Here is a 72,089-nt window from a genome sequence, read left to right on the forward strand (position 1 = left end):
AGAATATAGATCATCAAATTAATATTCTACTTGCCCTTTGTCATGCACAAAATCGAATTAACATTGCAAATTACTTTACACGAATCTGATCCTGTAGTTAAATATTATTTGGTCTAAGAAATGAGATGAAGTTTGTCCCTAAAATATACAATGGACTGAAAACAAAACGCAAGATGTGGCAATTCAAAGTGTAAATTGCACAGAAGTACCACAATTGGGCATTGAAAGCAGATTGATACCAAGATTGGTAATTTTTACGTGTCAGTACCAACTTTGGGGCGAGGCGTTGCAAAAAAGGCTAAAACTGCTGTTTATACGTATTGGCGGAAAACTGAGTGGTTGGGCCCGTCTGTCGGATGCTGATGTGACATGTTTTTTATAAAAAACTCCCTTGCTTTGCATGTAATCACATAAATGTCCAATTATTTCAGGAAAAAGGCTCCTATGAGAGGCTTTTTTCCGTTCGTAATTTCCACCCCCGATTTGGACTAGTTTGAAATTTTGCGTCGGTTTGAACAAATAAATAAAGCAAACAAAAATCAAATCCCGCGCAGGATTCGAACCGGCAACCTGCTGTTGAGCTGCGCCGCGCGCTAGCGACCCCGCCACGGAAGAGCTCGGGACATAAACCATGCGACAAGCTTTTTATACTAGCCCACATAGGTTGGGCCGGCGGTTGCCCCAGTGAAGCTGCGCGCTGAGTTACTGTCTTTTTAATCATTATTATATTAATACATATGTTTTTTTACGATTACATATTAGTATTATTAACGGGAATTTCCTATTGGACGCTCGTTGCGTCAAACAGTCGACGCTTAGCACAGAGCCAGCGATCGAGCGCTATACTTGGGCCGGCCCATTTAACGTGTTCTAGTGTTTCTGGTTTTGGGAACCTTCTAGAGTTTCTCAGCAGGTTTTTTCTGGTTTTGGGAACCTTCCTAAACATGTTTTTTCTTTTTTCTTTTTTCTTTTTTATTTTCTGTTTCTTTTCTTTATCCATTTCTTTTTTCTGTTTCTTTTTCTAATTTCTATTTCTTCTTTTCTTTTCTTTTTTACGTTTTTATTTTCTTGTTCTTTTTTTCAACGTTATTTTATCTTTTTAAACTAAGTACATATTCAGATTTGTTCTTAATATTAGAAAAATGTTTTTTCTTTTAAAAAATGTTCTTTTTTTAATTTTCGAATTTTTCTTCTTCTTTAATTTTAAGTTATTTCTGTTTCTTATTTCTTTTCTTCTTTTTTTATTTGTTTTATTTCTTATGTTTGTTATTTCATTTTCTTTTCTCCTGTTTTTTATAAAAATATTCAATTTTTGTTTGCGTTTCCATAAAATGTTCAGTTTTCAAAAAAAAATCTCCAAATTCAAAATTTGTTCTCATTACACAAAAAAGTTCAAAACTTTTGAAATTCATATAATGTACCGGATTTCAATTTTTTTTGTTCACGTTTTCGAAAAATGTTCGGGCTTCCAAATTTGTTCAGAATTTTTCAAATTTGTTCTCCGTCTCAAAATTTGTGCTCAATATTCAAAAAATGTTCATGCTTTAAGAAATAGTTCGCGCTTCCAAATATGTTCTCCGTTTGAAAATTTGTTCTCAAGATTCAAAAAAAATTGTTCATGGTTTAAAAAATTGTCCGCTCTCCTAAATTTGTTCTCCGTTTCAAAATTTGTTCCCAAGATTCAAAAAATGTTCGTTCTTTAAAAAATGTTCATATTCAAATTTTGTTCTCGGTTTCAAAATTTTATTCTCTAAATTCAAAAAAAATATTCAGGATTTAACATCACAATTTCGAAAAATGTTCTCGTTTTCAATTTTGTTCCTTTTTTCACAACTGTTTGAGGTTCCCAAAAAATGTTCGTGTTTTCAGAAAATTTTCCGGTTTTCAAATTTTGTACACAATTTCAAAACAATATTCTTTTGTAATAAATACTCGCAAATTCCAAAAAAAAATGCGGTTTTAGAAGTACCTAATTTATGAAAAATGTGCGGTTATAAATTTTCTTTCAGCTAATTTACTCGCAAAGACCAAATTTCGTCTTTTGTAATAAATACTCGCAAAGACCAAATTTTCTTTAAGTTTTGCCTTTGTCATTTACTTCTTTAAGCGTCGTGCTGCCAATCGGAGACTAGAACTTTTTCTGTTGCAGTGGCTAGCTCGGTGCGCAACCCGCTTCGAGGTCGCTTGTTCGAATCCCATTTGCCCGCGCGCACATTTTTCGGTTGCAAAGAATTTGGTCTTTCTAAAAGAGAACATTCTTTTTGCAGTGCACAGTTCTCAAAACAGTCTAGTCTAAGTTTTTAAGACTGTCCAATTTTTGTGTTAGTCGTGAAAGAAACAGTTTTACATTCAACCTGACGAAACAGTGCAGACAGTAGAAACAATCTCCTTTAGATTATCTCTCCCAAATTAACATGCACGCATAGCAAAAACGAATCAATTCGTTCAAACACGTACACGTGCACGCTAGCTATTAGTGCCCTCGGTAGTACATTACAATATAATACACACAAAAAAAACACGTGAACCGCTCAGGGGGCGATCTCGTGAACGCACGCTCATTCCGCTCGTTTAAAAAATGTTCGTGTTTTCAGAAAATTTTCCGGTTTTCAAATTTTGTACACAATTTCAAAACAATATTCTTTTGTAATAAATACTCGCAAATTCCAAAAAAATGCGGTTTTAGAAGTACCTAATTTATGAAAAATGTGCGGTTATAAATTTTCTTTCAGCTAATTTACTCGCAAAGACCAAATTTCGTCTTTTGTAATAAATACTCGCAAAGACCATATTTTCTTTAAGTTTTGCCTTTGTCATTTACTTCTTTAAGCGTCGTGCTGCCAATCGGAGACTAGAACTTTTTCTGTTGCAGTGGCTAGCTCGGTGCGCAACCCGCTTCGAGGTCGCTTGTTCGAATCCCATTTGCCCGCGCGCACATTTTTCGGTTGCAAAGAATTTGGTCTTTCTAAAAGAGAACATTCTTTTTGCAGTGCACAGTTCTCAAAACAGTCTAGTCTAAGTTTTTAAGACTGTCCAATTTTTGTGTTAGTCGTGAAAAAAACAGTTTCACATTCAACCTGACGAAACAGTGCAGACAGTAGAAACAATCTCCTTTAGATTATCTCTCCCAAATTAACATGCACGCATAGCAAAAACGAATCAATTCGTTCAAACACGTGCACGTGCACGCTAGCTGTTAGTGCTCTCGGTAGTACATTACAACATAATACACACACAAAAAACACGTGAACCGCTCAGGGGGCGATCTCGTGAACGCACGCTCATTCCGCTCGTTTAAAAAATGTTCGTGTTTTCAGAAAATTTTCCGGTTTTCAAATTTTGTACACAATTTCAAAACAATATTCTTTTGTAATAAATACTCGCAAATTCCAAAAAAATGCGGTTTTAGAAGTACCTAATTTATGAAAAATGTGCGGTTATAAATTTTCTTTCAGCTAATTTACTCGCAAAGACCAAATTTCGTCTTTTGTAATAAATACTCGCAAAGACCAAATTTTCTTTAAGTTTTGCCTTTGTCATTTACTTCTTTAAGCGTCGTGCTGCCAATCGGAGACTAGAACTTTTTCTGTTGCAGTGGCTAGCTCGGTGCGCAACCCGCTTCGAGGTCGCTTGTTCGAATCCCATTTGCCCGCGCGCACATTTTTCGGTTGCAAAGAATTTGGTCTTTCTAAAAGAGAACATTCTTTTTGCAGTGCACAGTTCTCAAAACAGTCTAGTCTAAGTTTTTAAGACTGTCCAATTTTTGTGTTAGTCGTGAAAGAAACAGTTTTACATTCAACCTGACGAAACAGTGCAGACAGTAGAAACAATCTCCTTTAGATTATCTCTCCCAAATTAACATGCACGCATAGCAAAAACGAATCAATTCGTTCAAACACGTGCACGTGCACGCTAGCTGTTAGTGCTCTCGGTAGTACATTACAATATAATACACACAAAAAAAACACGTGAACCGCTCGGGGGCGATCTCGTGAACGCACGCTCATTCCGCTCGTTTAAAAATGTTCGTGTTTTCAGAAAATTTTCCGGTTTTCAAATTTTGTACACAATTTCAAAACAATATTCTTTTGTAATAAATACTCGCAAATTCCAAAAAAATGCGGTTTTAGAAGTACCTAATTTATGAAAAATGTGCGGTTATAAATTTTCTTTCAGCTAATTTACTCGCAAAGACCAAATTTCGTCTTTTGTAATAAATACTCGCAAAGACCAAATTTTCTTTAAGTTTTGCCTTTGTCATTTACTTCTTTAAGCGTCGTGCTGCCAATCGGAGACTAGAACTTTTTCTGTTGCAGTGGCTAGCTCGGTGCGCAACCCGCTTCGAGGTCGTTTGTTCGAATCCCATTTGCCCGCGCGCACATTTTTCGGTTGCAAAGAATTTGGTCTTTCTAAAAGAGAACATTCTTTTTGCAGTGCACAGTTCTCAAAACAGTCTAGTCTAAGTTTTTAAGACTGTCCAATTTTTGTGTTAGTCGTGAAAGAAACAGTTTTACATTCAACCTGACGAAACAGTGCAGACAGTAGAAACAATCTCCTTTAGATTATCTCTCCCAAATTAACATGCACGCATAGCAAAAACGAATCGTTTCGTTCAAACACGTGCACGTGCACGCTAGCTGTTAGTGCTCTCGGTAGTACATTACAACATAATACACACACAAAAAACACGTGAACCGCTCAGGGGGCGATCTCGTGAACGCACGCTCATTCCGCTCGTTTAAAAAATGTTCGTGTTTTCAGAAAATTTTCCGGTTTTCAAATTTTGTACACAATTTCAAAACAATATTCTTTTGTAATAAATACTCGCAAATTCCAAAAAATGCGGTTTTAGAAGTACCTAATTTATGAAAAATGTGCGGTTATAAATTTTCTTTCAGCTAATTTACTCGCAAAGACCAAATTTCGTCTTTTGTAATAAATACTCGCAAAGACCATATTTTCTTTAAGTTTTGCCTTTGTCATTTACTTCTTTAAGCGTCGTGCTGCCAATCGGAGACTAGAACTTTTTCTGTTGCAGTGGCTAGCTCGGTGCGCAACCCGCTTCGAGGTCGCTTGTTCGAATCCCATTTGCCCGCGCGCACATTTTTCGGTTGCAAAGAATTTGGTCTTTCTAAAAGAGAATATTCTTTTTGCAGTGCACAGTCCTCAAAACAGTCTAGTCTAAGTTTTTAAGACTGTCCAATTTTTGTGTTAGTCGTGAAAGAAACAGTTTTACATTCAACCTGACGAAACAGTGCAGACAGTAGAAACAATCTCCTTTAGATTATCTCTCCCAAATTAACATGCACGCATAGCAAAAACGAATCAATTCGTTCAAACACGTGCACGTGCACGCTAGCTGTTAGTGCTCTCGGTAGTACATTACAACATAATACACACACAAAAAACACGTGAACCGCTCAGGGGGCGATCTCGTGAACGCACGCTCATTCCGCTCGTTTAAAAAATGTTCGTGTTTTCAGAAAATTTTCCGGTTTTCAAATTTTGTACACAATTTCAAAACAATATTCTTTTGTAATAAATACTCGCAAATTCCAAAAAAATGCGGTTTTAGAAGTACCTAATTTATGAAAAATGTGCGGTTATAAATTTTCTTTCAGCTAATTTACTCGCAAAGACCAAATTTCGTCTTTTGTAATAAATACTCGCAAAGACCAAATTTTCTTTAAGTTTTGCCTTTGTCATTTACTTCTTTAAGCGTCGTGCTGCCAATCGGAGACTAGAACTTTTTCTGTTGCAGTGGCTAGCTCGGTGCGCAACCCGCTTCGAGGTCGCTTGTTCGAATCCCATTTGCCCGCGCGCACATTTTTCGGTTGCAAAGAATTTGGTCTTTCTAAAAGAGAACATTCTTTTTGCAGTGCACAGTTCTCAAAACAGTCTAGTCTAAGTTTTTAAGACTGTCCAATTTTTGTGTTAGTCGTGAAAAAAACAGTTTTATATTCAACCTGACGAAACAGTGCAGACAGTAGAAACAATCTCCTTTAGATTATCTCTCCCAAATTAACATGCACGCATAGCAAAAACGAATCAATTCGTTCAAACACGTGCACGTGCACGCTAGCTGTTAGTGCTCTCGGTAGTACATTACAATATAATACACACAAAAAAAACACGTGAACCGCTCAGGGGGCGATCTCGTGAACGCACGCTCATTCCGCTCGTTTAAAAAATGTTCGTGTTTTCAGAAAATTTTCCGGTTTTCAAATTTTGTACACAATTTCAAAACAATATTCTTTTGTAATAAATACTCGCAAATTCCAAAAAAATGCGGTTTTAGAAGTACCTAATTTATGAAAAATGTGCGGTTATAAATTTTCTTTCAGCTAATTTACTTGCAAAGACCAAATTTCGTCTTTTGTAATAAATACTCGCAAAGACCAAATTTTCTTTAAGTTTTGCCTTTGTCATTTACTTCTTTAAGCGTCGTGCTGCCAATCGGAGACTAGAACTTTTTCTGTTGCAGTGGCTAGCTCGGTGCGCAACCCGCTTCGAGGTCGCTTGTTCGAATCCCATTTGCCCGCGCGCACATTTTTCGGTTGCAAAGAATTTGGTCTTTCTAAAAGAGAACATTCTTTTTGCAGTGCACAGTTCTCAAAACAGTCTAATCTAAGTTTTTAAGACTGTCCAATTTTTGTGTTAGTCGTGAAAGAAACAGTTTTACATTCAACCTGACGAAACAGTGCAGACAGTAGAAACAATCTCCTTTAGATTATCTCTCCCAAATTAACATGCACGCATAGCAAAAACGAATCAATTCGTTCAAACACGTGCACGTGCACGCTAGCTGTTAGTGCTCTCGGTAGTACATTACAATATAATACACACAAAAAAAACACGTGAACCGCTCAGGGGGCGATCTCGTGAACGCACGCTCATTCCGCTCGTTTAAAAAATGTTCGTGTTTTCAGAAAATTTTCCGGTTTTCAAATTTTGTACACAATTTCAAAACAATATTCTTTTGTAATAAATACTCGCAAATTCCAAAAAAATGCGGTTTTAGAAGTACCTAATTTATGAAAAATATGCGGTTATAAATTTTCTTTCAGCTAATTTACTCGCAAAGACCAAATTTTCTTTAAGTTTTGCCTTTGTCATTTACTTCTTTAAGCGTCGTGCTGCCAATCGGAGACTAGAACTTTTTCTGTTGCAGTGGCTAGCTCGGTGCGCAACCCGCTTCGAGGTCGCTTGTTCGAATCCCATTTGCCCGCGCGCACATTTTTCGGTTGCAAAGAATTTGGTCTTTCTAAAAGAGAACATTCTTTTTGCAGTGCACAGTTTTCAAAACAGTCTAATCTAAGTTTTTAAGACTGTCCAATTTTTGTGTTAGTCGTGAAAGAAACAGTTTTACATTCAACCTGACGAAACAGTGCAGACAGTAGAAACAATCTCCTTTAGATTATCTCTCCCAAATTAACATGCACGCATAGCAAAAACGAATCAATTCGTTCAAACACGTGCACGTGCACGCTAGCTGTTAGTGCTCTCGGTAATACATTACAATATAATACACACAAAAAAAACACGTGAACCGCTCAGGGGGCGATCTCGTGAACGCACGCTCATTCCGCTCGTTTAAAAAATGTTTGTGTTTTCAGAAAATTTTCCGGTTTTCAAATTTTGTACACAATTTCAAAACAATATTCTTTTGTAATAAATACTCGCAAATTCCAAAAAAATGCGGTTTTAGAAGTACCTAATTTATGAAAAATATGCGGTTATAAATTTTCTTTCAGCTAATTTACTCGCAAAGACCAAATTTTCTTTAAGTTTTGCCTTTGTCATTTACTTCTTTAAGCGTCGTGCTGCCAATCGGAGACTAGAACTTTTTCTGTTGCAGTGGCTAGCTCGGTGCGCAACCCGCTTCGAGGTCGCTTGTTCGAATCCCATTTGCCCGCGCGCACATTTTTCGGTTGCAAAGAATTTGGTCTTTCTAAAAGAGAACATTCTTTTTGCAGTGCACAGTTCTCAAAACAGTCTAGTCTAAGTTTTTAAGACTGTCCAATTTTTGTGTTAGTCGTGAAAGAAACAGTTTTACATTCAACCTGACGAAACAGTGCAGACAGTAGAAACAATCTCCTTTAGATTATCTCTCCCAAATTAACATGCACGCATAGCAAAAACGAATCAATTCGTTCAAACACGTGCACGTGCACGCTAGCTGTTAGTGCTCTCGGTAGTACATTACAATCTAATACACACAAAAAAAACACGTGAACCGCTCGGGGGCGATCTCGTGAACGCACGCTCATTCCGCTCGTTTAAAAAATGTTCGTGTTTTCAGAAAATTTTCCGGTTTTCAAATTTTGTACACAATTTCAAAACAATATTCTTTTGTAATAAATACTCGCAAATTCCAAAAAAATGCGGTTTTAGAAGTACCTAATTTATGAAAAATATGCGGTTATAAATTTTCTTTCAGCTAATTTACTCGCAAAGACCAAATTTTCTTTAAGTTTTGCCTTTGTCATTTACTTCTTTAAGCGTCGTGCTGCCAATCGGAGACTAGAACTTTTTCTGTTGTAGTGGCTAGCTCGGTGCGCAACCCGCTTCGAGGTCGCTTGTTCGAATCCCATTTGCCCGCGCGCACATTTTTCGGTTGCAAAGAATTTGGTCTTTCTAAAAGAGAACATTCTTTTTGCAGTGCACAGTTCTCAAACAGTCTAGTCTAAGTTTTTAAGACTGTCCAATTTTTGTGTTAGTCGTGAAAGAAACAGTTTTACATTCAACCTGACGAAACAGTGCAGACAGTAGAAACAATCTCCTTTAGATTATCTCTCCCAAATTAACATGCACGCATAGCAAAAACGAATCAATTCATTCAAACACGTGCACGTGCACGCTAGCTGTTAGTGCTCTCGGTAGTACATTACAATATAATACACACAAAAAAACACGTGAACCGCTCGGGGGCGATCTCGTGAACGCACGCTCATTCCGCTCGTTTAAAAAATGTTCGTGTTTTCAGAAAATTTTCCGGTTTTCAAATTTTGTACACAATTTCAAAACAATATTCTTTTGTAATAAATATTCGCAAATTCCAAAAAAATGCGGTTTTAGAAGTACCTAATTTATGAAAAATGTGCGGTTATAAATTTTCTTTCAGCTAATTTACTCGCAAAGACCAAATTTCGTCTTTTGTAATAAATACTCGCAAAGACCAAATTTTCTTTAAGTTTTGCCTTTGTCATTTACTTCTTTAAGCGTCGTGCTGCCAATCGGAGACTAGAACTTTTTCTGTTGCAGTGGCTAGCTCGGTGCGCAACCCGCTTCGAGGTCGCTTGTTCGAATCCCATTTGCCCGCGCGCACATTTTTCGGTTGCAAAGAATTTGGTCTTTCTAAAAGAGAACATTCTTTTTGCAGTGCACAGTTCTCAAAACAGTCTAGTCTAAGTTTTTAAGACTGTCCAATTTTTGTGTTAGTCGTGAAAGAAACAGTTTTACATTCAACCTGACGAAACAGTGCAGACAGTAGAAACAATCTCCTTTAGATTATCTCTCCCAAATTAACATGCACGCATAGCAAAAACGAATCAATTCGTTCAAACACGTGCACGTGCACGCTAGCTGTTAGTGCTCTCGGTAGTACATTACAATATAATACACACAAAAAAAACACGTGAACCGCTCGGGGGCGATCTCGTGAACGCACGCTCATTCCGCTCGTTTAAAAATGTTCGTGTTTTCAGAAAATTTTCCGGTTTTCAAATTTTGTACACAATTTCAAAACAATATTCTTTTGTAATAAATACTCGTAAATTCCAAAAAAATGCGGTTTTAGAAGTACCTAATTTATGAAAAATATGCGGTTATAAATTTTCTTTCAGCTAATTTACTCGCAAAGACCAAATTTCGTCTTTTGTAATAAATACTCGCAAAGACCAAATTTTCTTTAAGTTTTGCCTTTGTCATTTACTTCTTTAAGCGTCGTGCTGCCAATCGGAGACTAGAACTTTTTCTGTTGCAGTGGCTAGCTCGGTGCGCAACCCGCTTCGAGGTCGCTTGTTCGAATCCCATTTGCCCGCGCGCACATTTTTCGGTTGCAAAGAATTTGGTCTTTTCTAAAAGAGAACATTCTTTTTGCAGTGCACAGTTCTCAAAACAGTCTAGTCTAAGTTTTTAAGACTGTCCAATTTTTGTGTTAGTCGTGAAAGAAACAGTTTTACATTCAACCTGACGAAACAGTGCAGACAGTAGAAACAATCTCCTTTAGATTATCTCTCCCAAATTAACATGCACGCATAGCAAAAACGAATCAATTCGTTCAAACACGTGCACGTGCACGCTAGCTGTTAGTGCTCTCGGTAGTACATTACAATATAATACACACAAAAAAAACACGTGAACCGCTCGGGGGCGATCTCGTGAACGCACGCTCATTCCGCTCGTTTAAAAAATGTTCGTGTTTTCAGAAAATTTTCCGGTTTTCAAATTTTGTACACAATTTCAAAACAATATTCTTTTGTAATAAATACTCGCAAATTCCAAAAAAATGCGGTTTTAGAAGTACCTAATTTATGAAAAATGTGCGGTTATAAATTTTCTTTCAGCTAATTTACTCGCAAAGACCAAATTTCGTCTTTTGTAATAAATACTCGCAAATACCAAATTTTCTTTAAGTTTTGCCTTTGTCATTTACTTCTTTAAGCGTCGTGCTGCCAATCGGAGACTAGAACTTTTTCTGTTGCAGTGGCTAGCTCGGTGCGCAACCCGCTTCGAGGTCGCTTGTTCGAATCCCATTTGCCCGCGCGCACATTTTTCGGTTGCAAAGAATTTGGTCTTTCTAAAAGAGAACATTCTTTTTGCAGTGCACAGTTCTCAAAACAGTCTAGTCTAAGTTTTTAAGACTGTCCAATTTTTGTGTTAGTCGTGAAAGAAACAGTTTTACATTCAACCTGACGAAACAGTGCAGACAGTAGAAACAATCTCCTTTAGATTATCTCTCCCAAATTAACATGCACGCATAGCAAAAACGAATCAATTCGTTCAAACACGTGCACGTGCACGCTAGCTGTTAGTGCTCTCGGTAGTACATTACAATATAATACACACAAAAAAAACACGTGAACCGCTCGGGGCGATCTCGTGAACGCACGCTCATTCCGCTCGTTTAAAAATGTTCGTGTTTTCAGAAAATTTTCCGGTTTTCAAATTTTGTACACAATTTCAAAACAATATTCTTTTGTAATAAATACTCGCAAATTCCAAAAAAATGCGGTTTTAGAAGTACCTAATTTATGAAAAATGTGCGGTTATAAATTTTCTTTCAGCTAATTTACTCGCAAAGACCAAATTTCGTCTTTTGTAATAAATACTCGCAAAGACCAAATTTTCTTTAAGTTTTGCCTTTGTCATTTACTTCTTTAAGCGTCGTGCTGCCAATCGGAGACTAGAACTTTTTCTGTTGCAGTGGCTAGCTCGGTGCGCAACCCGCTTCGAGGTCGCTTGTTCGAATCCCATTTGCCCGCGCGCACATTTTTCGGTTGCAAAGAATTTGGTCTTTCTAAAAGAGAACATTCTTTTTGCAGTGCACAGTTCTCAAAACAGTCTAGTCTAAGTTTTTAAGACTGTCCAATTTTTGTGTTAGTCGTGAAAGAAACAGTTTTACATTCAACCTGACGAAACAGTGCAGACAGTAGAAACAATCTCCTTTAGATTATCTCTCCCAAATTAACATGCACGCATAGCAAAAACGAATCGTTTCGTTCAAACACGTGCACGTGCACGCTAGCTGTTAGTGCTCTCGGTAGTACATTACAACATAATACACACACAAAAAACACGTGAACCGCTCAGGGGGGGATCTCGTGAACGCACGCTCATTCCGCTCGTTTAAAAAATGTTCGTGTTTTCAGAAAATTTTCCGGTTTCAAATTTTGTACACAATTTCAAAACAATATTCTTTTGTAATAAATACTCGCAAATTCCAAAAAAATGCGGTTTTAGAAGTACCTAATTTATGAAAAATGTGCGGTTATAAATTTACTTTCAGCTAATTTACTCGCAAAGACCAAATTTCGTCTTTTGTAATAAATACTCGCAAAGACCAAATTTTCTTTAAGTTTTGCCTTTGTCATTTACTTCTTTAAGCGTCGTGCTGCCAATCGGAGACTAGAACTTTTTCTGTTGCAGTGGCTAGCTCGGTGCGCAACCCGCTTCGAGGTCGCTTGTTCGAATCCCATTTGCCCGCGCGCACATTTTTCGGTTGCAAAGAATTTGGTCTTTCTAAAAGAGAACATTCTTTTTGCAGTGCACAGTTCTCAAAACAGTCTAGTCTAAGTTTTTAAGACTGTCCAATTTTTGTGTTAGTCGTGAAAGAAACAGTTTTACATTCAACCTGACGAAACAGTGCAGACAGTAGAAACAATCTCCTTTAGATTATCTCTCCCAAATTAACATGCACGCATAGCAAAAACGAATCAATTCGTTCAAACACGTGCACGTGCACGCTAGCTGTTAGTGCTCTCGGTAGTACATTACAACATAATACACACACAAAAAACACGTGAACCGCTCGGGGGCGATCTCGTGAACGCACGCTCATTCCGCTCGTTTAAAAATGTTCGTGTTTTCAGAAAATTTTCCGGTTTTCAAATTTTGTACACAATTTCAAAACAATATTCTTTTGTAATAAATACTCGCAAATTCCAAAAAAATGCAGTTTTAGAAGTACCTAATTTATGAAAAATGTGCGGTTATAAATTTTCTTTCAGCTAATTTACTCGCAAAGACCAAATTTCGTCTTTTGTAATAAATACTCGCAAAGACCAAATTTTCTTTAAGTTTTGCCTTTGTCATTTACTTTTTAAGCGTCGTGCTGCCAATCGGAGACTAGAACTTTTTCTGTTGCAGTGGCTAGCTCGGTGCGCAACCCGCTTCGAGGTCGCTTGTTCGAATCCCATTTGCCCGCGCGCACATTTTTCGGTTGCAAAGAATTTGGTCTTTCTAAAAGAGAACATTCTTTTTGCAGTGCACAGTTCTCAAAACAGTCTAGTCTAAGTTTTTAAGACTGTCCAATTTTTGTGTTAGTCGTGAAAGAAACAGTTTTACATTCAACCAGACGAAACAGTGCAGACAGTAGAAACAATCTCCTTTAGATTATCTCTCCCAAATTAACATGCACGCATAGCAAAAACGAATCAATTCGTTCAAACACGTGCACGTGCACGCTAGCTGTTAGTGCTCTCGGTAGTACATTACAATATAATACACACAAAAAAACACGTGAACCGCTCGGGGGCGATCTCGTGAACGCACGCTCATTCCGCTCGTTTAAAAATGTTCGTGTTTTCAGAAAATTTTCCGGTTTTCAAATTTTGTACACAATTTCAAAACAATATTCTTTTGTAATAAATACTCGCAAATTCCAAAAAAATGCGGTTTTAGAAGTACCTAATTTATGAAAAATATGCGGTTATAAATTTTCTTTCAGCTAATTTACTCGCAAAGACCAAATTTTCTTTAAGTTTTGCCTTTGTCATTTACTTCTTTAAGCGTCGTGCTGCCAATCGGAGACTAGAACTTTTTCTGTTGCAGTGGCTAGCTCGGTGCGCAACCCGCTTCGAGGTCGCTTGTTCGAATCCCATTTGCCCGCGCGCACATTTTTCGGTTGCAAAGAATTTGGTCTTTCTAAAAGAGAACATTCTTTTTGCAGTGCACAGTTCTCAAAACAGTCTAGTCTAAGTTTTTAAGACTGTCCAATTTTTGTGTTAGTCGTGAAAGAAACAGTTTTACATTCAACCTGACGAAACAGTGCAGACAGTAGAAACAATCTCCTTTAGATTATCTCTCCCAAATTAACATGCACGCATAGCAAAAACGAATCAATTCGTTCAAACACGTGCACGTGCACGCTAGCTGTTAGTGCTCTCGGTAGTACATTACAATATAATACACACAAAAAAAACACGTGAACCGCTCGGTGGCGATCTCGTGAACGCACGCTCATTCCGCTCGTTTAAAAAATGTTCGTGTTTTCAGAAAATTTTCCGGTTTTCAAATTTTGTACACAATTTCAAAACAATATTCTTTTGTAATAAATACTCGCAAATTCCAAAAAAATGCGGTTTTAGAAGTACCTAATTTATGAAAAATGTGCGGTTATAAATTTTTTTTCAGCTAATTTACTCGCAAAGACCAAATTTCGTCTTTTGTAATAAATACTCGCAAATACCAAATTTTCTTTAAGTTTTGCCTTTGTCATTTACTTCTTTAAGCGTCGTGCTGCCAATCGGAGACTAGAACTTTTTCTGTTGCAGTGGCTAGCTCGGTGCGCAACCCGCTTCGAGGTCGCTTGTTCGAATCCCATTTGCCCGCGCGCACATTTTTCGGTTGCAAAGAATTTGGTCTTTCTAAAAGAGAACATTCTTTTTGCAGTGCACAGTTCTCAAAACAGTCTAGTCTAAGTTTTTTTACTGTCCAATTTTTGTGTTAGTCGTGAAAGAAACAGTTTTACATTCAACCTGACGAAACAGTGCAGACAGTAGAAACAATCTCCTTTAGATTATCTCTCCCAAATTAACATGCACGCATAGCAAAAACGAATCAATTCGTTCAAACACGTGCACGTGCACGCTAGCTGTTAGTGCTCTCGGTAGTACATTACAATATAATACACACAAAAAAAACACGTGAACCGCTCGGGGGCGATCTCGTGAACGCACGCTCATTCCGCTCGTTTAAAAATGTTCGTGTTTTCAGAAAATTTTCCGGTTTTCAAATTTTGTACACAATTTCAAAACAATATTCTTTTGTAATAAATACTCGCAAATTCCAAAAAAATGCGGTTTTAGAAGTACCTAATTTATGAAAAATATGCGGTTATAAATTTTCTTTCAGCTAATTTACTCGCAAAGACCAAATTTTCTTTAAGTTTTGCCTTTGTCATTTACTTCTTTAAGCGTCGTGCTGCCAATCGGAGACTAGAACTTTTTCTGTTGCAGTGGCTAGCTCGGTGCGCAACCCGCTTCGAGGTCGCTTGTTCGAATCCCATTTGCCCGCGCGCACATTTTTCGGTTGCAAAGAATTTGGTCTTTCTAAAAGAGAACATTCTTTTTGCAGTGCACAGTTCTCAAAACAGTCTAGTCTAAGTTTTTAAGACTGTCCAATTTTTGTGTTAGTCGTGAAAGAAACAGTTTTACATTCAACCTGACGAAACAGTGCAGACAGTAGAAACAATCTCCTTTAGATTATCTCTCCCAAATTAACATGCACGCATAGCAAAAACGAATCAATTCGTTCAAACACGTGCACGTGCACGCTAGCTGTTAGTGCTCTCGGTAGTACATTACAATATAATACACACAAAAAAAACACGTGAACCGCTCGGTGGCGATCTCGTGAACGCACGCTCATTCCGCTCGTTTAAAAAATGTTCGTGTTTTCAGAAAATTTTCCGGTTTTCAAATTTTGTACACAATTTCAAAACAATATTCTTTTGTAATAAATACTCGCAAATTCCAAAAAAATGCGGTTTTAGAAGTACCTAATTTATGAAAAATGTGCGGTTATAAATTTTTTTTCAGCTAATTTACTCGCAAAGACCAAATTTCGTCTTTTGTAATAAATACTCGCAAATACCAAATTTTCTTTAAGTTTTGCCTTTGTCATTTACTTCTTCAAGCGTCGTGCTGCCAATCGGAGACTAGAACTTTTTCTGTTGCAGTGGCTAGCTCGGTGCGCAACCCGCTTCGAGGTCGCTTGTTCGAATCCCATTTGCCCGCGCGCACATTTTTCGGTTGCAAAGAATTTGGTCTTTCTAAAAGAGAACATTCTTTTTGCAGTGCACAGTTCTCAAAACAGTCTAGTCTAAGTTTTTAAGACTGTCCAATTTTTGTGTTAGTCGTGAAAGAAACAGTTTTACATTCAACCTGACGAAACAGTGCAGACAGTAGAAACAATCTCCTTTAGATTATCTCTCCCAAATTAACATGCACGCATAGCAAAAACGAATCAATTCGTTCAAACACGTGCACGTGCACGCTAGCTGTTAGTGCTCTCGGTAGTACATTACAATATAATACACACAAAAAAAACACGTGAACCGCTCGGGGGCGATCTCGTGAACGCACGCTCATTTCGCTCGTTTAAAAATGTTCGTGTTTTCAGAAAATTTTCCGGTTTTCAAATTTTGTACACAATTTCAAAACAATATTCTTTTGTAATAAATACTCGCAAATTCCAAAAAAATGCGGTTTTAGAAGTACCTAATTTATGAAAAATGTGCGGTTATAAATTTTCTTTCAGCTAATTTACTCGCAAAGACCAAATTTCGTCTTTTGTAATAAATACTCGCACAGACCAAATTTTCTTTAAGTTTTGCCTTTGTCATTTACTTCTTTAAGCGTCGTGCTGCCAATCGGAGACTAGAACTTTTTCTGTTGCAGTGGCTAGCTCGGTGCGCAACCCGCTTCGAGGTCGCTTGTTCGAATCCCATTTGCCCGCGCGCACATTTTTCGGTTGCAAAGAATTTGGTCTTTCTAAAAGAGAACATTCTTTTTGCAGTGCACAGTTCTCAAAACAGTCTAGTCTAAGTTTTTAAGACTGTCCAATTTTTGTGTTAGTCGTGAAAGAAACAGTTTTACATTCAACCTGACGAAACAGTGCAGACAGTAGAAACAATCTCCTTTAGATTATCTCTCCCAAATTAACATGCACGCATAGCAAAAACGAATCGTTTCGTTCAAACACGTGCACGTGCACGCTAGCTGTTAGTGCTCTCGGTAGTACATTACAACATAATACACACACAAAAAACACGTGAACCGCTCAGGGGGCGATCTCGTGAACGCACGCTCATTCCGCTCGTTTAAAAAATGTTCGTGTTTTCAGAAAATTTTCCGGTTTTCAAATTTTGTACACAATTTCAAAACAATATTCTTTTGTAATAAATACTCGCAAATTCCAAAAAAATGCGGTTTTAGAAGTACCTAATTTATGAAAAATGTGCGGTTATAAATTTACTTTCAGCTAATTTACTCGCAAAGACCAAATTTCGTCTTTTGTAATAAAAACTCGCAAAGACCAAATTTTCTTTAAGTTTTGCCTTTCTCATTTACTTCTTTAAGCGTCGTGCTGCCAATCGGAGACTAGAACTTTTTCTGTTGCAGTGGCTAGCTCGGTGCGCAACCCGCTTCGAGGTCGCTTGTTCGAATCCCATTTGCCCGCGCGCACATTTTTCGGTTGCAAAGAATTTGGTCTTTCTAAAAGAGAACATTCTTTTTGCAGTGCACAGTTCTCAAAACAGTCTAGTCTAAGTTTTTAAGACTGTCCAATTTTGTGTTAGTCGTGAAAGAAACAGTTTTACATTCAACCTGACGAAACAGTGCAGACAGTAGAAACAATCTCCTTTAGATTATCTCTCCCAAATTAACATGCACGCATAGCAAAAACGAATCAATTCGTTCAAACACGTGCACGTGCACGCTAGCTGTTAGTGCTCTCGGTAGTACATTACAACATAATACACACACAAAAAACACGTGAACCGCTCAGGGGGCGATCTCGTGAACGCACGCTCATTCCGCTCGTTTAAAAATGTTCGTGTTTTCAGAAAATTTTCCGGTTTTCAAATTTTGTACACAATTTCAAAACAATATTCTTTTGTAATAAATACTCGCAAATTCCAAAAAAATGCGGTTTTAGAAGTACCTAATTTATGAAAAATGTGCGGTTATAAATTTTCTTTCAGCTAATTTACTCGCAAAGACCAAATTTCGTCTTTTGTAATAAATACTCGCACAGACCAAATTTTCTTTAAGTTTTGCCTTTGTCATTTACTTCTTTAAGCGTCGTGCTGCCAATCGGAGACTAGAACTTTTTCTGTTGCAGTGGCTAGCTCGGTGCGCAACCCGCTTCGAGGTCGCTTGTTCAAATCCCATTTGCCCGCGCGCACATTTTTCGGTTGCAAAGAATTTGGTCTTTCTAAAAGAGAACATTCTTTTTGCAGTGCACAGTTCTCAAAACAGTCTAGTCTAAGTTTTTAAGACTGTCCAATTTTTGTGTTAGTCGTGAAAGAAACAGTTTTACATTCAACCTGACGAAACAGTGCAGACAGTAGAAACAATCTCCTTTAGATTATCTCTCCCAAATTAACATGCACGCATAGCAAAAACGAATCGTTTCGTTCAAACACGTGCACGTGCACGCTAGCTGTTAGTGCTCTCGGTAGTACATTACAACATAATACACACACAAAAAACACGTGAACCGCTCAGGGGGCGATCTCGTGAACGCACGCTCATTCCGCTCGTTTAAAAAATGTTCGTGTTTTCAGAAAATTTTCCGGTTTTCAAATTTTGTACACAATTTCAAAACAATATTCTTTTGTAATAAATACTCACAAATTCCAAAAAAATGCGGTTTTAGAAGTACCTAATTTATGAAAAATGTGCGGTTATAAATTTTCTTTCAGCTAATTTACTCGCAAAGACCAAATTTCGTCTTTTGTAATAAATACTCGCAAAGACCAAATTCTCTTTAAGTTTTGCCTTTGTCATTTACTTCTTTAAGCGTCGTGCTGCCAATCGGAGACTAGAACTTTTTCTGTTGCAGTGGCTAGCTCGGTGCGCAACACGCTTCGAGGTCGCTTGTTCGAATCCCATTTGCCCGCGCGCACATTTTTCGGTTGCAAAGAATTTGGTCTTTCTAAAAGAGAACATTCTTTTTGCAGTGCACAGTTCTCAAAACAGTCTAGTCTAAGTTTTTAAGACTGTCCAATTTTTGTGTTAGTCGTGAAACAAACAGTTTTACATTCAACCTGACGAAACAGTGCAGACAGTAGAAACAATCTCCTTTAGATTATCTCTCCCAAATTAACATGCACGCATAGCAAAAACGAATCGTTTCGTTCAAACACGTGCACGTGCACGCTAGCTGTTAGTGCTCTCGGTAGTACATTACAACATAATACACACACAAAAAACACGTGAACCGCTCGGGGGCGATCTCGTGAACGCACGCTCATTCCGCTCGTTTAAAAATGTTCGTGTTTTCAGAAAATTTTCCGGTTTTCAAATTTTGTACACAATTTCAAAACAATATTCTTTTGTAATAAATACTCGCAAATTCCAAAAAAATGCGGTTTTAGAAGTACCTAATTTATGAAAAATGTGCGGTTATAAATTTTCTTTCAGCTAATTTACTCGCAAAGACCAAATTTCGTCTTTTGTAATAAATACTCGCAAAGACCAAATTTTCTTTAAGTTTTGCCTTTGTCATTTACTTCTTTAAGCGTCGTGCTGCCAATCGGAGACTAGAACTTTTTCTGTTGCAGTGGCTAGCTCGGTGCGCAACCCGCTTCGAGGTCGCTTGTTCGAATCCCATTTGCCCGCGCGCACATTTTTCGGTTGCAAAGAATTTGGTCTTTCTAAAAGAGAACATTCTTTTTGCAGTGCACAGTTCTCAAAACAGTCTAGTCTAAGTTTTTAAGACTGTCCAATTTTTGTGTTAGTCGTGAAAGAAACAGTTTTACATTCAACCTGACGAAACAGTGCAGACAGTAGAAACAATCTCCTTTAGATTATCTCTCCCAAATTAACATGCACGCATAGCAAAAACGAATCGTTTCGTTCAAACACGTGCACGTGCACGCTAGCTGTTAGTGCTCTCGGTAGTACATTACAACATAATACACACACAAAAAACACGTGAACCGCTCAGGGGGCGATCTCGTGAACGCACGCTCATTCCGCTCGTTTAAAAAATGTTCGTGTTTTCAGAAAATTTTCCGGTTTTCAAATTTTGTACACAATTTTAAAACAATATTCTTTTGTAATAAATACTCGCAAATTCCAAAAAAATGCGGTTTTAGAAGTACCTAATTTATGAAAAATGTGCGGTTATAAATTTTCTTTCAGCTAATTTACTCGCAAAGACCAAATTTCGTCTTTTGTAATAAATACTCGCAAAGACCAAATTTTCTTTAAGTTTTGCCTTTGTCATTTACTTCTTTAAGCGTCGTGCTGCCAATCGGAGACTAGAACTTTTTCTGTTGCAGTGGCTAGCTCGGTGCGCAACCCGCTTCGAGGTCGCTTGTTCGAATCCCATTTGCCCGCGCGCATATTTTTCGGTTGCAAAGAATTTGGTCTTTCTAAAAGAGAACATTCTTTTTGCAGTGCACAGTTCTCAAAACAGTCTAGTCTAAGTTTTTAAGACTGTCCAATTTTTGTGTTAGTCGTGAAAGAAACAGTTTTACATTCAACCTGATGAAACAGTGCAGACAGTAGAAACAATCTCCTTTAGATTATCTCTCCCAAATTAACATGCACGCATAGCAAAAACGAATCAATTCGTTCAAACACGTGCACGTGCACGCTAGCTGTTAGTGCTCTCGGTAGTACATTACAACATAATACACACACAAAAAACACGTGAACCGCTCAGGGGGCGATCTCGTGAACGCACGCTCATTCCGCTCGTTTAAAAAATGTTCGTGTTTTCAGAAAATTTTCCGGTTTTCAAATTTTGTACACAATTTCAAAACAATATTCTTTTGTAATAAATACTCGCAAATTCCAAAAAAATGCGGTTTTAAAAGTACCTAATTTATGAAAAATATGCGGTTATAAATTTTCTTTCAGCTAATTTACTCGCAAAGACCAAATTTCGTCTTTTGTAATAAATACTCGCAAAGACCAAATTTTCTTTAAGTTTTGCCTTTGTCATTTACTTCTTTAAGCGTCGTGCTGCCAATCGGAGACTAGAACTTTTTCTGTTGCAGTGGCTAGCTCGGTGCGCAACCCGCTTCGAGGTCGCTTGTTCGAATCCCATTTGCCCGCGCGCACATTTTTCGGTTGCAAAGAATTTGGTCTTTCTAAAAGAGAACATTCTTTTTGCAGTGCACAGTTCTCAAAACAGTCTAGTCTAAGTTTTTAAGACTGTCCAATTTTTGTGTTAGTCGTGAAAGAAACAGTTTTACATTCAACCAGACGAAACAGTGCAGACAGTAGAAACAATCTCCTTTAGATTATCTCTCCCAAATTAACATGCACGCATAGCAAAAACGAATCAATTCGTTCAAACACGTGCACGTGCACGCTAGCTGTTAGTGCTCTCGGTAGTACATTACAACATAATACACACACAAAAAACACGTGAACCGCTCAGGGGCGATCTCGTGAACGCACGCTCATTCCGCTCGTTTAAAAAATGTTCGTGTTTTCAGAAAATTTTCCGGTTTTCAAATTTTGTACACAATTTCAAAACAATATTCTTTTGTAATAAATACTCGCAAATTCCAAAAAAATGCGGTTTTAGAAGTACCTAATTTATGAAAAATATGCGGTTATAAATTTTCTTTCAGCTAATTTACTCGCAAAGACCAAATTTCGTCTTTTGTAATAAATACTCGCAAAGACCAAATTTTCTTTAAGTTTTGCCTTTGTCATTTACTTCTTTAAGCGTCGTGCTGCCAATCGGAGACTAGAACTTTTTCTGTTGCAGTGGCTAGCTCGGTGCGCAACCCGCTTCGAGGTCGCTTGTTCGAATCCCATTTGCCCGCGCGCACATTTTTCGGTTGCAAAGAATTTGGTCTTTCTAAAAGAGAACATTCTTTTTGCAGTGCACAGTTCTCAAAACAGTCTAGTCTAAATTTTTAAGACTGTCCAATTTTTGTGTTAGTCGTGAAAGAAACAGTTTTACATTCAACCTGACGAAACAGTGCAGACAGTAGAAACAATCTCCTTTAAATTATCTCTCCCAAATTAACATGCACGCATAGCAAAAACGAATCAATTCGTTCAAACACGTGCACGTGCACGCTAGCTGTTAGTGCTCTCGGTAGTACATTACAACATAATACACACACAAAAAACACGTGAACCGCTCAGGGGCGATCTCGTGAACGCACGCTCATTCCGCTCGTTTAAAAATTGTTCGTGTTTTCAGAAAATTTTCCGGTTTTCAAATTTTGTACACAATTTCAAAACAATATTCTTTTGTAATAAATACTCGCAAATTCCAAAAAAATGCGGTTTTAAAAGTACCTAATTTATGAAAAATATGCGGTTATAAATTTTCTTTCAGCTAATTTACTCGCAAAGACCAAATTTCGTCTTTTGTAATAAATACTCGCAAAGACCAAATTTTCTTTAAGTTTTGCCTTTGTCATTTACTTCTTTAAGCGTCGTGCTGCCAATCGGAGACTAGAACTTTTTCTGTTGCAGTGGCTAGCTCGGTGCGCAACCCGCTTCGAGGTCGCTTGTTCGAATCTCATTTGCCCGCGCGCACATTTTTCGGTTGCAAAGAATTTGGTCTTTCTAAAAGAGAACATTCTTTTTGCAGTGCACAGTTCTCAAAACAGTCTAGTCTAAGTTTTTAAGACTGTCCAATTTTTGTGTTAGTCGTGAAAGAAACAGTTTTACATTCAACCTGACGAAACAGTGCAGACAGTAGAAACAATCTCCTTTAGATTATCTCTCCCAAATTAACATGCACGCATAGCAAAAACGAATCAATTCGTTCAAACACGTGCACGTGCACGCTAGCTGTTAGTGCTCTCGGTAGTACATTACAATATAATACACACACAAAAAACACGTGAACCGCTCAGGGGGCGATCTCGTGAACGCACGCTCATTCCGCTCGTTTAAAAAAACACTCGCGCTCGCGAAACAGACGAAAGAGTAGAAACACGACTGCGGCCCAGTAAGACAGCGCCCGTTTTTTCTGTTTCCGCAAACGGGCGCACAACCTAGCGCCGCTCTGGACCGGCCCGTTTCCTATCTTATTTCGAATGTGAGGGCTCGAACTCTCTATCTCTCCGTTCAAACAACAGCGCACTAACCAACAGACCAAAGTACCGATTGTGTCTATTTACTTATTTTCGTTCTTTTATTTACGTAGGCCGCGAGAGCCCACCAAACCAGCTTTCACTGCTCGCTGATTTCTGGGCGTTCTTTTTTCTTTTATTTCTGTTTCCTTTTTTCTTTTTCTTTTCTTATTTTCCTTTTTTACTCTCTTAAAATGAGAAAATTTTAAATTCGTGAAATTTTAAAAAATTAATGAACTTTTTTAAAAATTTGATGAAAATTTTAAAATTCAATATTTTTCTAAAACGTGAACAATTATTGAGAACATGAACAAAAATTTATATACGACGAGCGTTTTTCCAATATACACTGAACATTTTTTCGGTGTACGATGAACAATTTTTAACTACACAGCGAATATTTTTGTGATATACATTGAAATAATTTAAAACACATTTTTACATTTTTTTATATAAGATGAACAAATTTTATACATTGAACATTTTTGTAATATAATCTGAACAATTTTTAACTACACATTGAACAATTTTTTGATATGCGCTGAAAAACCATTTAAGTACCCATTGAACATTTTTTTATGTACACTGAACAATTTAAAATTGTGAACAAAATTTGAAAAAGTGAATAAATTTAAAACTATGAACACATTTTGGAATCACGAACAAAAAACGAAAAATACATTTTTTTTAAATTGCAGGAACTTTTTCAAATTTGATTTACTTTTTCTAGATTTCGACGAACTTCTTTCAAATTTGCTGAACCGGACGCTCGTTCTTATACTGTTGGCGCTTCAATAGTTCACTAAAGTTAAGTTGTTGTAGTGGTTAGGCATACTCTTACTAGGTTGACATGGTCTCTAGTTCGAATCCTGAGAGGCGGATCTTTTTGCTGTTTTTTCGTTAATTTTCACTGCACAGCGTTCGATCCTGAGAGCGGTTAACCAGGCTCGTCGGCCTTGTTGGGCCAATCCCAGGTAGGCAGCGCGTGGGCGCCAGTACGCGTTACGGGCGCTAAAGGCGCGGCTTAGGAGCTCCCGAACGCGTCACATAGGAGCTCTCTTATTAAGTGTCAAGCACTCAAGCACCAGACTAGAACACAGGCACGGCCCAAATTTAATGTGTCTGCACTCAGGACCACAACCATGCACAACTATTATGTATCCTAATTATATTATTCAAATACACAAGTATTAAAAAATATATGCCCAACACACAGTTTTTATTTGAGTTACTCGCATATTGATTGTATTTTTTAGAATGCACTGTTACTTCAAAAGTTGAGAACATGTATTAAAAATAAATGTGTAATCATAATAAATTTTAGAAATGCATTAAAATGTTCAACTTTTATTAAAAAAAACGACGTTCTCTTGGAATGCAAGAATTATTTACACAATATGTTTTTAACACATGCTGAACGTTTCTTGAAATACAAATAATTCACCATGTATTAAGAAAATGTTCACCATAATGCTCTTGAAACTCATTGTGTATTAAGAAAATGCTCAGCATAAATTACAAAAAAAAATGACTGCACATTAAGTAAACTTTTCATCATATCTTAAGAAAATATTTCAACATATATTACAAAAATATTCAATTTGCATTCAAAATATGTTCAACGTTCATATTATTAGAAAAAATGTTCACCATTTGTAAAGAAAAGTTCATTGTGCATTAAAAATGTTCACTATAAATTAAGAAATTGTGTAATCATAATATTCTTGAAACTCATCGTGTATTAAGAAAATGTTCACCATAAATTACGAAAATTTCAACGTGCAGTATGCAAAATGTCATCATATCTTAAGAAGAAAATTCAATATATATTAAAAATGTTAAATTGGCATTGAAAACATGTTCAATTTATATTACCAAAATTTCATTACATGAAGTAAATGCTCACCGTTTATAAAGAAAAGGTCATCGTGCATTGAAAATTGTTCACTTTAAGCGGAAAAAGTGCTCACCGTACATTAACAAATGTTCATGCATATTTGAAAACATGTTCATCATATACTAAAACCCATCATAAAAAATGTTCAGTAAATATGTTAAAATCCAGGAGAAAAACCAACCTAGTGAATGAAAAAAGAAGAAAGAAAAACCTAAAAATAAGCCAAAACCAGAAACAAAAATAAAGCATAATAAGTAAGAGAAATGAAACGTAAAGAAATCGGGGCAACGAATGAGGCCCAACACGCGTGCCAGGTAAGTGCGAAACGAAAAAATAATGCAGGCCTCGGTGGGCCGGCCCGGCGTGCCTGAGCTAGTATAAAAAGATTCTCGCCTGGTTTATGTCGCGAGCTCTGTTCTGGCGAGTTGGCTGGCGCGCGGCGCAGCTGAACAGCAGGTTGCCGGTTCGAATCCGTCGCGGGATTCTATTTTTGTTCGCTTTATTTATTATTTATTTGTTCAAACCGACGCAAAAATAATTGGGCATTTATGTGATTACGTACAAAGCAAGGGAGTTTTTCATAAAAAACATGCCACGTCAGCACCCAACAGGCAGGCCCAACCAGTCAGTTTTCCTGTCAATACGTATAAACAGCATTTTTAGCCTTTTTTGCAACGCCTCGTCCCAAAGTTGGTACTGACACGTAAAAATAATAATCTTGGTACCAATCTGTTTTCAATGCCTCAATTATGGTGCTTCTGTGCAATTTACTCCAATTCAAACACCCAAAAGAAATTACTTGCATACCTTGTTGAGATGATCTTTTTAAAGTTTCTGCTTTTACCAGCTTGGTGAATGAATCAGTTGAGCTCATGGTACTTGTCACACTTCTCACTCCAATTGACTTCTTACTCCTGAAAGAAAACATAATTGAAGGTCACATAGGATACACAGGAATAAACACATCATTCATCTACTTTATATTTCCTAGATTCAGTGTAGTACAAAGGTATAACCGAAAAAAGTAAATGTGCCGAGTCAAGAATAAATGCAGATAGAGAGAATAGTACAAGACAGAGCTCACCTAAGAAGTAAGACTGCTTATGAATTGTGAGTTGTGACAGAAGAAAAGCAGGTAGGTATGCAGGGATGATTTAATTACAGGTGAATAACCACATAATGAAGAATATACTTTAGTAGAGATGAAGAATGCCTACATATGTAGTATCAGTCCTTTATTTTATCCATTTTAGTAGGGATGAAGAATATACCAGGGGAAACGAGAAGCTTTTTTTTGGCACATGCCAACTTTCTAAACGCTTAGCATGCAAAACATAACAGGAAACATATAATGTCGATGTGTTCCTGCTTGTTACAGTAAGTCCAGGTGTAGAATTAATATTTATTTAGACTCTACTGGATATAATAGTACATGATTGCAATGCAACTCATGGGAGTTTTGACAGCCAACATCCCCTGCTCCTGTATTTTTAATAAGACCAACATCTACAATGTGAGCAGCATGATTTTGTTCTCTCCTTGTCTTGGCTACTGACCAGGGGATCAAAGTGCAACCATTTACTTTAATTTCCTTGTAGATAGCATGGAGTCTGAACAAGTTTGGGCACGTGTCTAGGACTGCGGAGACCACCACAGAGGCATCTGATTCCAATATGACAGTATCTTCAGAACATCCAGGCAAGAATTGGCTTTAACTTCTTCAAAATCAAAATGAGGTATCTTTAGTATCTTCAGCCACAATACGACCTGCAGGAAGACCGCAGGTGGAGTGTGCTTGGACGGCAGCTTGGCCGCCGGCTGCACGCCCTTCCAGACGGCCAGGCAGAGATTCTTCGCCTCAGCAACCGCCTTGGCCCCTGATCGCAGATAGCACCTGAGTAGTGTATCCCTCAATCAACATCGCCATCTTGTCCCCCACAAGCCGGGACCAAGCAACGGTAATCTCCACCTCAGAACCACAGACGGAAAATCTACCCTGACTTGTGTTGCAATACTTGGAAGGGAAGTAGAAATGACCAGATGTAGAGCCAGAACGCCCGTAGGCTTCTACCACAACATCCAACCCTCCTCTAATATCTACCGAAACGACATTCCTTGACAAAGGAACATAACCATCTAGATCTACTTCACGTTCTTCAATGGAATGAAACAAAACAACCTTCTCACGTGTGCCATCAATAACACAGGCAACCTGGCCACCGAATTTGAAAGGAAACTCCTCTCCAATAAAACGAATGGATAAAATAGTGGCTTGAACCGTTGTAAGAAGCCTCTCAAACCTCAACTCTGCTCTACAGAAGGGACTATCGAACGGTAAAGGTCGGTGCTCACCGTTGTCATCTGCTTCATCATAACGTTTGCCATCATAACGGTTGACGGCACACATCAACTGTGTATCTTTGAGCTCATCATCTCCATCATGTACTTTTAGTTCGACTTCAAAGTCAACATAGTCCACAGCTAGAATTGCACGAGAAGGGCCAGTCAAGCGCAGATAAGAGTCCTGCAATCATTAGATCATCATTATATTTAGCTAAAGAAGAAGAAAAGTAGTATTTAAAAGAAACAGAGGACAAAGAAGTATATACTCGTATTACTTAAATGAAACAGAGGACAACGAAGTATATATTACATGAAAGAAATATTTGACAATGAACATAATAAACTGAATATACAATGGTACATACATCTTGAGTGAGTACTTGGCACCTAATCCTTGACCGAGCGAAGAGAAGGTTGCGGTTGCGGTCCACGGTGTCTCGGGCAGCGACCACACCATACACCCTGAGTGGCCATTTGAGGTCATCACTAAGTTCAACAATTTTGAAGGAGTAGATCTGCAATGTGCTCCCAGTGACAGCGGCACGGGGCGGGATGATACCGGGTATGCAGTGCGTAAACTGCATAGGACTCAATGTGGCTGCAAAACAAATAAAGCAAAGACAATCAATTCACTTCCAAGGGGGGAAATTAGTGATATGCAGAAATTTCTTGAGACATGACTAGAGCAAACAGACCAAGGAAAAAAAGCTGAGTAAGCTAAGCTGCAGCATGCATGTTTTACTTACTTTTATCTTCGAAGCCGCCGCACCGTCCGGACTTGCTGCCACTAGAGCGTTCCCAGGTGCTACGGTGGCCTGCGAAACATTCCAGCTCATCATCCATCCACTCTTTGAGTTGGTCCGTTTGTGATTTCGTTTCCTGCTCGTCAGCAGCGTGCTCCACCTCCACAATCGGAGGCTTCTTCGGGGCCTCTTCTTTCTTCTCCGCCGCTTGCAGTTCTCCCTCTGCCTCTCCATCTCCCTCTCCGCCTCCATCACCCTCTCATACTCTTCCTCATCCTCCACCGTAAACATCATCGCCAACTCATTCTTGTAAAGGTTGGGTCTAGCCAGGACACTGGAGGAGAGACGCAAGAATTCGTGGGTCAGCATCATCTGATCCCTCTCTGCATCCTTGTTCCTCATCCTATCCCTCTCCTTATCTTCCTTCCTCTTCTCCTCTGCCGCCTCCTCGGTAGCCTTGTAGAAATCCTTGGAGATTTTCTTTAATCTGGATGTTGTGGTAACCAGCTCATCGGTCGTGTACAAGGAGATGCGGGCATGGGAAATCCAAAGATATTGTGACATGGATAGCAGCCGGTGGCCCAGGTCCTCCGTGTCTTGGAGGATGGAATCGACGAGTTCTTTCTCGTCGTCTCTAACCTGCGGCGAGTCCGTGTTCTTCTTGTGTACAGGAACGAACATTGTGTTGTCGGCCATGAATCCCTTCCATGTTGTTGTTCCAGAGAGGATATCCTCCCAGCGAGAAATCGTGGGAGTAAGGTGTTGAACTGTCACGTTCATTGTATGTACACTTGTGTTGATGATTATCCTGTAATCTGTTGTAACTAGGTAGGCTAGTCTTCAGGATCCTTCCTAGTCTAACGCAACCACCACGAGACGTGCCCTGCATGTAGGGGTCTCGATGTATATGTAACCGAGCTCCGCTCTCTCGCAATACACAGAGTTTACGGCTCAGTTTGGTATCAGAGCTATGACTACTCCTCCTTCTTCTCCTCAGGCAGATGCCGACTCCTCCGAGGCTGCAGCCGCCGCCGCCGCCGCGCTCGCCGACGGCGCCGCTACAGCAGCCCTCCCTACTGATCCCAGCGTCAAGGCGGAGTATCATGCAGTCACTAACTGTGTGGCTGAGTCCTGCTGGCTTCGCCAACTCCTCCTCGAGCTTCATCGCCCCCCTCGTCGAGCTACGATTGTGTACTGTGATAATGTGAGTGCCGTATATCTCTCGTCTAATCCCATCCAGCAGCAGCGCACGAAGCATGTGGAGATCGACCTGCACTTTGTACGAGACCGTGTGGCCCTCGGGGAGGTGAAGGTGTTGCACGTCCCGACGGCATCCCAGTTTGCTGATGTTTTCACCAAGGGGCTTCCATCCTCGGTGTTTCGTGATTTTCGCTCCAGTCTGAACGTCTTGCCAAGCGCCGTTCGGACTGCGCGGGGGGGGGGGGGGGGGGTGTTGAACTGTCACGTTCATTGTATGTACACTTGTGTTGATGATTATCCTGTAATCTGTTGTAACTAGGTAGGCTAGTCTTCAGGATCCTTCCTAGTCTAACGCAACCACCACGAGACGTGCCCTGCATGTAGGGGTCTCGATGTATATGTAACCGAGCTCCGCTCTCTCGCAATACACAGAGTTTACGGCTCAGTTTAAGGGACCCAAGCAAGTCTTTGCGCTAGCTCCCTCTCCAGCGAGATGATATCCTGTATCAGCGTCGACAACTCGTCAGATTGATCTTTCCTGGATTCCATCTCGGACAAGATCGACCCACCGGCCGCCGCTCTTTGTTTCCGCCGCCGCTAGACGCGCGGTTATTCGCACAAAGGAAAAAGAAACCCTTGGAGAATCCTACACAAATACGCTAGTGCACAGGTGGATCGTTTCTTCTTGACGTACGTAGCTAGGACATGCAGGCACAAAGCAGGCACGTACGAAGCAACCAGCCGCCGGCTTGTTCGATCGAACACACAAGTCGACGGTCGCACCTATCAGTTTATTGCTTTTCTCGATTCGATCGGGGTTTACAGGGGGAACCACGTAATTATATATAGCTACTATTAATTCAACCTATACGCAGCCGACTCGGCCACAACTACAAGTCCATGCCGGACTCGACTTCCTAATCGTGATTATCTCTAACAGAGAATTGAGCTACACTAGCAAAAAAAACCCGTGTGTTGCAACGGGAAAGAAAATAACACACGTTCTTAACCCAATAATAACCATGACTCAAGACCTTAATAGGCCCGCGTCTTTTAGTTTCACATGGCATCACATTTGTATTTCCTCTGTACTCAGACACTCGCTCGAAAGAAAAAGCCCGTGCATTGCAACGGGAAAGAAAATAACACACACTCTTAACCCAATAAACATGACTCAAGACATTAATAGGCCCACGTCTTTTAGTTTCACATGGCATCACATTTGTGTTGCCGACAGTGACCTCTGTGCTCACACAATGAAAACACGTTTGAATGTGGTTAGTCTTAATGTCTCTCTCTTTTGCACGCGCACGTGCGCAGACTCGCTTGAAAAATAAGATAAAAGTATGTTGTTTTTTTCCCGCAAGGTTTTTCATAGTTGTGTATGCATGGTTCTCGATGTTTTTTCTCTCTCTGGTTTTAATAGATGTTTATTTGCAATTCGAATCACCGACGGTACAAAAAAAAACAGACCGTACACTATATATTAAGTTTGCACCAAAAATTATATTTTAGAAATATTTAACAGCTAAAAATAACTTCATATTTAGATTCTACATATTTTTCTAATCAAGTTTCATATATAACATGTTAAAATCTAAGTTACGGTTTAAAAGATATGAATAATCTTATTTTACATAAACTGTAGATTGATTAACCGAAACGTCAAGGGGTTTTCTGTTAAAACTGAAAAAACGTTTCGGCTGACTTAAATATGGACGGCGGGTTGATTTTCTAAAACATCAGGGGATTTTCTGAGAAAATGAGAAAAAACGGTTCGGTTGTAACTTAAACGTGTACTGCGGGTTGATTTACAGAAAACTAAGGGGTTTATTTGTAAAATGGCGTGACGGATGACCAGAAACAGTCCGTGCTTTATAAAAATACTGGCTTGGAACTGTCGGGGTCTCGGGAACGCCCCGGCAGTACGTGCTTTGCTGGATGTCCAGCGAAGATGCAACCCCGAGGTGATGTTTTTGTCAGAGACGCACCTTGATAGCTATCCGGCAGAGTGTCTTCGGAAAAGATTGAAGATGGACCAAAAACTAGTTTGTTCGAGTAATGGTAGAAGTGGAGGTTTAGTTCTTTTTTGAATAATAATGTCAATGTTCATGGATTAGCTCTTGATCCTATGTTCATTGATGTAACGATTGAGGATAATAATAATTCTGTTTGGCGTTTGACTGGGATGTATGGAGATTTTAGATGGGAGAACAAACACTTGACGTGGTCTCGTATGCGATGACTACACCAAGCTCATAACCTACCATGGCTCCTGGTGGGTGACCTTAATGAAATCATGCACCTTCATGAGAAGGAAGGAGGCAATCCGCGCCCGCCCCAATACATGCAAGAATTCCATGAAGTTGTTGAGGATTGTGAGCTGCATGATCTTGGGTACCTCGGTGATCCATATACATGGCGTCGAGGTCGGATCAGGGAACGTCTCGATAGAGGGCTTGTGAATGATTTGTGGTCTGCCCGTTTTCCCCACGCGGCACTACAGAATATGGAGTTCAATCACTCAGACCACAGACCGCTCCTTGTGGATACTGAGTACTATGTACAGCCACCGAGTGGAACGAACAATATTCATGCCAAAAGATTCGAAGCGTGATGGCTGAGGGAAAAGACATTTGATGAGAAAGTGATGAATGCATGGAACGAGGCAGGGATAGATCCCACTGTCATGAACATACATGAAAAACTCAATAAAATGCATGTTAGCTTCCATGACTGGGATCAGAGGGTCCTTAAGAAGCCAAAAAAGCGCCTTCACAAAGCACAAAGGGAGCTTGAGAAGGCCATGGCAGGCCCTATGAATGATGAAAATGATGTACAAAGAAAGGAGTTAGCTGAGTTAATCAAATACTTGCTAGAGCTAGAAGAAATACAGGAAATGCAAAGATCCCAAGCAACCTGGCTAACAAGTGGTGACCGCAACACTGGTTTTTTCCAGGCTTATGCTTCAGCTAGAAGGAAAAGGAATTTTGTAAAGAGACTGAAAGATGTTGGATGCAATTGGCTTGAAGGTATGCCAGAACTGAACTCGCATGTATTGAACTACTTTACACATCTATTCACGTCAGAAGTGCAGCACACAGGCCCATAGATTTTACACAAGGTACAGCACAAAGTCACTGACCAGATGAACAATTTTTTGATGGCACCGTATACTACTGATGATGTTAAAAAAGCTGTGTTCAGTATTGGGGATATTAAGGCTCCCGGTCCAGATGGTCTCCATTCAATATTCTTTAAAAAGTTTTGGCATATTTTGGGAGATGACATAACAGCGGAGGTACTTCTTGCAATCAATTCCAGAATAATTCCGGCGGACTGGAATGAGACTACAATTGTGATGATCCCCAAAACTGACTCAACCGAACTGGTAACACAATTCCGCCCTATAAGTCTTTGTAATGTTTTATACAAGATAATCTCTAAGATGCTAGCTTTCCGTCTGAAAAACATTCTGCCTGAGATTATTTCTCCCACCCAAAGTGCCTTCGTCCCTGGGAGGATGATCACGGATAACATCCTGATAGCGTATGAATGTGTGCATAAAATAAAGAATAAAAGGGCCGGCCAAACAGGATTATGTGCAGTAAAGTTGGACATGCATAAAGCTTATGACAGGGTGGAATGGTCGTTTTTGCATGACATGATGGTTGCTCTAGGTTTTCATAGTCAGTGGATTGAACTCATGATGGCTTGTGTTAGCTCTGTTTCCTACAGAGTAAGATTCAATTCCCAAGAGACAGATAAGTTTACCCCTACTAGGGGTATACGACAAGGGGATCCTCTCTCCCCATACCTATTCCTTCTGTGCGCGGAAGGTCTATCCAGTCTATTGCAGTATGAAGAAGCTGGTGGCATCGAAGGAGTTAGAGTGTGCAGAAATGCACCGTCAGTATCACACCTCTTATTTGCTGACGATTCTCTAATTCTTATGAAACCAGATATTTTAAATGTAGCTTCCTTACAGCATGTTCTGGAAACCTACTGCCAGAGTTCGGGCTAGTTGGTGAGTTTGTCAAAGTCAAGTGTTTTCTGTTGGGTAACGTAGAAATTTCAAAAAATTTCCTACGCACACGCAAGATCATGGTGATGCATAGCAACGAGAGGGGAGAGTGTTGTCCACGTACCCTCGTAGACCGACAGCGGAAGCGTTATCACAACGCGGTTGATGTAGTCGTACGTCTTCACGATCCGACCGATCAAGTACCGAACGCACGGCACCTCCGAGTTCTACACACGTTCAGCTCGATGACGTCCCTCGAACTCCGATCCAGCCGAGTGTTGAGGGAGAGTTTCGTCAGCACGACGGCGTGGTGACGATGATGATGTTCCACCGACACAGGGCTTCGCCTAACCTCTGCAATGGTATTATCGAGGTGTAATATGGTGGAGGGGGGCACCGCACACAGCTAAGAGATCTCAAGGATCAATTGTTGTGTCTCTGGGGTGCCCCCCTGCCCCCGTATATAAAGGAGCAAGGGAGGAGGAGGCCGGCCCTGGGAGGGGCGCACCAAGTGTGGAGTCCTACTAGGACTCCCTAGTCCTAGTAGGATTCCACCTCCCATATGGAATAGGAAAAGAGGAAGGGAAAAAGAGAAGGAAGGAAGGGAGCGCCCCCCTTCCCTAGTCCAATTCGGACCAGACCAAGGGGAGGGGTGCGGCCACCCTTGAGGCCCTTTTTCTTCTTTCCCGTATGGCCCAATAAGGCCTAATACGTATTCCCGTAACTCTCCGGTACTCCGAAAAATACCCGAATCACTCGGAACCTTTCCGAAGTCCGAATATAGTCGTCCAATATATCGATCTTTACGTCTCGACCATTTCGAGACTCCTCGTCATGTCCCCGATCTCATCCGGGACTCCGAACTCCTTCGGTACATCAACATACATAAACTCATAATAAAACTGTCATCGTAACTTTAAGCGTGCGGACCCTACGGGTTCGAGAACTATGTAGACATGACCGAGACACGTCTCCGGTCAATAACCAATAGCGGGACCTGGATGCCCATATTGGCTCCCACATATTCTACGAAGATCTTTATCGGTCAGACCGCATAACAACATACGTTGTTCCCTTTGTCATCGGTATGTTACTTGCCCGAGATTCGATCGTTGGTATCTCGATACCTAGTTCAATCTCATTACCGGCAAGTCTCTTTACTCATTCCGTAATACATCATCCCGCAACTAACTCATTAGTCACAATGCTTGCAAGGCTTATAGTGATGTGCATTACCGAGTGGGCCCAGAGATACCTCTCCGACAATCGGAGTGACAAATCCTAATCTCGAAATACGCCAACCCAACAAGTACCTTTGGAGACACCTGTAGAGCACCTTTATAATCACCCAGTTATGTTGTGACGTTTGGTAGCACACAAAGTGTTCCTCCGGTAAACGGGAGTTGCATAATCTCATAGTCATAGGAACATGTATAAGTCATGAAGAAAGCAATAGCAACATACTAAACGATCGGGTGCTAAGCTAACGGAATGGGTCAAGTCAATCACGTCATTCTCCTAATGAGGTGATCTCGTTAATCAAATGACAACTCATGTCTATGGCTAGGAAACATAACCATCTTTGATTAACGAGCTAGTCAAGTAGAGGCATACTAGTGACACTCTGTTTGTCTATGTATTCACACATGTATTATGTTTCCGGTTAATACAATTCTAGCATGAATAATAAACATTTATCATGATATAAGGAAATATATAATACTTTATTATTTCCTCTAGGGCATATTTCCTTCAGTCTCCCACTTGCACTAGAGTCAATAATCTAGTTCACATCGCCATGTGATTTAACATCAATAATTCACATCACCATGTGATTAACACCCATAGTTCACATCTCTATGTGACCAACTCTCAAAGGGTTTACTAGAGTCAATAATCTAGTTCACATCGCTATGTGATTAACACCCACAGTTCACATCTCTATGTGACCAACACTCAAAGGGTTTACTAGAGTCAATAATCTAGTTCACATCGCTATGTGATTAACACCCAAAGAGTACTAAGGTGTGATCATGTTTTGATTGTGAGATAATTTTAGTCAACGGGTCTGTCACATTCAGATCCGTAAGTATTTTGCAAATATCTATGTCTACAATGCTCTTCACGGAGCTACTCTAGCTAATTGCTCCCACTTTCAATATGTATCTAGACCGAGACTTAGAGTCATCTAGATTTAGTGTCAAAACTTGCATCAACGTAATCCTTTACGACGAACCTTTTGTCACTTCCATAATCGAGAAACATTTCCTTATTCCACTAAGGATAATTTTGACCGCTGTCCAGTGATCTACTCCTAGATCACTATTGTACTCCCTTGCCAAAATCAGTGTAGGGTATACAATAGATCTGGTACACAGCATGGCATACTTTATAGAACCAATGGCCAAGGCATAGGGAATGACTTTCATTCTCTTTCTATCTTCTGCCGTGGTCGGGCTTTGAGTCTTACTCAATTTCACACCTTGTAACACAAGCAAGAACTCTTTCTTTGACTGTTCTATTTTGAACTACTTCAAAATCTTGTTAAGGTATGTACTCATTGAAAAAACTTATCAAGCGTCTTGATCTATCTCTATAGATCTTGATGCTCAATATGTAAGCAGCTTTACCGAGGTCTATCTTTGAAAAACTTCTTTCAAACACTCCTTTATGCTTTGCAGAATAATTCTACATTATTTCCGATCAACAATATGTGATTCACATATACTTATCAGAAATGCTGTAGTGCTCCCACTCACTTTCTTGTAAATACAGGCTTCACCGCAAGTCTGTATAACACTATATTCTTTGATCAACTTATCAAAGTGTATATTCCAACTCCGAGATGCTTGCACTAGTCCATAGATGGATCGCTGGAGCTTGCATATTTTGTTAGCACCTTTAGGATTGACAAAACCTTCTGGTTGCATCATATACAACTCTTCTTTAATAAATCCATTAAGGAATGTAGTTTTGTTTATCCATTTGCCATATTTCATAAAATGCGGCAATTGCTAACATGATTCAGACAGACTTAAGCATAGATACGAGTGAGAAACTCTCATCGTAGTCAACACCTTGAACTTGTCGGAAAACCTTTTTGCGACAATTCTAGCTTTGTAGATAGTAACACTACTATCAGCGTCCGTCTTCCTCTTGAAGATCCATTTAATCTCAATGACTCGTCGATCATTGGGCAAATCAATCAAAGTCCGTACTTTGTTCTCATACATGGATCTCATCTCAGATTTCATGGCCTCAAGCCATTTTGCGGAATTTGGGCTCACCATTGCTTCTTCATAGTTCGTAGGTTCGTCATGGTCTAGTAACATGATCTTCAGAACAGGATTACCGCACCACTCTGGTGCGGATCTTATTCTGGTTTACCTACGAGGTTTGGTAGTAACTTGATCTGAAGTTACATGATCATCATCATTAACTTCCTCACTAATTGGTGTAGGAGTCACAGGAACAGATTTCTGTGATGAACTACTTTCCAATAAGGGAGCAGGTACAGTTACCTCATCAAGTTCTACTTTCCTCCCACTCACTTCTTTCGAGAAAAACTCCTTCTCTAGAAAGGATCCATTCTTAGCAACGAATGTCTTGCCTTCGGATCTGTGATAGAAGGTGTACCCAACTGTCTCCTTTGGGTATCCTATGAAGACACATTTCTCCGATTTGGGTTTGAGCTTATCAGGATGAAACCTTTTCACATAAGCATTGCAACCCCAAACTTTAAGAAACGACAACTTTGGTTTCTTACCAAACCACAGTTCATAAGATGTCGTCTCAACGGATTTAGATGGTACCCTATTTAATGTGAATGCAGCTGTCTCTAATGCATAACCCCAAAACGATAGTGGTAGCTTGGTAAAAGACATCATATATCGCACCATTTCTAATAAAGTACGGTTACGATGTTCGGACACACCATTACACCGTGGTGTTCCAGGTGGCGTGAGTAGTGAAACTATTTCACATTATTTTAACTGAAGGCCAAACTCGTAACTCAAATAATCTTCTCCACGATCAGATCGTAGAAACTTTATTTTCTTGTTACGATGATTTTCCGCTTCACTCTAAAATTATATGAACTTTTCAAATGTTTCAGACTTCTGTTTCATTAAGTAGATATACCCATATTTGCTCAAATCATCTGTGAAGGTCAGAAAATAATGATACCTGCTACGAGCCTCAATATTCATCGGACCACATACATCTGTATGTATGATTTCCAACAAATCTGTTGCTCTCTCCATAGTTCCGGAGAACGACGTTTTAGTCATCTTGCCCATGAGGCATGGTTCGCAAGCATCAAGTGATTCATAATCAATTGATTCCAAAATCCCATCAGTATGGAGTTTCTTCATGCGCTTTACACCAATATGACCTAAACGGCAGTGCCACAAATAAGTTGCACTATCATTATTAACTTTGCATCTTTTGGCTTCAATATTATGAATATGTGTATCACTACGATCGAGATCCAACAAACCATTTTCATTGGTGTGTATGACCATAAAAGGTTTTTATTCATGTAAACAGAACAAAAATTGTTCTATAACTTAAATGAATAACCGTATTGCAATAAACATGATCAAATCATATTCATGCTCAATGCAAACACCAAATAACACTTATTTAGTTTCAACACTAATCCCGAAAGTATAGGGAGTGTGCGATGATGATCATATCAATCTTGGAACTACTTCCAACACACATCGTCACCTCGCCTTTTACTAGTCTCTGTTTATTCTGCAACTCCCGTTTTCGAGTTACTACTCTTTAGCAACTGAACCAGTATCAAATACTGAGGGGTTGCTATAAACATTAGTAAGTACACATCAATAACATGTATATCCAATATACCTTTGTTCACTTTGCCATCCTTCTTATCCACCAAATACTTGGGGCAGTTCCGCCTCCAGTGACCAGTCCCTTTGCAGTAGAAGCACTTAGTCTCAGGCTTAGGTACAGACTTGGGCTTCTTCACTTGAGTAGCAACTTGCTTGCCATTCTTTTTGAAGTTCCCCTTCTTCCCTTTTCCCTTCTCTTGAAACTAGTTGTCTTGTTAACCATCAACACTTGATGTTTTTCTTGATTTCTACCTTCGTCGATTTCAGCATCACGAAGAGCTCGGGAATTACTTTCGTCATCCCTTGCATATTATAGTTCATCACGAAGTTCTACTAACTTGGTGATGGTGACTAGAGAATTCTGTCAATCACTATTTTATCTGGAAGATTAACTCCCACTTGGTTCAAGCGATTGTAGTACCCAGACAATCTGAGCACATGCTCACTAGTTGAGCGATTCTCCTCCATCTTTTAGCCATAGAACTTGTTGGAGACTTCATATCTCTCAACTCGGGTATTTGCTTGAAATATTAACTTCAACTCCTAGAACATCTTAGATGGTCCATGACGTTTAAAACGTCTTTGAAGTCCCGATTCTAAGCCGTTTAAGCATGGTGCACTAAACTATCAAGTAGTCATCATATTGAGCTAGCCAAACGTTCATAACGTCTGCATCTGCTCCTGCAATAGGTCTGTCACCTAGCGGTGCATCAAGGACATAATTCTTCTGTGCAGCAATGAGGATAATCCTCAGATCACGGATCCAATCCGCATCTATGCTACTAACATCTTTCAACATAATTTTTCTCTAGGAACATATCAAAAATAAACACAGGGAAGCAACAACGTGAGCTATTGATCTACAACATAATTTGCAAAATACTATCAGGACTAAGTTCATGATAAATTTAAGTTCAATTAATCATATTACTTAAGAACTCCCACTTAGATAGACATCCCTCTAATCATCTAAGTGATTACGTGATCCAAAGCAACTAAACCATGTCCGATTAACACGTGAGATGGAGTAGTTTCAATGGTGAACATCACTATGTTGATCATATCTACTATATGATTCACGCTCGACCTTTCGGTCTCTGTGTTCCGAGGTCATATATGTATATGCTAGGCTCGTCAAGTTTAACCTGAGTCTTCCGCGTGTGCAACTGTTTTGCACCCGTTGTATTTGAACGTAGAGCCTATCACACCCGATTAACACGTGGTGTCTCAGCACGAAGAACTTTTGCAATGGTGCATACTCAGGGAGAACACTTTTATCTTGAAATTTTAGTGAGAGATCATCTTATAATGCTACCGTCAATCAAAGCAAGATAAGATGCATAAAGGATTAACATCACATGCAATCAATATAAGTGATATGATATGGCCATCATCATCTTGTGCTTGTGATCTCCATCTCCGAAGCACCGTGCTTGTGATCTCCATCTCCGAAGCACCGTGCTTGTGATCTCCATCTTCGAAGCACCGTCATGATCACCATCGTCACCGGCGCGACACCTTGATCTCCATCGTAGCATCGTTGTCGTCTCACCAATTTATTGCTTTTACGACTATCGCTACCTCTTAGTGATAAAGTAAAACTATTACATGGCGATTGCATCTCATACAATAAAGCGACAACCATATGGCTCCTGCCAGTTACCGATAACTCGGTTACAAAACATGATCATCTCATACAACACATTATATCACATGATGTCTTGACCATATCACATCACAACATGCCCTGCAAAAACAAGTTAGACGTCCTCTACTTTGTTGTTGCAAGTTTTACGTGGCTGCTACGGGCTTAGCAAGAACCGTTCTTACCTACGCATCAAAACCACAACGATAGTTTGTCAAGTTGGTGCTGTTTTAACCTTCGCAAGGACCGGGCGTAGCCACACTCGGTTCAACTAAAGTGAGAGAGAGAGACACCCGCCAGTCACCTTTAAGCAACGAGTGCTCCGAACGGTGAAACCAGTCTCGCGTAAGCGTACGCGTAATGTCGGTCCGGGCCGCTTCATCTCACAATACCGCTGAACCAAAGTATGACATGCTGGTAAGCAGTATGACTTATATCGCCCAAAACTCACTTGTGTTCTACTCGTGCATAGCATCAACGCATAAAACCAGGCTCAGATGCCACTGTTGGGTAACGTAGTAATTTCAAAAAAATTCCTACGCACACGCAAGATCATGGTGATGCATAGCAACGAGAGGGGAGAGTGTTGTCCACGTACCCTCGTAGACCGACAGCGGAAGCGTTATCACAACGCGGTTGATGTAGTCGTACGTCTTCACGATCCGACCGATCAAGTACCGAACGCACGGCACCTCTGAGTTCTACACACGTTCAGCTCGATGACGTCCCTCGAACTCCGATCCAGCCGAGTGTTGAGGGAGATTTTCATCAGCACGACGGTGTGGTGACGATGATGATGTTCCACCGACGCAGGGCTTCGCCTAAGCTCCGCAATGGTATTATCGAGGTGTAATATGGTGGAGGGGGGCACCGCACACGGCTAAGAGATCTCAAGGATCAATTGTTGTGTCTCTGGGGTGCCCCCCTGCCCCCGTATATAAAGGAGCAAGGGAGGAGGAGGCCGGCCCTAGGAGGGGGCGCACCAAGTGTGGAGTCCTACTAGGACTCCCTAGTCCTAGTAGGATTCCACCTCCCATATGGAATAGGAAAAGAGGAAGGGAAAAAGAGAAGGAAGGAAGGGAGCGCCCCCCTTCCCTAGTCCAATTCGGACCAGACCAAGGGGAGGGGTGCGGCCACCCTTGAGGCCCTTTTTCTTCTTTCCCGTATGGCCCAATAAGGCCCAATACGTATTCCCGTAACTCTCCGGTACTCCGAAAAATACCCGAATCACTCGGAACCTTTCCGAAGTCCGAATATAGTCGTCCAATATATCGATCTTTACGTCTCGACCATTTCGAGACTCCTCGTCATGTCCCGATCTCATCCGGGACTCCGAACTCCTTCGGTACATCAACATACATAAACTCATAATAAAACTGTCATCGTAACTTTAAGCGTGCGGACCCTACGGGTTCGAGAACTATGTAGACATGACCGAGACACGTCTCCGGTCAATAACCAATAGCGGGACCTGGATGCCCATATTGGCTCCCACATATTCTACGAAGATCTTTATCGGTCAGACCGCATAACAACATACGTTGTTCCCTTTGTCATCGGTATGTTACTTGCCCGAGATTCGATCGTCGGTATCTCGATACCTAGTTCAATCTCGTTACCGGCAAGTCTCTTTACTCGTTCCGTAATACATCATCCCGCAACTAACTCATTAGTCACAATGCTTGCAAGGCTTATAGTGATGTGCATTACCGAGTGGGCCCAGAGATACCTCTCCGACAATCGGAGTGACAAATCCTAATCTCGAAATACGCCAACCCAACAAGTACCTTTGGAGACACCTGTAGAGCACCTTTATAATCACCCAGTTACGTTGTGACGTTTGGTAGCACACAAAGTGTTCCTCCGGTAAACGGGAGTTGCATAATCTCATAGTCATAGGAACATGTATAAGTCATGAAGAAAGCAATAGCAACATACTAAACGATCGGGTGCTAAGCTAACGGAATGGGTCAAGTCAATCACGTCATTCTCCTAATGAGGTGATCTCGTTAATCAAATGGCAAATCATGTCTATGGCTAGGAAACATAACCATCTTTGATTAACGAGCTAGTCAAGTAGAGGCATACTAGTGACACTCTGTTTGTCTATGTATTCACACATGTATTATGTTTCCGGTTAATACAATTCTAGCATGAATAATAAACATTTATCATGATATAAGGAAATATATAATACTTTATTATTGCCTATAGGGCATATTTCCTTCATTTTCTTCAGTCCTAACACTTCTGTGGTGGTAAGGGCTGAAATATGTCAGGAATTACATATTGATACTGAAGCATTGACTGATAAATATCTTGGGCTACCAGCAATGGTGGGGGCGGATAGAAGTGACTGCTTCAAACATTTTGTTGAAAGAATTAAAGAAAGACTGAAAGGATGGATGGAGAAGGTATTATCTATTGGTGGCAAAGAGATTCTCATAAAAGCGGTAGCGCAGGCTATCCCGGTCTTTGCCATGTCTGTTTTCAGTATACCCAAAGGTGTTTGTAAGGATATCACGGACTTAATTTCCCAGTATTGGTGGGGTGATGATGAGGAACATAAGAAAATGCATTGGTTTTCGTGGTGGGAACTATGCTACCCCAAGAGTGAAGGGGGCATGGGATTTAGAGATTTATACTCCTTCAACTTGGCAATGCTATCAAAACAATGCTGGAGGTTGATCACATGTCCTGAATCTTTGTGTGCTAGAGTGCTCAAAGCAAAATATTTCCCAAATGGGAGTCTACTCCAAGCTAGCTTAAAAAATGGAGCATCGTTTACTTGGCAAAGTATCATGAAAGGATTAGAGACCTTCAAGCTGGGATACATATGGAGAATTGGGACAGGAGAGCATGTGAACATTTGGAGGGACCCGTGGATCCCAGCTAGCCCGGGCAGGAAGGTGATATCATTGAGAGGCCATTCTATTCTTTCCATTGTTCAAGAGCTCATCGACCCCAACACCGGATCATGGGATGAAGACTTGCTTCGGTCGATCATAAATCCGGTAGATGTTAACAGGATCTTACAAATCCTATTAAACTACAATTCTTTTGATGACTTTATAGCATGGCACCCTGATCGGAAAGGGAATTTTTCTGTTCGTACAGCATACCGTATTCAGTGGATTCGAACTTTTGGGGCTCATGCAACTGCACAGACACATCCAAACAGATCGAATACACCGGCAGTGTGGAGTGTACTCTGGAAGCTTTGCATCCCACGTAAAATCCAAATTTTTTGCTGGAGAGCGCTGCACGGGATATTGCCGCTTAAATCCATCCTTACTAACAGACATGTAGGTACAAATGGTGCATGTCCAATCTGTCATCATGGTGCGGAGGATATTAAGCATTTGCTATTTGATTGTATTCACGCAAGGGAACTCTGGAGCAGATTAGGCATCTCGGAAACAATTGCCGAAGCCTGGTCGGGTGAATCGTTCGGGTTCTATCATACTGGAACATTTACTCCTCGGTGGACCTAGCCCGGCTCCTTTGAAACCTAATTTGGATGTCAAGCAAGTCATTGTGGTGGGAAGCTGGTATCTATGGTGGATCCGTCGGCAATTCACTCACCATGGATCGCCTCCTCCTACTTTTAAATGGCCGATGTCCATATTGGCGATAGCAAATAATTACCATCAGGCTAATGAGAAGATGATGAATACTACCGTAGAAAAATGGAGGATACCAGAACCCAGGTTTGTCAAACTAAATGTTGATGCCGCCTTTTTTGTTGATGAAGGTTTGGGTGCTACAGCAGCTGTGATTAGGGATGAGAAGGGAACATTCCTAGCGGCACAATGTAAATTTATACCCCATGCAGCTAATGTAGTTACCACCGAGGCCCTTGCGATGAGAGATGGATTGGCTTTTGCAAATTCACTTGGTTTCCCCCGGATTGAAGCAGAATCGGACTCCACAACGGTGATAGAATCATGTGATGGCCAAGCTAGATGGTGGGATGAAGCAGCAACTATTTTTGCCGAGTGTGTGGATCTCTCTTCGTTGATCGGGAAGGTCAAATTTCAGTACTGCCCACGTTCTTGTAACCAAGCAGCGCATGTGTGCTAGCTAACTACAGTTATTGTAATAAGATTTCTCTTAGTTGGACGGACGAGCCTCCGGGCTTTCTCGTTTCGAACCTTGTGGACGATGTAATCCCTATTTTCAATCAATAAAGCTAGCCATAATGGCCTTAAAAAAAAGTCAGATAAGATAAGATGAGTATGCCCTCGATGTACCACTCTTGCACAGGAAGCACAAATTGGGCTACTGGATCCGGAACTGCGTCAAAGTGTCGGGCGCACAGGTGCGCGACCACACGGGCCGGCCCATCTCACACTGTTCGAATCGCTTGGGAGTTCCGATTTTGTGAAAGTTCTAGAAGATTCCCAGCCGGTTTTACCGGTTTTGGGAACCGTCTAGAAGGTTCCTTGTACGGGTTTTTTAATTTTTTTCGTTTTTCCTTCTTACTTTTTCTTTCTTTCTTTTCCTATCTTTCTTTTTCTGTCATTTTTGTTTTCGTTTTTTTCTTTTCCACAAAAGTCGGGATACAAAAAAATCACAAATCCATAAAAAATTCTGGGAATTAAGAAAATGTTAAAATTATGAAACAATTGGTTCATAAAATACGAAAATGTTAGCATATTTCAAAAAATGTTCTCGTTTCAAAATTTTGTTCACAAATCGAAATGTGTTCTATTTTTTAAAAGATTGTCGGTGTTACCAAAAAATGTTCACACATTCTAAATATTTTAGTGTATTAAGAAAGTTCTTGCATTTCAAAAAATGTTCATGTTTTCTTCAGGTTTCCATAAAATGTTCAGAGTTTCAAATTATGTTCACAATTTCAATAAATGTTCTAAATTTCAAAAACTGTTCACGTTTTCAAAAACTTATTGTTTAAAAATTTGTTTGTGTTTTCAAAAAATTGTTTGGAATGTTAATTTTTGTTCTCATTTTTAAAATTTTGGTTTAGAATTTCAAATTTTGTTCTGATTTTTCAATGTTTGTTTGTGTTTTCCAAAAAAAATGTTCTCATTTTCCAAAATTGTTCATAGATCAAAAGCTGTTCATAGATATAAAAGTTATTTGCGAATTAAATTTTTTTTGTGGATTTCAAAATATGTTCGTGTTTTCTAATTTTGTTTGGAATTTCGAAAATTGTTTCTTTTTTGAAAAAAATTCATAAATGAAATAATGTTCGGGATTCACGATTTTCAAAAAATGGTGGGAATTACAAAATATTATCGTTTTCAGAACAAAATTTGGCATTTTATTGTTTTCCTAAATTTTCTTCAGATTTTCATAAAATGTTCAGAGTTTTAACCAAATTGTTCAAAATTTTAGTAATTTTTCTAAATTTCAAAAATTGTTCACATTTTAAAAAATTTCAGCGTTTCAACATTTGTTACTTTTAGAAAAAAGTTTGGAACTTTTTTTTGTTCTATTTTTTAGAAATGTTTTACAATTTCAAATTTTTTTTTAGTTTTTCAAAGTTTGTTTGTGTTTACCAATAAAAATGTTCTCATTTTTCTAAAATTGTTCGTAGATCAAAATCTGTTCATATATATAAAATAAATTTGCGAATTGAAAAATATATTCGTGTTTTCTAATTTTGTTTAGAATTTCGAAAATTGTTTCTTTTTTGTGAAAAAAATTCACAAATCAAATAATGTTCAGGATTTCACGATTTCAAAAAATATGCGGAATAAAAAAATATTTGGAACTACAAAAATATTATCGTTTTCAGAACAAATTTGGCAATTGTTTTCCTAAATTTTCAAGAAACGTTCGAAATTTTGTAAAGATTGTTTTTAGGGTGCCGCTTTAGTGAGATTAAGAAACAAATTGCGCTTCGCTTTTAGCGGAAACTGCCGTGGCTAGTTGCACACGTTGTGAATCAAAAGTTGCGAGTTCGATACCTGTCAGCGCCTAGTTTTTCTTTATGTCACGCTCTCTTTTGTTTCCTGTTTGTGGGCCGGCCCAGTCGTGGGTCATGCTGTGCGGCAGCGCGCTATTGGACGCAAAGAGCGTCCAATAGGTGCTCTCACTGGATCCAGAGTCTGAGGAAACAATCCCAGCTAGATTCAAATTTGAACGCGTCGAGCGGGCGGCCATTGGCCCGCTAGCGATCCGTGACACCCTTTTTATTAGGAAAGATTATGTCTTCCTGCTACTTTAGAAAAGTTTGTGTCCGTTTTAGAAATCCCAAACGCACTTAATCTCACCTGGTCCCCACAGTGTTGCTTGCATGCATCCATGTGACCGCATGGTCCAACTAGTTTGCATGCATAAGAGTTTGCTCGACGCCTTTGTTCTGCTCTGGTTTTTTCCTTTTATTTTTTCTTTGGTTCTTTTTGTTTTTCAACTGTTTTCTTGGGGTTTTTCATTTTCTTCGTATAACTTCTGTTTTCTTTTGTTATTCATAGTTTTTTTATTTTTTCCTCAATTTTCATGGTTTTTTATTCTCTTTCTCGGTTTTCACAAGTTTTTTCTTTTATTGTTCTTCGGTTTTCTTTGTTTCTTTCTTTGGTTATCATCGATTTTCTTTGGCTTTGTTCATTTCTCTTTCTTTTCACCGGTTTTCATTGGTTTTGGGACCATTTTTATTGACTTTTTTGTTTCCTACGTGTTGTTTGTATCGTTGTTCCTTGGTTTTCTATGTACATGTGAGACATTTTTTAAGACATCATTTTTAAAATACACAATAACATTTGAAAAAAATATTTTTATGTCTACCTTTTTCTTCTATATCAGGACCAATTTTATACATGTTTAACATTTTTCATAATACATGATTACATTTTTAATGAAAATGATTAAATTTTTAATACATGTTTGATGTCTATTTTTTCATAAACATTGTAGATTTTTTTCATATACATATAAAATATTATTTTATATAGGTGTAACATTTTCCAAATACGCGATTCAAATTTTTTTTGTAATGACACATACATTTTTTTTGAAACGTATGAACATTTTGAAAATGTCATGAGATGTTTTTTGTATGCTATCAACATTTTTCATATACATTTGAAACATTTATTTTATATATATCTAACTTTTTATAATATCACACAATATTTTTGAAACACATGATATTTTTAAAATGTCAAAACAATTATAGTATCAAAAGTTTTTATTTTGAATTAAGTAAATTTTTTTACATTGTGTTAAGATATTAAAAATTCAATTTTTAAATTTTGTTTGTAAAAAACCGGAAAGACGAACTTACCGGTAACCGACCTGGGCCGGCCCATTTGCGAAGCCCTGACGCGAGCGGTCGCTCCAGCTCGCGTCAGGCGATGTGTGACCCTTCCGTAAAAAAAGGCGATGTATGACCCACACCAAACAGCGAGCGAGCAAGCAAACACTCTGCTCTTCCTCCTCTCCTCCCGTAGGAGGAAAAGAAAAAGAAAGGAGAAAATCTGGCGCCGAGCTTTTTGCTTGGTTTCTTGCCTTGCTCCAATCCTCGTCGTCCGTGTCCCGCCGCCGCCGGCGTCATCCATCAAGACTGCTGCTGCCGCTCCACAGTATCTGCTGCTCAGCTCCAGCTCCAAGCTAGGTAAAGGACCCCCTCCTGCTGCCCGCAGATCGTCTCACGGGATTTCTCTTCCTCACCGAATCGTCTCCTATGAAGTTGCAGGTACTATACTTGGGTTCCGCTGCTCGATTCGTCACCCAGGCCAGGCTTAGCTACTTCCTCCCCTCCCAGATTTATCAGTTTACAGACTTCCTGTATTGACCAGTAGTGTAGTGTAGTAGTATTCTCCCCCTTCTTGCTAATCAACGGCGGACCCCATCACTTCACTCTACTTAATTTTCCAACACCTCTAATTGCATTTTTAATTAGACGATCGGGCGTTTCTTTCTCTCATTAACCTTTTGTTAGCCCTGGCACCATACTACTTACTCTAGTTACTAGACTGGTAATTTCCTTCTCCATTTTTACAGGTGCAGACTCATAGAGAGGCGTGCCTTTAAGCTTTAAAGCTCACTGTGTCTGTGTGGTTAATTGACTAAATGATCTTTGAGGAACAATATGTGCAACCGAATGGCAGTCGAAAGCCTGGTATCATCAAACCACCTACTTCGGATCCATCTTGCTTCGGCCCTAATAATGATTTTTGCCTTTATCCTGGCATGCCATTGTGTGGAACCTTATTTCAGAGACGATTCTACTCTGGGTTTCATAGGCATTGTACTGCCTTCTCCGGAACCCTCGTGCGCAAGGATTGACTAATAATGCCACCAAAGCTTCCACCAGCAAGCATCAAGGATGGCTCCAATGCTACAATATTTCTCGGGTTTATATGCTTTGACGGGGAGATATTCGTATGCGCTACTGATGTGGAATCAGCCCCTTTGCATCGGCAAGATGCCGTCGTGATATAGGACGTTCCTGCAAGAATGAGCTGTCTCTTGCACATTGTCCATGTGCACTCAAGTGGTTCACCAGCCATGGATCAACTGTATGTGAGATGGGAAAGTAGTGGCTACACCCAAGTTTGGTGCACCCACGCAATGAAAAGTAAAAAAAAATATTAAAAAATTCTGAAACTTAGTGGCATTGATTACGAGCAAATGTTTTACAAGGTTGCAAAGTTTGGTAAAAATTTGCAAGCACGTAAAACATTTGGTCATAAGCGAAGTTGCAAAGTTTCAGATTTTTTTATTTGTTTTGCTTAGTTTTCAATCGTGGTTCAATCCTCACGGTACACATGTGGTGTTCTCTCGGAGGCACAATGAAGAACCACCAGTTAGCCCAAGTAATAATTCTGTAGAGCATAGTGTTGTGGCTGCAAGGACACATGCAAGGCGTAGTTTGGGGGGGGGGGGACTGGAGTTTTTGTTGCTACTGCCCTAGGTTTTGTTGTTCTTGCATGGTTTGTTGTTCCACATGTTGGCAAGGTATCTACCCCTCAAAGCTTCACTCCTATTTTATGTGTTTGCTGTGGCATTCGAAAGTTAAAACTTGATGCCACTCTTTTGGACAGGATCATTCAAAATTCTTCTTATTTTAGTTCGCAAGCTCAGATAGACAAACCTTATATTTGTGTTCAACATAATAGTGGAGATAATGTAAAAAACTGGCAATACGGCCCTAACTATGTTATTGTTGACTCCTATGAAATGTATGGATATGGTGACATGCTTTAAGAATTTTTGTTAATCATTTGCGGTAGACTCGATCTTAGCATCTGAACTTTGTGCAATTGTGCAGCAAACTTCTGGAAATTCAAAGAAAAGATGGTGTAAAAAAACCTATATTGGATGATAATCAAGTTGCTCACGTTCTGGACTACTTTGTTCCCTTCATCAGCCTGATTACTCAATTTCTTGTCTGTTTTACCAGTCAGATAATCAAATGGAGGAATTGTGCCAACATCAAGGTCAATTAATTTGCTTTACACATGTGCATTATGAATGGAACATTGCTAACTATACTGTAGCTGGTAATAGCATCTTCAAATTTGTAAAGTTTGCCAGCATATTGGTTACAGTAATTTCCTCCTGTAAAAATAACCCTGAGTAATATGTATGAACCCGTGACTAGATGAGCTTGACAAACTGCTACCATTGGCTGGAGCAGCTATTCGGAGTATTGTAGTGTATATTTCCTTCTAATAGCTCGCTGGTTTGACTAGAATTTTGATAAAACAGTAGCAATTCTTCTCGTAAAATATGACTATCAAGATGTGTATAGTTCACTAAGTTGACAATCAGTAGGAAATTCTACCAAGATAATTAACTTATTGTCAGGGTACTCTGCTTTCAGAGGTATGTAGTAAATATTGGCTCTTTGCTGTTGAAATGGACAATCTGAAATACAGGTGAAAGCTTTCTTCTTCTGTAGCATGAAATGAAAGTTATATCTTTTTTATTATGTTTTAAAAATTGCAATACGTGGGAGATGGATGTGAAGTTGAGCCAGGTGACAAGAGGGGCACTGTAAAATTTGTTGGCCAAGCTGAACCCCTTGGACATGGATTTTGGGTTGGAGTGCAATACGATGAGCCACTCGGAAAGCACGATGGCATGTATGTTCATTCTCAAACTATGAAAGTGATGAATAGTTGATCTTTGAAGCAATAGCTCCTTGAAACATTTTTCTTTGATTTCTCGGATGCTGCAGGGTGAAAGGCGTCCGCTTCTATGTGTGCCCTCAAGGGCATGGAGCAATTGTCCAGCCAGAGAAAGTAAAGGTATCTGTCCTTGCTACATGACATACAATGCTTACGACCTGGCAACTGGTGCCATAATTTTGGCTGGATGGGTATTATTGTCGTGGCTGAACTTGAACGGTGCTTCCTCAAATAATTGAATTTCATATATATCCTCTAGGCTTTGTTCCCTTAAAACAAATTGCGCCTTAAAACAAATGGTGGTTGATCACGATGGCAGTTTGGTTGCAATGGCAAGTTGGCAACAACATGTTTCAGTGCATGTTAGGATGGTTTGCATGATATGGTATTATGATTGCAACGTCGGGCTTGTTGGATTGTGATGACATTTGAATTGATGTATTGGAAGAGTTACAGAGGGGCAATTTATTCTAGCCTGCAGCAGAAACCTACCTTACATTATATAAGCAACTTAAGCCGGAGCTAAAAGCATGTGCCCCTAGTAAGATGATTGTGAACATGCATAAAGTACCAGTAGTATTTGTTATTATGGTGGAAAAAAGAACTTATCCTTCCGCAGCGTGTCAAACTTTAGTCAGCAAAGGGAGAAGGAGTTGGACTTCGACTGACTAGCAGAACTTTACTAGTCATACTCCGCCTAAGAAGCAACCAAAGTTACTAGTTGTTCTCAACCTAAGAATGTCCATTCCCTCATTTTCCTGGGTGTTCAAAATGTCATGTTAACCTTTAAGCAGTCCTGAGTCATGGTCCCATTTTTATTTTGTGCTGTGTGAATGCTCTGAAGCGTGCCATGGAATCCAATATGTGTGTGGTCTTCAATCAGGAACATCATCTCTTCCTTATTTTTTTCCCTAGGCTCCTTTGTCTAAGACGCTATCTTTTGAAATCCGTTCCCTACATAATTTTCCTCATTCTCTTTCTCTGTTTTGGCTGGGAGCTACATGTGTTTGGGGGGGGGGGGGATTTACCTCTTTGATTGATAATAATCTTCCGTTTCTGTCATCGCTTCTCTCTCTCCCTATCGGGCTGTCCAGTCATTTTCTGATTGTGTTGGCCTGTTCAAAATAGCACTGGAAGGTTTTCATTGGGTCTTAATGATCAAAACCATTAGCCCCGGGCCATCAGTTTGTCGAGCCTTTTTTTGGGTCTGGGGAACATGGGAGTTTTTCCACTGTGAGAGAACCAATGGAAAAGATGACAAGAATCTGGACGGAGGCATTTTTTACACACAGGTACACATGCCAGTAACTGGACAAAAAATCGACTGTTGCTCAAAGGAAAAATAGCTGACTGTTGATTAGGCACTCCCATTTAGTTGAAAGCATCAGAGAAGCTTCCTTGACCAACACGGTAAATCAAGAAAATAGTAGTAGCAGCCACAGCAACAGCAATCCGGGGATGCATGCCCAGATAGAAACTAAGTTCCTACTCACGAACCATATAACAAGCTACACCAAGTAAGAAGTGTATAACAATTAGCTCATAAGGGCCACCATTGTATAACCACTCATCAATAGATGCAACTCCCAAATTGATAATAATCTTCCGTTTCTGTCATCGCTTCTCTCTCTCCCTATCGGGCTGTCCAGTCATTTTCTGATTGTGTTGGCTTGTTCAAAATAGCACTGGAAGGTTTTCATTGGGTCTTAATGATCAAAACCATTAGCCCCGGGCCATCAGTTTGTCGAGCCCTTTTTTGGGTCTGGGGAACATGGGAATTTTTCCACTGTGAGAGAACCAATGGAAAAGATGACAAGAATCTGGACGGAGGCATTTTTTACACACAGGTACACATGCCAGTAACTGGACAAAAAATCGACTGTTGCTCAAAGGAAAAATAGCTGACTGTTGATTAGGCACTCCCATTTAGTTGAAAGCATCAGAGAAGCTTCCTTGACCAACACGGTAAATCAAGAAAACAGCAGTAGCAGCCACAGCAACAACAATCCGGGGATGCATGCCCAGATAGAAACTAAGTTCCTACTCACGAACCATATAACAAGCTACACCAAGTCAGAAGTGTATAAAAATTAGCTCATAAGGGCCACCATTGTATAACCACTCATCAACAGATGCAACTCCCAAATTGAACAATAGCACCAGAGATAACATTTACTATATTTATACTACTTGGTAGTTGGTACCCTTCCAAGAATAGCACATCCATTGGATTAGGTCCTGTGCCGCACATTCGTGGCTCTAGTGATTCAACGTGTTCCGCTGTGATTTAGCAATAGTGCCCTTTAGTCTTGTAAGTCCTTGCCTTGGTAAGATGATTCATTATGTGTTATCTTATTCTGCAGCATTATTTAACAGTGTACTATATGTCACCCTTTGCCACCATGATACTAGCTCTACCAGCAATATTGCTCGAAGGAGGCGTTGTAATCAACTTGTTCTACACTCACGACCCCATCTTTTCTATGCTGATTATCATCCTCGGCTCAGGGGTGCTCAACTTCTCCATCTTCGACGTGATCTGTTCAACCACAGGGTGCCCTTCAATGTTACTGGCAATCTTCAAGTAAGATCATCCTGGACTATGTTTCCTTCTCTCCAACTTTGACTTGGTTTACTCTAGATGAACCATATGTGATGACAATAATGACCACCACTACATGCTTCTGTTTATGTTATCGTTTGTGATAAACTCCTTTTTGGAGTGGAGAGTAATGTGTTTGATGACATAGCGTTAACCCTATTTTCTGCAGAAGCTGAATTCCAAGTTTCCCCAGATGGTGTCTTGTGTCAACTTCATACGATCTTCCATCAGAGCTTACGGTGCAATCTGCATGGTCAAGGCGAAGCCATTGATCAAGTCGAGTCCAAGGACCATTGGAAGAGGATTTCCCCCATGCCATTTGGCGTTCTACAAGAACATTGTGCTCGGAAATGACACTCCGGCCTCCTTCACTCCTGCAACCACATGTACCATGGCATCATCGTGTGCTTCTTACTACCACATGTTTCCTGTAAAAAATAAGTAGTAGAGTTGTGATGTTGCTGCCTATAACATCTTTTCTGATTCAGTGTGATGCACTTGTTCTGCAGTGGTTAGTTTGGAGCAAGCATTTTGAGTGGTGGGATACTGACAGTGCTTAGTTTCAACAATTTTGGTTTCTGTTCTAGCATTTTATAGGATCGTCTTTCTTTCTAAAATTATTAGTTTCATTTCGAGTTCGAGGGTCAAAAGATTTAGTTATTGCTGTAATGTTACTGCCAAATTCAATCTTTTAATCTCTTGACTCGGTAAGATAATTTATTATGTGTTTTCCTTATCTGCAACATTAACATGGCACCCTTTGCCGCCATCATACTGACTCTGCACACATGACTCGATCTTGTCTGTGCCGATTATCATCCTAGACTCAGGGGTGCTTGCCTTTGGCCTCAACTTGTCCATCTTCCACGTGATCCAATCAACCACCGCAGTGAACTTGAATGTTGCTGGCAACCATAAAGTAAGACCGACCATTCTGGACTATGTTTTCTGCCCTCTACGTTTCTCCTCTATTTCTTTCTAAAAACCGATCCTCGCCGCTGCAGGTTGCTGTTGCGGTATCGGTCTCATGGTTGACCTTCCGGAAACCCAATGAATGCAATTTGGTGCGCAATCATGCTCATCGGCTGTACTTTCTCCCAACAGCCCCCGAGGAGCCAAGGAAGAAAACCTTGGCCACTTCCCATAGTTAGCTAAACAGGAATGTAAAGTAAACCTAGAATGGCATATACGCTATGTGATTTGACTATGCCGGTTTTGAATTGTACAACAACCTATAACTGAGAGGATCCATGTATTTTGGACCTCACTTACTCCAAAAGTCTGTGCAGACTTGGTAGAAATTAATAAGTGACACTCATTGTATGTACACTGCTTGGAAAATATAGTAGCTAAAAAGAAGTCAGAGGATGAGCTGGATAACAGAACTGCAAGAGAAGTTCATCAGTGACAGAGCATGCCTGCCTTGGCTTTGTCCTGGTTGAGAGATTTTTTATTTTTATTTTTGCCCCACTGTTGTTTGGGCGCTTTGGTTTTGTGGATTTGGTAGAGGATGCTGCCTTCACCACCTGTGGCGGCGCGATGGTCATTACATTAGGTGGGTGGCGCAAATAGGTCACGACCTGACAAGCACAGACATCGAGTGATGTTATTTCCATTGATCTATGGAACAATGGGCTTGTTACTAATAAATAACTAGTAGAATGCCCGTGCGTTGTTACAGGCTCATAACATGATCATGACGTTAGAATTTAATAAAGTAGAATGAAATGGTTGATTTTAATAATAGGCTCAGAAAAGAGGATGATATCTTGATTAATACTTTTCTTTGGTTTATGGTGCATATAAGATATCAGTACGTTGCTATGGGTTTAAGAAATATTTAAAAAGTGATGGCGTGTGACTGATTGTCCTCAGTCTTCACCATCGTCTTTGAAGGCGCGGTGAGAGCTTTCGATCGTCAACGCTTGGTCATCCTCGAGCGAATGATCATCAATCTTGTCCTATTGTGTCTATTGTCCTTTCCCGCGACCGCCCATGTCGCGAGTGTGTTGTGGCCATTGTCCATGTTGGCAAGCATTGGTCGGCCATTTCGTTGAGAGCCTGCTGCGGCTAAAAAAACTAACTTATATGTACAGACATTGACCAAAACAACTGTATAATTCACAAGCATCGGCGTAGCATGCGGTTTATGAGTGCGTTGGGAAAAATATTGCCTTACACTTGTCTCCTCTATACAAGCAATCACATCATCCAGCCCACCACTACAGGAATCAGCTACTTTGCCATCTGCCACGGCAGACGGCAAAGGCAAGGATGGCGGACGGCAAAGGCCTTTACCGTCTGCCGCGGACGGCAAAAGGCTCCGGCAAAGTAGGCTACGGTAAAGAGCTTCTTTGCCGTCTGCTTTCTGAAGTGGACGGCAAAGGGGCCTTTGCCATCAGTGGCTGACGGCAAAGAAAGCCGACGGCAATAAATGTGCTGTTAGTCCGCTAGGCGGCTAACGGCAGCCTTTGCCGTTCGCCACTGACGGCAGCATCCGGCCTTTGCCGTCCGCCGAATGACGTCAGCTGGACGTCACTGCGGGACAAGCCTTTGCCGTCTGCCACTGTAGGCAAAGCCTTTGCCGTCCGCCGCTGTAGGCAAACTGACCAAATGGGTCAGCTTCCAGGGAGCACAGGTGGCCGCCGCGTGGATTCTTTGCTGTCCGCGGCAGACGGCAAAGGCGCCTTTGCCATCAGCGGCTGACGGCAAATGTGCCTCTTTTTTTCTGTTTTTTTAAATCCAGCAATTTTCACAACAAATATATGACATATATATATATACATATATATATTTCACAGGGCTATTTAACAGCAAACATATGACATATCCAGCACATAAGTTTTATCGTGCATACATATATAGTTCCATCCATCCATACATAGCAAGTTGCACATACACATTGTTCCATCCATACATATTAGAATGCAAAGTTTCATCAAGATAGCAAGTTCCATCATAGCAAGCTAGAAGAATACTAGAGGAGAATGAAAGAAAAAACAAGCACTCCATCATAGCAAGCTAGCTTCCGTGAAGTGAATGAAATCTGCAAAAAGGCAAATAAGAAAGTTAGAAAAAGGTGACTAGAAGAAGAAGTATATGCCATTTATGAGCTAACTTAGGTGAAATGGATCATTTATGAGCTAACTTAGTTGAAATGGATCGTTTATGAGCTAACCTAGGTGAAATAGATCGTTTATGAGCTAACTTAGGTATAATGCATCATTTTAGAGCTAACCTAGGTAAGATGGGTCATTTTGGAGCTAACCTAGGTGAAATGGATCGTTTTTGAGCTAAGTTAGGTGAAATGGATCGTTTATGAGCTAACCTAGGTGAAATAGATCGTTTATGAGCTAACTTTGGTAAAATGCATCATTTTAGAGCTAACCTAGGTGTGATGGGTCATTTTGGAGCTAAACTAGGTAAAATGAATCGTTTGTGAGCTAACCTAGGTGAAATGGATCGTTTATGAGCTAATCTAGGTAAAATGGGTCATTTTAGAGCTAACTTGGGTAAAATGCATCATTTTGGAGCTAACCTAGGTAAGATGGGTCATTTTGGAGCTAACCTAGGTAAAATGGGTCATTTTAGAGCTAACATAGGTAAAATGGATCATTTTGGAGTTAGTCTAGGTAAAATGGGTCATTTTAGAGCTAACTTGGGTAAAATGGATCATTTATGAGCTAACTAAGGTATAATGGGTCATTTTAGAGCTAACTTAGGTAAAATGGATTGTTTATGAGCTAACTAAGCTAATTATGCCATTTTTGACATAAGTAAGCTAAGTACATGTCATTATTGAGCAAACCTAGTTAACTAAGCATACTAGAGATAACTTAGGTCATTTTGGAGGAAACAAAGCTAAGTATAGATCGTTTTAGAGCTAACTTAGGTAAAATGGATGGTTTTGGAGGTCAGTAAGCTTATTAAGTCATTTTGGAGGAAAAGAAGCTAACTCTAGGTCATTGTGGTAAGCATATTGGAGGAAATAAGGCTAAGTCTAGGTCTTTATGCATTTGTTAAGCAAAACACTAGAAGAAACTTACCAGCGCCCACCATCTTTCAACACCTGCCATGACAAAGAGTAAACGAAATTAGTACAACATAAAAAAAATACCGACATGAATAATAATATGTATATCACTTAAGTGTATCATCATCAAGTACAACATAAAAAATTGAATACCTGACACTACTAATAATCTCGATCACTATCATCAATAAATGCATAATCATCATCATCACTATAATCAATGACGGGCTCATAGGGTTCAGTGGCATCAACATGTGGAAGGCCACCTTGACGTAATCGGTCAAGCATTGACAGGTCATCCGCAGCAGTAACCTCTTCTTGTTCCGGCTCTTCTTGTTCCTCCTCTGGGTTGATGTCGGATTCACTGTCGCTGTCTACTTCAATGTTTTGGGGTGAAGTATAGCGGTTCTTGAAACGCTTTTTGGAAAGACGTGTCTCTTGGAAGAATTCTCCTTCATATGTGTCTGGGTTAATGTGAGGTTCATAATCCTCTTCCTTTGGGGGAGATAGTCTAGCACGTGGCGGCACTTCATAAACGACATCCCAACCTTTCAGATTTGGATTAGTTTGGCAGGCCCACGGTAGATAGAATACTTGGGTCGCCTGTTGAGCCGTAATATAGACATCAGGAACATCTAAATGGGTGCTTTGTTTGATTTCAACTAGCCCTATATGTTCATGAGTCCTTCTAGTCTCCTTCGGCTAAAACCAATAACATTTGAAGAGTACGACATTCGGTGGGTTGTCACCATAGAATAGAAGTTCATAAATTGCTTCAACTCTCCCATAATACTCGGTACCTCCTTCGCCGATAGCAGATACACAACAATTTATAGACTGTCGGTCGGCCATAGATAGCTCTTTGCCATAGGTACGAAAACGATACCCGTTGATGTCGTATTTGTCAAATGAACGGACCTTATAGTCAAAACCATTAGCGACTTGTCTCAATTCGGCGTCCATAGACTCTGAATTAGCCTACAAGTTTAATACGAAAGGATTGTTGCATTAGGCAGAAATTAGCGAATGAAATGAAATGGTCTAATAGAAATTACCGTTTGTTTGAACCAAGAGATGAAACCGGGATAGCCGCCTCCTTGCTTTGCGAGAAGCTCATACTCTTCGACGGAATCCTTTTGGATCACCGCTCCATACGAGAATATGGCGACGTATCGACTGTATGAAATATCCAGGAATAAGAGCAGTTCAAAGGAAATAGAAGTTGCGAAACAATGTACCGAGAACTTACTCGATGTACGGCCGCACTTCTGTCAGGTTGTTGAAGATATACAACGTAATGGTCCGCCATTCTTCGTTATCCAAAGATACTGGTTTCGAACCACTGGCTGGTGCGAGATTCCCTTTGAATAGGCTGAGGTTGGATCCACCCTTTTGAGGTTCGTCAGCATTGTACCGAGGCTTCGGATTATGCAAATGACGATTTTTGGCTTCGTAGTGTGCTGTCACGAAGTTTGCCGCCTCCTCAGTGATGAATGCCTCAGCCATCGATGCTTCAATTCTACGTTTATTTTTACATTTTTGTCGAAGCGTCTTCTGCATCCTCTCAGTTGGGTAGCACCAACGATTTTGCACGGGCCCCCCCAATCTTGCCTCGGTCGGGAGATGCAAAATCAAATGCTGCATTGGATTAAAGAAGCCCGGTGGAAATATCTTCTCTAACTTGCAGATCAACTCCGGCGCCAACTCTTCCATTTCTTCTAGCACGCCAGGCGATAGTTCTTTCGCACAAAGAACACGGAAGAAATAGCTGAGTTCTGCCAGTACTAGCCATTCATCCTCAGGGATGAAGCCACGCAACATCACCGGCATTACCCGCTCAATCCATATGTGCCAATCATGACTCTTGAGACCAAATATCTTCAATTTATCAAGACTCGCTCCCCTCTTTAGATTCGCTGCATACCCATCGGGGAACATCAACTGCATTTTCACCCACAAGATAATTTCCCTCATAGCTGGCCTTCCAAGATTGAACCATGCCTTTGGCTTCGTCCAGTTCTGCTTTCCTTTCGGTTCTTTCATGTTTTGTAACGGCCTATCACATAGCGCCTCCAGATCGACTCTAGCCTTAGTATTATCCTTTGACTTCCCATCTATGCCGAACAATGTACCAAAAAGTGCCTCGGCGATATTCTTCCCAGTGTGCATCACGTTGATGTGTGTGGGCAAAGGAGGTCTTTGAAGTAAGGCAGATCCCATAAGCATGTCTTGTGAGTCCAGGCGTGCTTAGAATTATACCCCTTGAAGTACCCTGGACGCTCTGGATCTGGCTCGAGAGCGTTTAACTGATCCAGGGTCTGTTGGCTTGTCAACGCAGGTGGTGCAGAGTTTTTGACAACTCTACCTCTAATGAAGTTCTTCTTGTCTTTCCTGAACTTATGGCGAGGATCCATGAACTGTCTATGCATGTCGAAGCAAGAAAACTTGCGACCGGCCTGAAGCCAACGAAACTCAAGAGCTCCCTTGCATGTGGGGCACGGGAACCTTCCATGCACACACCAGCCAACGAATAGCGCATACGCCGGCAAGTCATGCGTCGAGTACATGTACCAGACACGCATTATGAAGTTCCGTTTGCTATAGGCGTCGTATGTCTTGAACCCATTATCCCAGGCTTCTTGCAATTCGTCCTTAAGCGGCTGCATGTACACATTCGTATTTTTCCCCGGATAGTTGGGCCCTGGAATTATCAACGTCAGGAAAATGTTCTTTCTTTGCATAATCTGTCCGGGGGGGAGATTGAGTGGAAAGACAAATACGGGCCAACAACTGTATTGGGCTGCCGTCAGACCAAACACACTGAACCCATCCGTGCTGATGCCGACTCGAGGATGCCTCGGATCTGCTGCTTTGTCAGCATGTATTTCATCAAACTTTTTCCATGCAACACCATCTGATGTGTGTACGATCATCAGATTCCCATCTGCATCTAGTTCGGTTCTTTTGCCCGTTTTGTGCCATGTCATCTGTCTGGCCGTCTCTTCGACCATGAAAAGACGTTGAAGTCTTGGTACGATTGGCATATACCGAAGAACACTAACGGGGATTTTGGTCTGTGTCTTCTCACCCATACCGTTGTCTACCACAACATACCTGGAAGACTTGCAAATGGGACAATAGTTCAAGTCCGCATAGTCAAGCCTAAATAAGACACATCCTTTCTCACAGGCATGTATCTTCTCAGAGGGCATCTTCAGTGCACGGAGGATTTTGTCCGACTGGTACAGGTTTGCAGGCATTACATGGCCTTTGGGTAGAAAGCGTCCAAATACTGTCATCATTGCGTCGTAGCATTCTCTGCCCAAGTTGAACTGAGCCTTCAGAGCCATTACTTGTGAGATGGCATCCAACTGACAAAGCTCAGTGTGCTCGTGGAGCGGACGTTTTGAAGACTCCAACATTTCATTGAAGGCCTTTGCAGATTCCTCCATCTCCTCGTCCGAATCCCGAGCATCATCGAAGTCTTGCACCATGTTTTCCATCCCGGTACCATGCTCGTCGGTGCGACGACGATCCACCTCAGCTCGGTCACGTTGGGCAGACTCACCATGATATGTCCACACCGTATAATCGGGCGTAAAACCACTCTTCTGCAGGTGTTTGCCCATTTCAGCCTCTGTCCTCTTTTCCCAATTGCCGCACCGTAAACAGGGGCACCAGGTTTTCCTCTGGCCATTTGCAAATGCGGCTTGCACAAACCCCTTGGTTTTTGTGAACCATTCAGTGCTCCATTTGTTCTGACCAGTGTGACCGGTGTACATCCACGCACGATCACTCATCTTGACTTTCAGAGCTACTGGACACACAACAAATATATATATATATATATATATATAATTCACCATGTATATATTCATCAGTTGATCTACTTTGTCAATTTTATTACGTCCATGCAACCTACACTCTAATAGGTAATGATAGGTCCTAATCCCACCCGAGTATGTGTAGATTGGGTTCATTTTCCCATGCTATGCTCCGGATCCGACGCAAAATTTCGGCAGCACCTCCCCGCTGTTCTCCTGATACACGTCTCTGCAATAAACAGAGAGGATGTGTACCCGGAGAACAACAGGGGAGGCACTGACGAAATTTATGCGTCGGATCCGGAGCAAAGCATATGGGAAAACGAACCCAATCTACACATACTCGGGTTGTCCATGGATAGCGTTGGACAATTCGAAAGAATCACGGTTATAAATATGCAAATGCATGCATATTTATAACTATAACGCTTTCGAACGGGAGACACATATTGGTTACGCATACTGATGATTCAAGACAGATATATAGCTAGCTATCAAGTTTCATCGGCATGAACACCGGAACAGAGCAAATAATTAAGGGGGGAGGAGGACATGTCATTTGTGCTCACCCACGAACGAAGGGGCAGAGCTCGTCAAACCGCACGGGGAGGTCGTCGAACACCAAACCTCGCAGCGATGAAACAACTGCACATTTAAATCTACCCAATCAACACAATTATATATGATGTTTTTCATAACAAAATCGAAAAATATATGACCTAACTCATAATTCACAAATATATGAACCCGTCGGCCTCTGGTGTCGTGAGTGTCGTGTCGGGGTCGGAATGCCGTGTCGGGGTCGGGGTGCTGTTTCGGGGTCAGGGAGTCGGGGTGGTCGGGGTCGGGGTCGGGGTGTGGTGTCAGGGTGTCGGGGGTCAGGGGTCGGGGTGTCGTGCCGGAGTGTCGGGGTGGCGTGTTGGGGTCAGGGTGTCAGGGTGTCGGGGTTGGGTTCGGGGTGTGGGTCGGGGTGTGGTGTCAGGCTGTCGGGGTGTCGGGGTCGGAGTGTCAGGGTGTCGGGGTGTCGGGGTCGGGGTGTCAAGGTATGTTTTTCTTCTTCTTCTTCTTCTTCTTCCTTTTTCCTGTTTTTTCCTTTTCTTCTTCTTCTCTTCTTCTTCTTCTTCTTCTTCTTCTTCTTCTTCTTCTTCTTCTTCTTCTTCTTCTTCTTCTTCTTCTTCTTCTTCTTCTTCTTCTTCTTCTTCTTCTTCTTCTTCATCATCTTCTCCTTTTTCATCATCATCATCATCTTCTTCTTCTTCTCTTCTTCTTCTTCTTCTTCTTCTTCTTCTTCTTCTTCTTCTTCTTCTTCTTCTTCTTCTGTTCTTCTTCTTCTTCTTCTTCTTCTTCTTCTTCTTCTTCTTCTTCTTCTTCTTCTTCTTCTTCTTCTTCTTCTTCTTCTTCTTCTTCTTCTTCTTCTCCTCCTCCTCCTCTTCCTCCCTCCTCCTCTTCCTCTTCCTCTTCTTTCTTCCTCTTCTTCTTCTTCTTCTTCATCATCATCATCATCATCTTCTTCTTCTTTTTCTTTCTGCTTCTCCCTCCACCACTTCCTCCCTCCTCCTCCTCCTTCTACTCTTCTTATTCTTCTAAACTAAAACTAAAACTAATCTAAAATAAACTAAACTAAAAATAAAACTAAAACTAAACTAAAACTAAAACTAAAGTAAAACTATAACTAAACAGAAACTAAATTAACTAAAAGTAACTAAAAGAACAAACTAAAAACTAAACTAAAAAGGGGGGAAGATCACTCACCTGCGCAGGGGATCGCCGGTGGAGGGGGAGGCGGCGGCCCGGTGGAGGGGAAGCCGCGGCGGGTGGGGGCGGCGGCGGCCCGGTGGAGGGGAGTCCGCGGTGGGTGGGGGCAGCGGCGGCCTGGTGGAGCGGGAGGCCGCGGCGGGTGGCGACGGCGGCGGCCCGGTGGAGGGGGAGGCCGCGGCGGGACGGGGCGGGGACGACCACGCAGGGGAGGGGAGGGGGCGGATGGCCGGCGTGGAAGGGGTGCCGCAGGGGAGGGGTGCGGGGCGATGGGGCGGCTGTGACGCCCCCGATTCAATCGTACACTAATCATGCACGCAAACGTGTACGATCAAGATCAGGGACTCACGGGAAGATATCACAACACAACTCTAAAACATAAATAAGTCATACAAGCATCATAATACAAGCCAGGGGCCTCGAGGGCTCGAATACAAGTGCTCGATCATAGACGAGTCAGCGGAAGCAACAATATCTGAGTACAGACATAAGTTAAACAAGTTTGCCTTAAGAAGGCTAGCACAAACTGGGATACAGATCGAAAGAGGCGCAGGCCTCCTGCCTGGGATCCTCCTAAACTACTCCTGGTCGTCGTCAGCGGCCTGCACGTAGTAGTAGGCACCTCCGGTGTAGTAGGAGTCGTCGTCGACGGTGGCGTCTGTCTCCTGGGCTCCAGCATCTGGTTGCGTCAACCAGGTAGAATGGAAAGGGGGAAAAGAGGGAGAAAAGCAACCGTGAGTACTCATCCAAAGTACTCGCAAGCAAGGAGCTACACTACATATGCATGGGTATATGTGTAAAGGGCCATATCGGTGGACTGAACTGCAGAATGCCAGAATAAGAGGGGGATAGCTAATCCTGTCGAAGACTACGCTTCTGGCCACCTCCATCTTGCAGCATGTAGAAGAGAGTAGATGGTAAGTTCACCAAGTAGCATCGCATAGCATAATCCTACCCGGCGATCCCCTCCTCGTCGCCCTGTTAGAGAGCGATCACCGGGTTGTATCTGGCACTTGGAAGGGTGTGTTTTATTAAGTATCCGGTTCTAGTTGTCATAAGGTCAAGGTACAACTCCGGGTCGTCCTTTTACCGAGGGACACGGCTATTCGAATAGATAAACTTCCCAGCAGGGGTGCACCACATAACCCAACACGCTCGATCCCATTTGGCCGGACACACTTTCCTGGGTCATGCCCGGCCTCGGAAGATCAACACGTCGCAGCCCCACCTAGGCACAACAGAGAGGTCAGCACGCCGGTCTAAATCCTATGGCGCAGGGGTCTGGGCCCATCGCCCATTGCACACCTGCACGTTGCGAACGCGGCCGGAAGCAGACCTAGCCTAGCAGGCGTTCCAGTCCAATCCAGCGCGCGCCACTCAGTCGCTGACGTCACGAAGGCTTCGGCTGATACCACGACGTCTAGTGCCCATAACTGTTCCCGCGTAGTTGGTTAGTGCGTATAGGCCAAATGGCCAGACTCAGATCAAATACCAAGAACTCGTTAAGCGTGTTTTTTGAAGTAACCGCGGACGCCGACCAGGGCCAGGCCCACCTCTCTCCTAGGTGGTCTCAACCTGCCCTGTCGCTCCGCCACAAAGTAACAGTCGGGGGCCGTCAGGAACCCAGGCCCACCTCTACCGGGATGGAGCCACCTGTCCTTTCAGCCCCCTCATCAGAATCACTTGCGGGTACTCAACGAGCTGACCCGACTTTAGTCACCACATGTGTCATGTATATAAAGTATATAGTATATACCCGTGATCACCTCCCTAGTGATCACGGCCCAGTAATATGGCATGGCAGACGGACAAGAGTGTAGGGCCACTGATGGAACACTAGCATCCTATACTAAGCAGTAGGATAGCAGGTAGGGTAACAACTGTAGCAACAATGACAGGCTATGCATAAGTATAGGATTAACCGAAAGCAGTAACATGCTACACTACTCTAATGCAAGTAGTATAGAGAAGGAATAGGCGAAATCTGGTGATCAAGGGGGGGGGGGGGCTTGCCTGGAAGCTCAGCCGAGAAGGAGGGGTCATCAACAGCGTAGTCGGTCGGGGCACCAGCAGCGGCGTCGGTCTCGTAGTCTACCGGAGAAGAGGGGGAAGAAACAATAAATATAATGCAAACATAAGCATGACGATGGAAGACATGTCAATGCGCGGTGCTAGGTGTGCCCTAACACGGTAGGAGGTGGTACCGGGAAAGGGGGGAAATATCCGGGAAAGTATTCCCGGTGTTTCGCGTTTTTGGACAGATGAACCGGAGGGGGAAAGTTGCGTGTTTGCTATGCTAGGGATGTGTGGCGGGCGAACGGGCTGCGTATCCGGATTCGTCTCGTCGTTCTGAGCAACTTTCATGTACAAAGTATTTTCATCCGAATTACGGATTATTTACTATGATTTTTTGAAGATTTAAAAGATTTTCTAATTTTCTGGAATTTATTTAATTCGAAAATAACAGTAAATACCTTTTAAACACAGACTGAGCCAGCCACAATCGATGACATGTGGGGCCAGCCAAAGTCCAGTCAGCAGTACAGTCAGCATTGACTAGGTCAAAGTTGACCAGTCAACAAGGTCAATGGGGCCCCATATGTCAGTGTCACATGTGTTTTAACAAAAAGCTTAAAACAGTCTAATTAGAGGTGGGGCCCTACTGTCATTGACACATCAAGCTAATTACTAGTTAATTAGCTAATTAAGCTACATTAATTAATTTAATTTATTAATTGATTAGTATCATTTTCCTTTTACCCCATTTTTTTCATTTTACAGGGGCGGATCCCATATGGCAGTGGCCTATAGGGCCACCAGGGGGTTGGATGGGCACGGGCGCGTGCGTGCTCGCCGGCGACAGCAGAGCGATGGGGTCGGTATGGAAGTGGTCCACTAGCGTCGGCCGGAGCCGCAACAGGCAGGCAGCGGAGCAGTAGACCTGCAACATGGTGCAGGAGCAGGCGGGGATGGCGTGGGGTGTGGCCGGGCAGAGACGGGGCAGGCGCGGCTGTGCGCGGACAGCAGGCCGCAACAACGGCACGGTGAGGGCAGTGGCGGGGTCCGGGCACGCGCGCAGGCGCAGCCGTGGCTTGCGTAGGGCGCGAGGACGATGGGTGTTGGGCGCGCGCGGGCAGCCAAGGTCACCGCCGGAGCAGGGGACGCGGTCGACGACGAGCTAGGAGGGGCGGGGGCGCGTCTGTAGACCGGGGCGGTGAGCGCGACGATGTCCAGCGGGCGCGGAGGGCGCCGTCGCGGGCGAGGGAGCGACGCACGGGAGGCGAAGCGAGGGCCGCTGCGGTGAGGTGCGAGGCACGGGAAGATGGAGGACCGGGGTCCTCACCGGGGTGCGTAGGGACGGGGCAGCGGTGCGTGAGGAGGAGGACGGAGACGGTGCGTCGTGGAGGAGGCAGACTGGCGGGGAGGACGGGGGCAGGTCGGCGAGGTGGTCCTGGTCGACGACGAGGTGGCGATCCAGTTGGCGGCGCGGTCGGCGCGAGGCGTGGCCGCGGCTTCCGGCGGGCGTCGCGCGAGGGAGAGGAGGGGCGAGGAGTCAACGGGGGCGGGGGCGTGGTCGCCCCGATCCCGATCTGGATCGGGGGAGTGGGGGAGAGAGCGAGTGGGGGAGGGAGTGCGTGGTGGGGGGGTTAGGGTTTCAGGACGTGGGGGGATAAGGGAGTTGGTGGTTCGGCCGGTTAGGCCTGTTTTAGTTAGATGGGCCAAATGGCCCAGTAGGTTAGGTCCTCCGTTTTCTTTTCCTTTTATTGTTTTGTTTTATTTTTTACTTTTTCTTTCTGCTTTCTTTTATTTATTTAATAATTTATAGTTTTACAAAAAGTAAAACCCATACCTAAAATAGAGTTACAATTCCAACTACTTTCACAGAAAGTTTTGCCCCTGATCAAAATAGTTTAGCATTTTATAATATTCAAAAGGCATTTATTTAATAGTTTTACCTACTGTTTTAATCATTTAAGTGCATTTAAACCTTTTATAAAAATGTGGTTTCTCCACAATAATTACCTATGCATTATTTGGCAACACCCCAACATTTTAGTTTTAATATTTGAAAATCTTTATCGTTTGACTTTATTTTAAGTTTAAATTTCGAATCGATTTTGAACTAACACGAGAGTAACAACAGTAACCGTGGTGACGTGGCATCATTAACGTGGGAATATTGTAGCCTAATTATCCGGGCGTCACAATTCTCCTCCACTACAAGAAATCTCGTCCCGAGATTTAAGAGGTAGTGAAAAGGGGGAAGGTTTAGTTACGAAATTCTAACGGATCTTCTCGGCCTTGGTTACGCTTCTCGAAGAGGTCGATCCATTAAGTTGATGCCTTCATTCCTCTTCTCCAGGTCATCATGATGAAGTTGCCATCCTTCCTTCAGGATCTTCACCGTACTTACGAAAGGTTAAGAGGGGAAAACTCTATAAGGACGGATTCTAACAGGATTGAGCATCAGACGGTTAACTCGGGGGAAGAAGCATAAGTATCTCTCGAATTGAAACTTAAGAAGATATCGAGATCAAAGTAAGAAGGTACCATGAGAAGTTTCAAACGGATAGTCAATGGTTCGATGTCTGAAACCAAGTGCGAAAGGGGTCCAGAGCAACGAGATTAAGTATTGCGTCTGTTACAAAAATAGATCACTAGGAAGGTGGCCCGTGAATTACATACAAAGTTAAGCGCGAGGAACAACCTTGGGAACAGGGGGTGTAGAGGAGAGTCAGGTTTTGATCCTGTGGAACTGTGGGTTACGGGCCCACCATGTGGGTAAAAAAGTAGGAAGAGGGGTGACGTCTTGCACGATCATGTAAGGAAGGCATGTCAGAGAATAACCGGTCAGTTACATTGGCAGCATCGTTGGTACCAAGGGCGAGGGACAAAGAGAACCATTTTCCTGCTCGTTGAAATGAGGCGGACCAGTAGGCAAAGTTCTCGTCCATCGGTGGTTACCGGAATGTCATCAACAAAAGTAACAAGGTCTTACTGACAGAATTGTACACTGAGGTGTTTACATAAGCAGGAGAATATTACTGCTTAGATCATATAGACCTCAAGAAAGGTCAAACCAAACAATGGAAAGGATAATAAGATTATGAAATTAAATAGAACAATGGAAAGAAAAATGTGTTTAAACACATAATTCAGGGGTATATCCTTCCCAAGGACAAGCAGAGCATGATATCCATGACAGGGTATAACGTAGAAAACCATTTAGGTTAGGGGAGAGGAAGTTCAAGACATTACCCAAACAACGGTGTTTGAAAAATTGATAAAGGAAATTTAGCATGGTGCTTCAAATGTTCTTATTGAAGATCGGAGTACCACAGTCATGCTTCGAGATAGCATTGACGGGGTCTTCAAGCAAGGTCGGACTTTGGATACACGAAAGATCCATCAGGAACAACTTGTAGAATAAGTCTTTCAATTTCCTCATGGAAGAATGGATAACCTTGCTAAAAAGGAAACTATAACCGTAGGTCCTCCGGCCAGGTGTACTAGGCATGACACCACCTTACCGGGTCATATAACGACCAATGTTATAACTTTTGGAAATATGTCCCAACCATCATATCTGACTGAGATTCAGATCTGATTGGTGCCAGGATACCTCAGACTCGGGATGCCCGAGAAGAAAAGGTGCAAAACAAATTGACGAGACAACATGGTAAGATTCTCGAGAAATGTACAATGGAAGCGAGTTCCGAAACAAGAGTTCTTCATTAAACCAAGGGGAGGGTGAGGAATCGGCTGATGGACTCAGCGACAATTCACCGAGAATTCCAACAAGTTGGATTTTCCACAATTAGGTGAACAAGGAGATAACATTTGTTGGATCAAATGATATAATGAGGTATGCTCGAGGAAAACATACACCATTAAACATTGGTTGAAAAGTGCACCCGAAATATGGGCTTAGGTAGCATGATCAATGTTAGAATGGTGATCCGATAACCAATGGTCTAAGAATGAATTATCGTCCATTAACTTCAAAGCAATAGGGTTGCTAGAAGTTTTGAAGTCGCACATCATAGTTCAATTGTCGGTATTCCGGTTCGAAACAACACGGGTAGGAATAATGGTGATGGTGAGAAGTATCACTATACCAAGAATTCTTAAGAGGTGGTGAAGTTCTCACGACATTCTTGACATAAAGATGGTAATACTCCAAGGTAAAGGAGAACAATTACTGGATAGCAAGGATCTCAAGGTATAACACAAAACATGAACAAGTTTGTGTTGGAGGGAAGGCAGTAGACTGGTCGATGATAACACTAATCATCGAGGGCAAGGATGGTATTTCACATCATGAATTTGATTGATATCCTGGAAGAGCTCAGAATGTTCATGATGATCACGACACATTTGTCGAGAGGTTTCAAGAAAATGTAACCGAACGGCGATGACATCAAGTCAACGGAATGATGAAGCAAAAAGTTATTGAAACCATAGGTACGACACAAACTCAAGTCCAAGCTTGCGGTTCAAGGAGAAGTGATATGACGAGAAAGATCGACGCAAGATTAGCTCACTATCGAAATTTGTGCGCTGGGAAGGTCCAGGTAGCACAGTTAAAATCGGCACGAAAATGACATAGCCGAGCAGGCTAGGAATGACTTGAAGGATTATTAAACTCATAAGCAACAGAAATTACTTAGAGTTATTGAATCGGAGTGCGGAATTGATTCACTTATCGGTGTCCTTGAGGGGTCCTAACAACTCAGAACCCGTTGGAAAAATGGAATCGGCAAGAACATTAGTTGATGAAGAACTCATAAGAAGTTAAGTAGTTCCTTGGCATTCTCGAGATACCAGGGGGTAATACTCGACGACAGACCAAAGTAGAGGTTGGACGGGGGTATTGCTCTGCAGAGGACAAGTGCTTAAACTTGCACGAGAAATGGTATTTAAAGGAGAACATGGTCACAACCACGATTGAAAAAGGCCAGATCCCAGATATAAGACGAACTTATACCCAGGGAATAATTAATTTAAGAGAAGCTTTAATGACAAGATCTACATCGTGTCCATGGGCATGAACACAAAGTTCAAGGTCGACTCCCACTTCTCCAATGCATAACCTTTCATTCACTTCTCGCATTCAATGAAGTTGTATGGTAGAAAATTATCTGGTAAAATACCAGAAGGGTATGACTTGTGAAAACCTTCGGGTTCATATGGTTTTTAGGGAAGGTATAGGTTCAATCCATCGGGGCATCTTAGAAACATATACCTCAAACTTCAAGAGTAAAATCACCAGCTCAAAAGTAGAGTATGGTTATCAAGCAGAGGATACAAATTACAAAAGGCATTATATATCCATGGAAACGATCACAAGGTTATTGAATATGAAGGACACTGTCGGATAATAACCCAACAAGGGGTCTTGTGGTCTACAACGGAGCTGATGCGAGTATCGGTACTCTATCAGAGGAAGAAGGAACGAAAGGGCATCAGACTATAAAAACAACTAAGTAATTCAAAGCTCAAATGCAAAGGAATTATCATTTCCAAATCAAGGGATCAGAAGCCAATGGTCTGATTAAGAATGGATAAGTTGAATAGACTTAGGGGTACAAGCGACGACAATTTGATTGGCGAGAACCAGCTCATGTTCAAAATGACGTCTGAGCCAGAAAGATAATTTAAAAGGATCAACTGATGATTGCGTGCATTCGCACTCATGTTGAATCAATAGGATCAAAATGACGGTGTCTAAGGATACTAACGAATATTGCCAGACATATGGAAAGCATCCATAATGCAAGCAGACAAGTATTGCAGAGCAATAAGCTACTGAGGAATTTTGGAGGATCGAATAGTATTTCAAAAACCATTGTGAAACACATGAACAACTGGGGATGAGCGGATACTCGATAAGGGCGAGAAATTATCCGTAGGGGTATTCAGGTGGCAAGGAACTGCAATGCAGTAGGCACAAAATATTCTCGGAACAATAGAGAGAATTTCGGGGTAGCTTGTAACAACAAGATCAACTGGGAAACATTGTATGAATGGCGAGTATACGTGGTTATCCATAGGAGTTTATCGATGGAAGGGAATTGCAAAAGCGATGAACACAAGTTCTCGGGTTAACAGCGGAGAGTGTCTTAAGGGTCTTCACGTGCAGCAGACGATCATCAGTAATAAGGGGCTCTCCGGGTGAAAGTGATAACGAGATCCTAATGTTAGATTTAGCAAAATTCATTTAAACCGAATAGAAGAGAGGTCAGAGTCCCAGAGTATAGGTCGAGGAATAAAAGATCCTAATACCACCCAATGGCAACGTGGGCCCGTAAGACACACAACCATGTTAGTAAAAGTTTTGCAATGTCTAGACTCGACTTCGGCCAAGGAGTTAGAAAGGGGGCTTCCTACAGGCAGTCGGCTCTGATACCAACTTGTGACGCCCCCGATTCAATCGTACACTAATCATGCACGCAAACGTGTACGATCAAGATTAGGGACTTACGGGAAGATATCACAACACAACTCTAAAACATAAATAAGTCATACAAGCATCATAATACAAGCCAAGGGCCTCGAGTGCTCGATCAAAGACGAGTCAGCGGAAGCAACAATATCTGAGTACAGACATAAGTTAAACAAGTTTGCCTTAATAAGGCTAGCACTAACTGGGATACAGATCGAAAGAGGGGCAGGCCTCCTGCCTGGGATCCTCCTAAACTACTCCTGGTCGTCGTCAGCGGCCTGCACGTAGTAGTAGGCACCTCCGGTGTAGTAGGAGTCGTCGTCGACGGTGGCGTCTGGCTCCTGGGCTCCAGCATCTGGTTGCGACAACCAGGTAGAAGGAAAGGGGGAAAAGAGGGAGAAAAGCAACCGTGAGTACTCATCCAAAGTACTCGCAAGCAAGGAGCTACACTACATATGCATGGGTATATGTGTAAAGGGCCATATCGGTGGACTGAACTGCAGAATGCCAGAATAAGAGGGGGATAGCTAATCCTGTCGAAGACTACGCTTCTGGCCACCTCCATCTTGCAGCATGTAGAAGAGAGTAGATGGTAAGTTCACCAAGTAGCATCGCATAGCATAATCCTACCCGGCGATCCCCTCCTCGTCGCCCTGTTAGAGAGCGATCACCGGGTTGTATCTGGCACTTGGAAGGGTGTGTTTTATTAAGTATCCGGTTCTAGTTGTCATAAGGTCAAGGTACAACTCCGGGTCGTCCTTTTACCGAGGGACACGGCTATTCGAATAGATAAACTTCCCTGCAGGGGTGCACCACATAACCCAACACGCTCGATCCCATTTGGCCGGACACACTTTCCTGGGTCATGCCCGGCCTCGGAAGATCAACACGTCGCAGCCCCACCTAGGCACAACAGAGAGGTCAGCACGCCGGTCTAAATCCTATGGCGCAGGGGTCTGGGCCCATCGCCCATTGCACACCTGCACGTTGCGAACGCGGCCGGAAGCAGACCTAGCCTAGCAGGCGTTCCAGTCCAATCCGGCGCGCGCCACTCAGTCGCTGACGTCACGAAGGCTTCGGCTGATACCACGACGTCGAGTGCCCATAACTGTTCCCGCGTAGTTGGTTAGTGCGTATAGACCAAATGGCCAGACTCAGATCAAATACCAAGAACTCGTTAAGCGTGTTTTGAAGTAACCGCGGACGCCGACCAGGGCCAGGCCCACCTCTCTCCTAGGTGGTCTCAACCTGCCCTGTCGCTCCGCCACAAAGTAACAGTCGGGGGCCGTCAAGAACCCAGGCCCACCTCTACCGGGATGGAGCCACCTGTCCTTTCAGCCCCCTCATCAGAATCACTTGCGGGTACTCAACAAGTTGACCCGACTTTAGTCACCACATGTGTCATGTATATAAAGTATATAGTATATACCCGTGATCACCTCCCTAGTGATCACGGGCCAGTAATATGGCATGGCAGACGGACAAGAGTGTAGGGCCACTGATGGAACACTAGCATCCTATACTAAGCAGTAGGATAGCAGGTAGGGTAACAACTGTAGCAACAATGACAGGCTATGCATCAGTATAGGATTAATCGAAAGCAGTAACATGCTACACTACTCTAATGCAAGCAGTATAGAGAAGGAATAGGTGATATCTGGTGATCAATGGGGGGGCTTGCCTGGAAGCTCAGTCGAGAAGGAGGGGTCATCAACAGCGTAGTCGGTCGGGGCACCAGCAGCGGCGTCGGTCTCGTAGTCTCCCGGAGAAGAGGGGGAAGAAACAATAAATATAATGCAAACATAAGCATGACGATGGAAGACATGTCA

General features: G+C 41.5%; 2 protein-coding genes across 2 annotated transcripts; one reads left to right on the top strand and one right to left on the bottom strand.

The window, feature by feature from the left end:
* Positions 1-26,541: 26,541 nt before the first annotated feature.
* On the bottom strand, positions 26,542-28,465 carry LOC123056017 (uncharacterized). The gene is made up of 4 exons (XM_044479790.1): positions 28,025-28,465; positions 27,773-27,929; positions 27,392-27,624; positions 26,542-27,207 (listed from the first exon to the last, which is right to left on the bottom strand). Exons 1-4 carry the CDS (start codon positions 28,463-28,465, stop codon positions 26,542-26,544), a joined length of 1,497 nt encoding a protein of 498 aa, XP_044335725.1.
* Positions 28,466-28,739: 274 nt separating this feature from the next.
* LOC123056018 (uncharacterized) lies at positions 28,740-52,837 on the top strand. Its single transcript, XM_044479791.1, has 6 exons — positions 28,740-29,151; positions 49,278-49,295; positions 49,411-49,555; positions 49,651-49,720; positions 51,964-52,184; positions 52,372-52,837. Exons 1-6 carry the CDS (start codon positions 28,740-28,742, stop codon positions 52,376-52,378), a joined length of 873 nt encoding a protein of 290 aa, XP_044335726.1. The 3' UTR covers positions 52,379-52,837.
* The last annotated feature ends 19,252 nt before the right edge of the window (positions 52,838-72,089 follow it).

Source organism: Triticum aestivum, chromosome 2D, assembly GCF_018294505.1.
Source record: "Triticum aestivum cultivar Chinese Spring chromosome 2D, IWGSC CS RefSeq v2.1, whole genome shotgun sequence".
Lineage (NCBI taxonomy): Eukaryota > Viridiplantae > Streptophyta > Magnoliopsida > Poales > Poaceae > Triticum > Triticum aestivum.

Coding starts and splice junctions, on each gene's coding strand:
- LOC123056017 (XM_044479790.1), bottom strand. CDS start 28,465: ATGGCCGACAACACAATGTTCGTTCCTGTACACAAGAAGAACACGGAC. Junction 27,930..28,024: donor ATGAGGAAGAGTATGAGAGG/GTGATGGAGGCG, acceptor CCGATTGTGGAG/GTGGAGCACGCTGCTGACGA. Junction 27,208..27,391: donor GCCAAGTACTCACTCAAGAT/GTATGTACCATT, acceptor TAATGATTGCAG/GACTCTTATCTGCGCTTGAC.
- LOC123056018 (XM_044479791.1), top strand. CDS start 28,740: ATGACTACTCCTCCTTCTTCTCCTCAGGCAGATGCCGACTCCTCCGAG. Junction 49,556..49,650: donor CTCGGAAAGCACGATGGCAT/GTATGTTCATTC, acceptor CGGATGCTGCAG/GGTGAAAGGCGTCCGCTTCT. Junction 49,721..51,963: donor TCCAGCCAGAGAAAGTAAAG/GTATCTGTCCTT, acceptor CTTATTCTGCAG/CATTATTTAACAGTGTACTA.